We start from the raw sequence: 61,735 nt of genomic DNA, 5'->3' as shown, positions 1-61,735 counted from the left end.
TAACAAATGCTGGAGAGGGTGTGGGGAAAAGGGAACCCTCCTGCACTGTTGGTGGGAATGTAAATTGGTGCAGCCACTATGGAAAACAGTATGGAGGTTCCTCACAAAATTAAAAGTAGAGTTGCCATAGGATCCAGCAATCCCACTCCTGGGCATATGTCCAGAGAAAACTATAATTTGAAAAGATACATGCACCCAACGTTCACTGCAGCACTAGTTACAATAGCCAAGACACAGAAACAACCAAAAGGTCCACCGACAGATGAACGGAAAAGAAGATGTGATACATATATACAACGGAATACTACTCAGCCATAAAGAGAATGAAATAATGCCATCTGCATCAACATGGATGCAACTAGAGATTATCACACTAAGTGAAGTAGGTCAGAAAGAGAAAGACAAATACCATGTTATCACTTATATGTGGAATCTAAAGTATGACACAAATGAACCTGTCTATGAAACAGAAACAGACTCACGGACAGAGAGAACGGATTGGTGTTTGCCAAGGGGGAGGGGTTTGGGGGAGGGAGGGAGTGAGGGGTTGGGGTGAGCAGATGTAAGCTTTTATATACAGAATGGATAAACAACGTGGTCCTACTGTACAGCACAGAGAACTACATTCAATATCCTATGATAAACCATAATGGAAAAGAATGTATAAAAAAGAATATGTATATGTATGTATAACTGAAACACTTTGCTGTACAGCAGTTATTAACACAACATTGTAAATCAACTATACTTCAATTAAAATACATACACACATAAAGTGGAAAAAAAAAAAAGGAAGATCTGGGGAATAAAATGCCCACCCATGAATACTCTTAAATGCTCTGACATACTCCTGGGGACACACAAGTCCATGCACATGTGCAGGTCTGTGTGCATGCGTAGGAAATAACTGAGAACATCCTATTTTCTCATTTTGGGTTAACCTTGAGGCCTTGCGGAAGCAGGAGGTAAAGGCCAAGGCAGAACTGTAACCTGCGGGGATACTGAAGAGCCTTTGGGTAAAGGGTAGATGACTTACTGGATCAAGGCTTTTAAGGAAATCTGTCTAATCATTAGTTGAGTAACGAGCTAAGAGCACAGAGACTTCACAACCCACACACAACAGGGAGCTCAGACTTTACAGAATTAGTTCAGGAAAGTCACTAACCGCAGCAGCAAGAGCAACCAACAACAGCAACAGCAGAGAGTCTGAGGAGTAGGAAACTGATTTCTTGAGTCACCACATTATATTATTTAAAATGTCTACTTTGGGGACTTCCCTGGTGGGCCAGTGGTTAAGACTCCACACTTCCAGTGCAGGGGGCGCGGGTTCGCTCTCTGGTCAGGGAACTAAGATGCCACACAGTGCGGCCCCCCAAAAAAAAGAGAAAAAAGAAAATGTCTACTTTTGGACAGAAAATTAGGAGACATGCAAAGAAACAAAGTATGACCCAGAAACTGGGGAACGTTTTTAAAAATCAACTAATAGGGGACTTCCCTGGTGGCACAGTGGTTAAGAATCCGCCTGCCAATGCAGGGGACACGGGTTTGAGGCCTGGTCTGGGAAGATCCCACATGCAGCAGAGCAACTAAGGCCGTGCGCCACAACTACTGAACCTGCGCTCTAGAGCCCGCGAGCCACAACTACCGAAGCCCGCGTGCCTAGAGCCCATGCTCCGCAACAAGAGGAGCCACCGCAATGAGAAGTCCGCAGGCGGCAACAAACAGTAGCCCCCGCTCGCTGCAACTAGAGAAAGCCCGCACACAGCAACGAAGACCCAATGCAGCCAACAATAAAGAAATAACTAATAAATAAATAAATAAATAAATAAATGTATGTCTGTGTGTGTGTATATGTATGTATGTATGTAAATTTATTTTTTTTAAAAATCAGCTAATAGGTACTATCTCTGAGGAGGCCCAGATGTTAAACATACTAGATAAGTCAGCTTTCATAAATCATGTTCAAAGAACTAAATGAAATTATGTCTAAGGAATTAATATGACAGAATGGTTCTCACCAAATAGAGAATACCAGTAAAGAAAAAAATTATTTCAAAAAGAAAATGGAAATTCCGTGGTTGAAAGTACATTAAATGAATTTGAGTGGGCAGAAGAACCAGCAAACTTGAAGATACATCAATTGAGATTATCACATGTGAGAAACAGGGGGGAAAAAAATGAATGAAGGAAAATGAACGGTTTCGGAGACCAGCAGGGTATGATCAAGGGTACCGATAATGCTTAAACGGAGTCCTAGAAAGAAAGAGAGAAATGGGAAGAAAGATGGTTAATTTTATGTCAGTTTGGCTAGGCCACAGTACACAGAATTTCAGTCAAATATTACTCTAGATGTTTCTGTGAGGGTATTTTTTAGATGTGGTTAACATCTAAATCACTAGAAGTTGAGTAAAGCAGACTATCCTCCATATTATGGAGGTCATGTGAAGGCCTCATCCAATCATTTGAAGGCCTTAACAAAAAATGACTGATGTCCCCCAGTGAGGAGGGAATTCTGCCAGCCAGACTGCCTGAAGACTCAAAATGCAGCATCCCCTGGCCCTGGGGTCAGCCTGCCAGCCTAACCTGTGGATTTTGGACTTGCCAGCCTCCACAGTCAGAGAAACTAAGTCCTAACAATCGAGCTATCCATCGAGCTATATATCTTCTAATGATTCTGTTTCCTTGGAGAACCCTAATACATCAGACAAAGACAAAATCAGCTTTTATATGTACAAATAACTAAGGGAAATCATGTCTAAAGAATTAATATGACAGTTAAGAGAACAGTATCCCACCAAAGACAGGGTACCATTAAAGAGAGAGAACAAAAGTTTTTGAAGACACAAGGGGAAATTCCATAATTGAAAAGTACAAAAGCTAAATTTGAGTTGGTAGAAGAAAGAATCAGCAAATTTGGAGACAGATCAATTAGTATGGTCTAATTTGAGGAAAAGAAAGAAAAACAGTAAAAATGAACAGAGCCTCAGAGACCTGTTGGTTGCTATCAAGTGTACCAACTTATGCATAGTGGGAATCCTAGATGGAGAGAGAGAATGGGGCAGAAAGAATATTTGAAGAAATAAGGGCCAAAAGTTACCTAAATTTAATGAAAAACATTAATCTATCTCCAAGAAGCTCAATAAACTACAAGGACATAAATTCAAAGAGCTCCACACCTAGATGCATCAGAATCTTACTGTCAAAAGCAAAGAACAAAGAATATTGACAGTAGCAAGAGAAATCAGTTCAGGCCACCAGACGGACCCTCAGTAGGGTTAACAGCTGACTTCTCACCAGAAACCATGGAGGCCAGGGACTTTCCTGGAGGTCCAGTGGTTAAGATTTCGCCTTCTAGTGCCTAGTGCAGGGGGTGGGGGTTCGATCCCTGGTCGGCGAGCTAAGATCCCAAATGCCTCGCGGCCAAAAAACCAAAATGTAAAACAGAAGCAATATTGTAACAAATTCAATAAAGACTTTTTGAAAATAATGGTCCACATAAAAAAAAAAAAACTGAAAAAAAAAAAAAAAAAGAAACCATGGGGGCTAGAAGACAGTGGCATGACATATTCAAGATGCCGAAAGACGGTCAACCAGGAATTCTCTACCTGGTGAAACCATCCTTCAAAAAGTGAAGGAGAAAGTAGGACATTTCCAGATAAACAAAAACAGAGAACTTATCGCTAGTATATCTGCCCTTCAAGACATACTAAAAAGAGGCCCTCAGGCTCAAATGAAAATCACTAAATAAAAACTTGAATTCACATAAAGAAATAAAAAACACTGCTAAAGACAACTATACAGGTAAACAAAAGACAGTGTAAATGCATTTTTGTTTTAAACTCTTCTGTTTTATTTAAAAGACAACCACATAAAGCAATAATTATAAAACTGTTGATGCATTTACAATGTATAAAGATGTAACTTGTATGTGACCTGCAGCACAAAGGTAGGAAGGAGATAGTTATGTTGGAACAAAGTTTTTGGATACTATTGAAATTCCCTTACTGTTCAATTAAACTAGGTTATTTTAGTTAAGACGTTAATTGCAAGCCCCACACCAATTTTTTTTAACATATAGTAAAAGAAATGGGAATTTACATGGAATACATGAAAATATCTAACAAAACAAGGCAGTGGTGGAGGAACTGACAAAGAAAACAGACAACACATAGAAAGAGCAAAATGTCAGAAGTCTTATCAATAATTACTTTAAATGTACATGAATTAAACTCTCCAATTAAAAGGCAGAGATTGACAGAATTGATTTTAAAAAGATTATGACTCAACTATATGCTACCTACAAGAGACTCAGCAAAAATTGGCAGTCTAGAAAGGAGAACTAGACAGACAACAGTCATAGCTGGAGACTTCATTCCTCTCATTTTTCATAATGGCTGGAGTAAGTAGGCAGAAGATCAACAAGGAAACAGAGGACTTAACACCATAAACCAACTAGACATCTATAGAACACCCCACCCACAACAGCAAAGTATATAATCTTCTCAAGTGCACATGGAATGTGTTCCAGGAAGGACCATATGCTAGGCCATAAATCAAGGCTGTGTAAATTTAAAAGGACTGAGATGATATAATATAAAGTATGTTCTCCAACCACAATGGAATAAAATCAGAAATCAAAAACAGGAGGGAATTTGGAAAATTCAAAAAATATGTGGAAATTAGACATCACACTCATAAATATTCATAGAAGAAATTACAAGGGAAATTAGAAAATACTTTGAGGTAATTTGATAGAAAAAAAAAATTGAGCTAATTCACCACATAATTAGCAAAAGAAGTATGTGGGCGGGGTGCCCACTGAGACCCCTGAGCTAACAAGGCAGCCAGAGCAGGACCTGGGCTGGAGGACATCCTTGGGGCCAGCACCGTGAACAGAGGCTTCGAGTTCCAGGTGCGATGGAGCAGACACACTTTACCCTTCTCTCCAGCTGAATACAGCACTGAGCCCGAGCAGCATGACAGCACAGCTAGTTAAGGATGGAGAAGGAAACAGCAGCAAATGCAACGGGGAGATACCAAAACCTGAAGTGCTGCTGACCCAGCACTGAGTTCACAACTGTCTTTTCTTCCAGCGTCATCGCCTCAACTTAATACAGGCTGAAATCCAGAAGGCAGTAAGTGGCGCAGACAGAGATCCAGGAGAAAACTTTCACTCCTGGCTGGAGGAGAGAAAAGGGGGGTTCCTAATGCTCAAAGTGAGCATGGAAATCCCTCTGTTCCTTTTCCCCTCCATCCTCTCATGTGGCAGGTCCAGGCGATTCTGTGGCAGGACTGGCTGCAGCTGGGGCGGGGGCGGGGGTGGGGGTGGGTCAGTATTCTGAGGAAGGAAAACTTCTTCCGCTCAGAGTAGCTCTGAGACCAAGAGGGTGGGGTCAACTCCCGTTGCGTTCTTCCCTCTCTCTCCTCCCACTACGTGGGCCTGGATGTGGACCCAAATATAGTTCAAGCAGAGCAGGGTAACTAGAGGCCCAAGTTTCTGCCCGGAGGATCAAAAAAGGGGCGGCGCAGAAAGCACCAGGCGATTGTGGATAGAGAGCAGCTCAGGAAAGTGATCCCATAAAACGTCTTTTTTTACTCCAGGGCTCAGCCCCACTCATACATGCATGGATGTGTTTCTAAATAGCACACTACAAACTCTGGGAACACAGAGACCACGCATACCCAGATCACAAACTGCCATTACGTGATGCACACCTGGGACAGATCAGAAGAAAACCACAAAGGCTCTGAACTGAGTTGACAGTGGAACTACAGCTCACAGAAGCAGGTTGGAACTTACTGCTTGAATCTATCCAGGTGGGCTGCCTGATAAAACGTAAGTACCCGGGCTTCCCTGGTGGCGCAGCGGTTGAGAATCTGCCTGCTAATGCAGGGGACACGGGTTCGAGCCCTGGTCTGGGAAGATCCCACATGCCGCGGAGCAACTAGGCCCGTGAGCCACAACTACTGAGCCTGTGCGTCTGGAGCCTGTGCTCTGCAACAAGAGAGGCCGCCATAGTGAGAGGCCCGCGCACCGCGATGAAGAGTGGTCCCCGCTTGCCGCAACTAGAGAAAGCCCTCGCACAGAAATGAAGACCCAACACAGCCAAAAATAAACAAATAAATAATTTTAAAAAAAAACACAAAAACAAAAAAAACCCACATAAGTACCTGTCTCCATAGTTTCAAAATAAAGACCCAGGGTCTCACACGTCTGGGATACAGTTAAAAAAATTCTTCAGCATATGAAAACCACAAAAACTCAATTCACATAGGAAAAGACAATCAACAGATACCAGTGCCAAAATGGCAAAGATGTTGGAATTATCTGACAAATATGATGTTTATTATGCAAATACTCTCAAGAAGCAATCACGAACGTTCTTCAAACAAATGCTAAAAATAGAACATCTCATAAAAGAAATAAAAGATATCAAGAAAACCCAAGTTGAAATTTCAGAACTGAAAAATAAAGTAAGCACAATAAACTCATTGTATAGACTTAACAGCAGAATGGAAAGATTCAGTGAACTTGAAGAGAGATCAATAGACATTATTCAATTTGAACTACAAAGAGAAAAATTAAATTTTAAAAATGAACAGATCCTCAGATACCTGGGGGACATAAACAAAAAGTCTAACATTCATGTGACCGGAACCCCAGAAGGAGAAGTGAAAGAAGATGGTGCTGAAAAATTTGAGGAAATAAAAGGCTGAAAAACATTCCAAGTTGGGCAAAAGATACAAACTTACAGATTCAAGAAGCTAAGAAAACCCTAAAGAAGATAAACCGAAAGAAAGCCATACCTAAACAAATCATAATCAAACTAGTGAAAGCTAAAGAAAAAGAAACGAACAATCTGAAGAGAAAATTACCAAAAAAATTTCTTTTACAAAAGCTTCGCAAAGAATAAAATTTTTAGGAATTAGCTTAACCAAGAAGGTGAAAGAATTACACAGTGAAGACTATAAAACACTGCTGAAAGAAATTAAAGAAAACATAAATAAATGGACACACAGCCCATGATCATGGGTTGGAAGATTTCATGTTGCTAAGATGTCACGACCACCTACAGCGATCTACAGATTCAATGCAATCCCTATCAAAATTGTAAGGACATTTTATTTACATAAACAGAAAACTCATTCTAAAATTCCTATAAAATCTCAAGGGACCCCAAACAGCCAAAACAATCCTGAAAAAGTACAAAGCTGGAGGACACGCTTCCTGATTTCTAAACTTTCTCCAAAGGTACAGTAATCAGTGTGCACCTGCCCTCAAGACAGATACATAGACCGATGGAACTGAATAGAGAGCCCAAGAATAAACCTCACATCCATGGGCAGGTGATTTTACACAGGATGCCAGGACCATTCAACATGGAGAGGGCCATCTCCTCAGCAAATGGTGCTGGGAAAGACATCCACATGCAGAAGGATGGAGCTGGACCCATAATTATTTAACAGCATATACAAAAATCAACTCAAAATGGATCAAGCCTAAGTGTACAACGTAAAACTATGAAACTCTTAGAAGAAAATGTAGGGCAAAAGCTTCATGACACTGGTAATGTCACGAAGGTAATGATTTCTTGGATATGACACCGAAGGCACAGGCAACAACAACAAAAATAGACAAACCGGACTTCATGAACATTTAAAAATGCATCAAGAGACACTATCAACAGAGTAAAAAGACAACCCACGAAATGGGAGAAAATATTTGCAAATCATATCTCTGATAAGGGATTAATATCCAGGATATATAGAGAACCCGTAAAACTCAACCAGAAAAAAAACCAACAAGCAACTCAATTCAAAAATGGGCAAAGGGAGACTTCCCCGGTGGTCCAGTGGGTAAGACTCCGTGCTCCCAATGCAGGGGGCCCGGGGTTCGATCCCTGGTCAGGGAACTAGATCCTGCATGCATATCGCAACTAAGAGTCCGCAGGCCGCAACTAAGAAGTTCGCAAGAATTCACATGCCACAACTAAAGATCCCCCATGCTGCAATGAAGATCTCGCGTGCTGCAACTAAGACCTGGCACAGCCAAAATAAATAAATAATAAATAAATAAATATTTTTTTTAAAAACTGGCAACGGAGGGGATTCCCTGGAGGTCCAGTGGTTAGGACTCTGAGCTTCCACTGCAGGGGGCACAGGTTTGACCCCTGGTCGAGAAACTAAGGTCCCACATGCCGTGCGGCACGGCCAAAACGAAACCAAAAAAACGGGCAAAGGACTTGAATAGTCCTTTCTCCAAAGAAGATATACAAATGGTCAATAAGCACATGGACAAACGCTCAACATGACTAATCACTAGGGAAACGCAGATGAGAACCACAATGAGATTCCCCCTGACACACATTAGGATGGCTACTAACGACAAAACAAAACAGAAAACAACAGGCGCTGGTGAGGACGTGGAGAAACTGGGACCCTCCTACACTGCTGGTGGGGACGTAAAATGGTGCGGCCACTGTGGAAACAATATGGAGGTTCTGCAAAAAATTAGAAATACACTTACCATATGATCCAGCAATCCCACTTCTGGGTACATACCCAAAGGAATTGAAACCAGGGTCTCCAAGACATACCTGTACACCCACGTTCATCGTAGCACTATTCACAACGGCTAAAACATGGAACAAACCCAGCTATCCACTGACAGATGAATGCATAAAGAACAGGTGGCGTATATACCTGCTATGTACTGATAGACGCTAGAGCATGGATGAACCTTAAGGACGTTATGCTAAATGAAATAAGACAAATACAGTACGATTCCACTTATATGATGTACGGTGAGTAGTCAAAATCAGAGACAGAAAATATAACGATGGTCACCCGCGCAGGGGGAGAATCAGGAGCTATTTAACAGGTACAGAGTTTCAGTTCTACAAGATGAAGACAGTCATGTGGGTGGATGGTGGTGGTGATGGCTGCACAACGATGTGAAAGTATTTAACGCCACTGAACTGTACACTAAAAAACGGCTAAGGTGGTAAATTTATGTTATGTGTATTTTAACACAATAAGAAAAAAAAAGAAAACCTCAAGTGAAATAAAGACATTTATGATACAAAAGTAAAAATAATTAGTCTCAAACAGACCCACACTACAAGAAGTCTTAAAAGAAGTCCTACAGACAAAAGTAAAATAATATCAGAGAATTCTGCATCTACGTAAAGAAACAAAGATCTTTAGAATTAACTACATGGCTAAACAAATAAGATATAGCTCATGTATTCCTTTAAAACATAACTGCCTGTTTAAAAAGTGACAACAATGCACTTATTGATTACAGCACAAGAAACATAAAATGCTAACAACAACAGATCAAGAAAAGTGTGGGAGAAATGGAAGCGTGCTACTGTAAGGTACTTAAAGGTGGAACTGGGACAGGCTGGGACCTGGGGCCTCTGCTGCAGGGCCTGCACCTGGACACACGTCTCCTCCAGCAACAAATACAAAGAAATTACAGGGGACTAAAAATAACGGCATGCGTGCGCAGTTGGGGCAAATTATGAACCAGATACAAAAAGACCAAAAACCCCAACTGCCACGTCTACAGAGCCCAGAGCAAAAGCAGGAGGTCCCGCGCAAGAGCGGGGTACGCGTGTGCGCCCTGCACTCAGCACCACAAAGGGGTGGGCAGACCACCTAAGGCACCCCTCCGGCCCCCCCCCCCCCGGACACACCCCTGCCCTCACCCCACATAAGGAACCAGCTCGGCCCTCCTCGGGGAGCGAGCAAGGGAACCTGTTACTGGTTCTCGCTACCCGCTTCTGTGGCAGGGATCCTGCTAAAGCCTTGCCTGAATTTCTTCTCTGGTCCCTGATCAATTTCTATTGATTAAGGAGGCCAAGAACCCTGGTCGGTATCAGAGTTAGTGGCGCCCATCGTGGGGCAGTTGCCCCCTTCTGGGGAGAGGATCTGGGCACCTCGGGGGCCACCGGATGCAGCTTCCCCGTGGCTGACAAGTGGCCGCCTGAATCTCCTGTTTCAGCATCACCACGTTTGGTAAGTCTGCCTTCCTGGCCTCTGGGGGCCTCAGGACCCTCATTCAGGCAACGCTTTCCCCTCCCCCTTTTCTTTTTCCCTCTCCTGCTGTCTCTCTGTCCTCTCTTACTTCGGTCCTCTCCTTCCGAGAGAGTGGATGGAAGGCAGCTACAGCGTCACTCCTCTCAGCTGGTGAGACCCGCTCCCTCTGGCCGGCCACGGCTCACCTTGACGGGTGACAAGCAGAGCGGGGAGAGGCTCGCCTTACACGGCGCAGACCCTGGTGCAGCGGGCTCCCCCGACCGGAGAGTCATGAGAGGGACAGAGGCTCCGGCCTCGCATCGGGTAGTGGCTGGAAGTCCGATCACCGCAGCGTTCTCACCTTCCTTTTCCTGCTGTCTCTCCTTTCCAGTCTTTTCTGTCCCTCCTCCCTGCACCTCTCCCTTGATGCTTATACCTGCACTCCTGTCCCCTTTACCCTGATAACTTCTTGTTTGTGTCTTTAAGTTTTCGTCATTGGTGCTTTTGTTTTATGTAGTTTTGTCTGTCCAACTGCTCCTACAAGTCTCTGCTGACGTTGTGGGCATGATGGAGCATTTAAGCCTTGAAATACAAACACAGCCCACGTGGCCTGAGACTCCAGCCTTGGGTTTTAGTGGGATTTTAAAGAGAAAAAAAAAAAAAAGGGAGAGGAGCTTGCATCTCTCTCCTCTGCCTTTGCAATGTAACTATCCTGCCTGGACGCTCAGGAACTACCTGATCCATCTGTAGTCCCCCAGACTGAGGGAAAAAAAGAGGCCTTTCTAAATCCAAGTGGGAAAACTGAGATCTCTGGTTCTGCCTTTATGTAAAAATTCACTTATAAATGAGCTGTATTTAATTAGCTTAAAGGAAAGCGAGCACTTATAAACATTCTCAGAAATATAAAAGAAAACTCACCAGAATACATTTCAGGTTCATGTGATCTGGGAAATATTCAATATTAAATTAATACCTGGTACTAGAGCTAGCTTAAGCTTGTGGGTTTAATTAATACAGACCTGTTTTTGTTTGTTTGTTTTCATTTTTGTTTTGGCCGTGCCGCGTGGCTTGCGGGATCTCAGTTCCCCGACCAGGGATTGAAGCCAGGCCCCTGGCAGTGAGAGCGCCAAGTCCTCATTTGGGAATTCCCAATACAGACCTGTTTTTAGAGTCATCAACGTTAAGTATAATGTGTTTATTGTACCTACGGTTACTGGAAGTCAACAAGAGCATATTGTTTCTGTTATAAAACCTGTCAAGAAGGAAAATAACTTGATATAATTAAATTTTTACCTAAATGTAACTGAGATGAGCGCTTTTTGGTAAACACTGTGGGAATAATTATGTTTTCGAAGTCTCCATCTAGAATAGTCCCTCCAGGGACTTCCCTGGGGGTCCACTGGGTAAGACTTCGCGCTCCCAGTGCAGGGGGCCTGGGTTCCATCCCTGGTCGGGGAACCAGACCCACATGCATGCCGCAACTAAGAGTGCGCATGCCGCAACTAAGAAGTCTGCATGCCGCGACTAAAAAAAGATCCCGCATGCCGAAACTAAGACCCAGCACAGCCTAAATAAATAAATAAATAAATACTAGAATAGTCCCTCCAAATGTTGGTAACTTGAAACTAAGTTAAATGATAGGAATTCACTGACTATTCAGGCTATCTGAAATAAGATGAAATATTGGAACATTAACTGCTAAACAGGTCTAAATTTACCCACTTTTGTCTTCTTGTGAGAGAGAAACCAAAGATGTTTGGTGCCACCTTGAGATGTTCTCTACCAATCTGTAGAATGCCAGTGTAGAAGACAGTTCACAATTGCATAAGGGAAGTAGGACGTGTGTTTCCAGAAAAGGTATGAGGAATGGAAATATATTTTGTTGAAAGGAAAAAGGGATGATTTTTGTCCTAAAACTGGTTATTTCTGAATGGAAAAAAATAAGGGACAAAAGATGGTTACAGAAAGTTGCAGAAGGTTTGCAGAAAAGGACCACTGGGAAAAGACTTTTGTATGTCTTTTCTAAGGTTGGATTTTCTAAGGTTGGATTAAGTTTATTTAGGTAAATGGATTTTATGAGTAGGCTGATACAAGACTGGATTTGGTTCTTCTCTCTCAGAACAAAATTTTCCTGGAATGCTGCTTTTGATAACAGATCGTGTGAGTTTCTGTGCCTTTAAGTGATCTGTATTAACGTTTGGAATCTTTTTTTCACCTTACTTAGCTCAAGGAATCATTGTTTCACAGCGACCTATGATTCTATCTGACCAGGTGTTTTAAAACTTTTGACAGACTTCCCAAATATCAAATTTTAACTAAAGTTCTTTTGATCTCCAGCTAACTTTGGGGTGCTTCAAAGGGCCCCTGGAGCATTCCAAAGAAAGATCCTAAACTAACTGGGTTGGTATGTTAAACTACATGCGAAACACTGTCCAAACTCGCTGTTGCCTGTGTCAGATGGAACCATCAGGCTCTCCCCAATTTTATCACAGACACCAAACAGGTAGGGGAAAGGGTTTGGGGCTCTTCTGCTGTCTAGTCTCTCACCTTACTCTATGTCCAAAAACTCCCCCGTGGGAATACGCCCACTTCTAGGCCCTCAGGTCCTGACCCCTGTGGCATCTTCCATTGCTCCCAACTCCAATTCCTCCAGGAGCCTCTCTTGGTACCTCTAGGACCCCCTCCACTCCAGGCCTCGGCAGCCCATACACTGCTACAGGTTACCTATTGGACTGGCCACTTCCAAGCAGCCCACATCCTAGGCTTTATAGATGCTCAGTCTGGAGGAATACACCCCAGCATAGGGAAACTTTATAGACAACAGATCCCCCTCTAGGAGAGTCCTGGCAACGCCCTGACACTGGTTCAAACGTCCCCTGTTGGGGACCCCTCGAGCGAGGGACGGGGCTGACCAGAGACGTCTGGTTAGGCAATGGGAGAGTACAGGATGCTCAAAATGCCATTAAGTCAGAAGGGAATTCGGAGGACACTCCGACCCCCTCCCGACAAAAGCCTCCTAGTAAACGTCTCTGAGACGTTGGACTTCATTTCTAGGAGCGCTCTTTCTAAGCTGCAGGTTACTGAACACGGGAGGATCCTCTAAGCCAGAAGAAACACCTCTGGAACGTACCCTTAAAAACTGGAAATTTTTTAAAATAAATGGGCTGAAAAGCGAAAAACTTAAACTTTACTGTAACACTGCCTGGCCTTTATATAGGTTGGGGGATGGAGAAAAATGGCCTGAAAACGGGTCTCTAAATTACAATACCATCTTGCAATTGGATCTTTACTGTCGCAAGATCAAAAATGGACTGAGGTTCCCCATCTTCAAGCCTTCATGGTCCTTTACCAAAACCCCACTCTATGCTGCTCCTGTAATCAAAAGCCAGGGGAATCAGAAAACACTTTCAACATTTTAGATGATCCCCTTTTAACCTTCCCCAATTCTCAGGGGGGAAACCAGGTCTCCAGAGCCACCTACTTCTTCAGATACCTCTGACCAATCTACACTCCGCCTCCCTATGTTCCTTTATACCCTCCGTTACCCCAGGAGGCAGAAGCTAGTCCCTCTGGGGTAACTCGTAGTGGAACCTCCTATCACCCAGGACCAGGGAAATTACGCCCACTTAGGGAAGTGGCAAATGGCGAAGGGACAATCAGAGTACATGTGCCGTTCTCTTTAACCAACTTAGCCCAATGCAAGCAGAGACTGGGCTGGTTTTCGGAAGATCCTAGTAAGTCTGCTGAAGGGTTTCAGGCCCTAACTCTGGCATTTGATTCAACCTGGAAGGATGTCTAAATAGTCCTGTCTATTTGCTGTACCCCTGAGGAAAAACAGAGACTTGGGGAGCAGCCCAGGGGCACGCTGACCAGCTTGCCAGGGACCAACCCGAACATTTTGTTATGGGTGGAGACGCAGTCCCAAATCAGGAGCCCCTCCCGTGAGAGAACAGAAGCCAGGAAGCACATGATCCAATGTATACTAGAAGGGATGAGAAGGTGTATCAAAAAGCCAGTTAACTATGAAGAGGTTAAAGGAGTGACGCAAGAAGAAAAAGAACATCCAGCCCTCTTTCAGGGACAGCTTGTGGAGGCTTTTAGAAAATTTACTAACATTGATCCCTCCACTCCCGAGGGTAAATGCCTTCCGGGACAACATTTTATCAGTGAATCCGCCCCTGATATTAGGCGGAAACTCCAAAAATTACAATTAGGCCCACAAACACCTATGTCCTAACTCCTAGAGGTGGCCTTTGGGGTATTTAATAATCGAGATCAAGCTGAGGAGGAAGAGAGAACCCAACGTGAAAACAGGCAGGCCAGGGCTCAAGCTAAACTGATAGCCATAGCTGTCAGCCATACCTTGCGACCTCAGGACAACCCAAGGGGGCCAAGGAAGCTTCACCGTCCGCCTAGAGGTATAAACCAGCAAGGGGGAATGCTTCAAATGCAAGTCAACCGGCCACTGGGCCCAAAAGCGCCAAAAAGAACCCCTGCTCCATGCCCGGTCTGCAAACGAACAGGTCATCGGAAGTGGGACTGTCCCCAGTCCCGAAAGGGAAGGGGGGCTCCCACCCCCGAGACGGCCATGCTGGATGACTGAGGAGGCCCGGGGATTCCGGCGGCTCCCTGCAACAAGATGTCTATCTCCATCAAGGAGCCCTGGGTGGTCCCTGATGTAGCAGGTAAGAAAATCAATTTTTTAATTAATACGGGAGCCACTTACTCTGTCCTGATCTCTCACGCTGGACCTCCTTCCTCCAAAAGCTGCACAGTGACGTGTCACTGGAAAGCCTCACACCCGTTTCTTCACTGGGCCTCTCGCTTGTCAATTTGAACAGGGTTTGATCTCACATGGCGTTTTAGTTGTGCCTGAGGGTCTTACCCCACTACTGGGGAGAGACCTTCTGGGCTCCCGCGGAGCCGTGTTACAGTTAGGAGGCCCCAAGCAGCCCCTTTTCTTGACTCTAAGACAAATCAGCTGGAAGAACAAGGGCCTATTCCCAACCATATTCTACACGCAGTAAACCCTGCAGTCTGGGACAAAGGAATCCCTGGGAAAGCTCTAAGTGCCCAACCTGTAAAAATCAGCCTTAAGCCAAAACTCGCTTATCCTAAGAAGAGGCAGTACCCCATAAAGCTGGGAGCAAGAAAACGTTGGCAACCCCTCATAAATTCTTGAAACATGGCCTCTTAGTGCCCTGTCAGTCTTCATGCAGTTGTTAAACCAAATGGGGAATATCGAACGGTACAGACCTTAGATCAGTAACTGAGGCAGTCCCTATACATCTCCTCATGGCCAACCCTTATATTAGCCCAGGTTCCTGGAGATGCCAGATGGTTTACTGGGCTTGACCTCAAGGATGCCTTCTTTTGTACCCCAGTTCATCCCTCATCTCAGTACCTGTTTGCCTTCAAGTGGACTAACTCCCACTCAGGCCCAATGCAACAATATACCTGGAGAGTATTGCCTCGGGGGTTTTGGGACAGCCCACACTTGTTGTCCCAGGCCCTAGGCCCTAGGAAAAGAACTAAGGGTAATTAATACACCTAAAAAAAGGGGCCATTCTACAGTATGTGGATGATATATTAATACGTAGCCCCCCCATGGAGCCCTCAGATCAAAATACCATTGAAGTCCTTAATTTCCTTGGTGCCCGGGGCTACAGGGACTCCCAGAAAAAGGCACAAATCTCAAAGCAACAAGTTAAATATCTGAGATATATTATAAACACAGGAAGTAGACAGTTATCTCCAGATAGAAAACAAGCTTTCTTAGGCCTAAGCACCCCAAAGACAAAAAAAAAAATCTTCATACTTTCTTAGGCATAGCCGGATTTTGCAGAATTTGGATTCCAGGATTCAGGCTAATGGCTAAGCCCCTATATGAAGCCACTAAAGGCCCAGACACAGAACCATTACTTTGGACAGGGGAACAAGAAAGGGCTTTTAATAATATCAGACAGGCCCTCACCAGAGATCCTGCTCTGGTCTCCCCAACTGAAAATAAAACCATTTATCTTGTATGTAGCTGAAAAGCAGGGGACAACTCTGGGGGTCCTTGTACAGAGCTAAGAGAAGTTCCTCCGCCTATAGGCTATTTTTCCAAACAACTAGACTCCGTGGCCCGAGGCTGGCCTGGCTGCCTCTGGGGGAGGGTAGCTGCCACTGTTTTATTCGTGGAAGAAGCTGACAAGCTCACCTTTGGACAGCCACTGAAAGTCCAGACCCCTTATCAAGTGCAAGGGATTCTAGAGATAAAAGGCCACCACAGGCTCACTGGAGGCCGCCTTACTAAGTACCCGGCTTTACTCCTTGACTCCCCAGAGGTAACCCTCAAAACCTGCGACACCCTCAACCCGGCTACGCTGATGCCTGCTGAAGGCCCAGAACTAACACGTTCCTGCCTTGAAACCCTTGACCAGGTTTATGCCTGTAGGTCTGATCTAACAGCCCAGGCTACAGAAAACCCTGAGGAAGAACGGTTTACTGACAGCAGTAGTTTCGTTAAAGATGGAGCCAGGAGGGCAGGGAATGCTACTGCGAGCACTCATGGTGCCACAGAAGCCACACCTCTGCCACCTGACGCTTCAGCCCAGGGAGCTGAACTCACCGCCCCAGCCGCAGCCGTAACCTTGGGGCAAGGAAAAATTATAAATATATACAGACTCGAAATTTGCCTGCCTTATCTTACATGCCCGCGCAGCTATCTGGAAAGAAAGAGGACTTTTGAATGCAATAAATTCCCCTGTAAAACATGGCGCTGAGATTGCACATGTCATAGAAGTGGCTCAAAAACCAAAACTAGCAGCAGTCATCCACTGCCGTGGGGGCCAAAAGGACAATTCTCAAATCACCTGAGGAAACAGCAGGGCAGATCGGGAGGCGAAGAAAGCAGCCCTGACGCCCATCCCAGAAACGGCATTAATCCCATACCCACCTCCTCTAACGTTACACCCGACTCGACTTCCGAAGAGAGCTGGGCACGAGACAGAAGGGGAGCTAAGGGAACGGACGGCTGGTGGCACCTAGAGCCGAAGCTGCTCATACGTCTCTCTGAGCAACGGAAAATTATTAAAGGGCTACATGATTCTCTCCATCTGGGGAGGGATGCAACGTCTACAATCATTTTCCGGCTTTTTACAGGAAAAGGGCTCCCAGAGACAATTAAAAGAGTTACTCAAGCCCGTGCCCTTCGCGACACCCATAATCCAGGGGGCAACCTCAAGCCTCCCCTTCTTGTTAGCCCAGGCCAGTGACGTGGGACTTACCCAGGAGAGGACTGGCAAGTAGATTTCACTCGGATGCCCTCTTTCCAGGGCTTCAAATACTTACTAGTTTTTATAAATACTGTTTTACTGGATGGATAGAGGGCTTTCCCACTAGGACAGAAAAGGCAACTGAAGTGGCTAAGGTGCTTTTAAAAGAAATTATTCAAAGGTTCAGGTTGCCCCACCAACTCCAGAGCGACAATGGACCTTCAGTTGTAGCAAAGGTCACTCAACAGTTTCTGCAGGCTTTAGGAATTTAATACCACTTCCATTCGTGCTGGGGACCTCAGTCCTCAGGAAAAACAGAACAGGCCAATCATATTCTAAAGAAAACCTTGAGCAAACTGTCAGGAAAAGTGAGTAGTGGTATCGCCTGCTGCCAACAGCTCTCTTAAGCGTCAGGGCAGCCCCTGAAACAACCACTAAGCTGAGACCCTGCGAAATGACATACGGAAGGCCATTTCTCACCCTGGACATGCTGACTGACCTGGAGACCCAAGCCCGTCGTGAATACACCACGAACCTACGCCAAATCCTGAGGGCTACACGGGAATACGGCAAGAGTCCAGGCCTCCCCCAGGTAACAACCCCAGTCACTCCACTGTAAACCTGGGGACTGGGTGCGCTTAAAGACCTGGAAAGACGAGTCCCCTGGCGACCAGCTACTCCCGAAATGGAGGGGCCCTTACCAAGTCTGCTGAGCACCCCAGAGCACCTCAACTCCAGGGGCTCACGAGCTGGGTACACGCGTCCAGGCCTAAACCTGTCTCCACCAGTACGTCCCAGGAACCAAAGGCACACGTCCCAGCTGTCCCTACGAACCTGCCCCCCTCTGCGTCCTCACAAGACACAGAGGACCCTGGACAACTTGAAAAACCCAGGTGGACAAGTGAACCTCTTCAAGACCTGAAGCTCTTGTTCGGGAAGGACAAAGAAACTTCACAAACCCAAGGCTGAGTGCCCATAACCACTATTTTCTTTTTTGCCTGCCAATACTCCAGCCCACTCACAAAATGATTAACAGGCTCTGGCGGATTTGGGTAATTATTGTCCTCCTTGCTCTCCTTCTTGCTCTCGGAATTTTCCACGAGTGTCACTATAGTCCGGCACCTATACCCCACAGGGAACTTCTCTGCCCATGCTGGGTGGTTTAATATGAGTCACCTTAAAACCTCAGGACCCCATACTTACCACTGGGTTTTAAGTCACTATAGCATTTCTCTTAATACTATTTTGCTACCTGCTCTCTGGTTATCTCTCAAGATCAAAACTCTGATTGGTGCAACTACGAGGCTATTAGCTACTCTAACCTTTCTCTACTGCTTTCCCTCGTCCGCAGGATGGACGGATAGTTCCCTGGTTCGCACTGCTCAAACTCTGGCTTCTTCCACTCGGCTGACTGAACGCTGGGTTTGCTTGCCTCGAGCTAAGTCTGTCATTGACCACAGAGACCCCTTTGTCCATCCTGTAAAAGATTTTAGCCGAGTTCCTGAGGGAAAATGGTTTTCCATTGAAAACCCAAGACTCAGTGCGGTAATGTACAGAGTCAGAATTGTTCTTTTCCCTGCTGAAGAAAATTCTACTATCTCTTGCTTAACTCTTCCCTTAGCAAGAGAAGGAAAAGTATGAAGTCAAAATGTGGGGACAAAGAACTGGCATTACAGCACCCCAACATGTTACCGTGGCCCCTCCCAAGCTGGAGCTCCAGCTGCCCATTTGCGCTCAAACCCCGACCCGCTACCTGACGGAGGGAGGGGACACTGACAGACCGGACATGGACGGAACGCGTCGGGTGTACGCGGGAGAACATTTCCACGGTAGGGTTAGATGGCTAGGACTTAAAGCCTGGGGCCCGCTGGTCTACTGTGCCCCGCCAGGATATGTTTTTGTATGCCAGGTAGATAAACAACTGTGGGCTACTAATTGCCTAACACAGTTATTCCACACCCACGCAATGTATGCTGGGAACTTTAACTACCCCTTCCCTTTCTTGGTTCTTTCCTTAAAGGAGCTCAAGCATTGGGCTAGTTCATTAAAACTGTGCACCCAATTAACTCGACATTTTTACCCAGAAACATTCCAGATGGAGATACCTATTTCTTCGGGTACACACTGCTACCATGGTGGGGGGTAGCTGCCCACCAACATGTCCTTCGAAACTTCTCTCGCACCCTCACCATCCTAGCCAATGAGACTGCTAAATCTCTTACTAATTTACAAGAGTCTCTAGATTCCTTGGCCAAGGTGGTACTTGACAACCAATGGGCCCTGGGTTATCTATTGGCAGAACAAGGAGGGGTTTGGGCCATTCCCAATACTTCTTTTATTTATTTATTTTTAATTAATTAATTAATTAATTTTTGGCTGCTTTGGGTCTTTGTTGTTGCACGTGGGCTTTCTCTAGCTGTGTCGAGCAGAGGCTACTCTTCGTTGAGGTGCGCGAGCTTCTCATTGCGGTGGCTTCTCTTGTTGTGGAGCACGGGCTCTAGGCGCATGGGCTCAGTAGTTGTGGCGCGCGGGCTCAGTAGTTGTGGCGCATGGGCTTAGTTGCTCCACGGCATGTGGGATCTTCCCGGATCAGGCCTCGAACCCGTGTCCCCTGCATTGGCAGGCGGATTCTTAACCACTGCGCCACCAGGGAAGTCCCCATTCCAAATACTTCTTGTGGCACATATGTCAACACCTCTTCCCAGGTAGAAACCAACACTGAGAAAATTCGACAACAAGCCACGTGTCTTCAGCAGACAGTTAACCAACAATCCTCGCTATTTAACATGGGCGGGGAAACTGAAAACTGGTTCTCTAGTTTGTTCTCTTGGATCCCACGAGGTATAAAAAACTTTCCGGCAGGAGGTTTTCATTTTCTCATACCCCTTTTCAGTCATGCTGATTTATGCTATATTTCATCTAGTGCTCCATTGTCTTCCCTACTGTTGTAAACCTGTGACTAAGACTTTGCAGCCCAGGAAGGAGACCTGGAACCAACAGGTCCAGACCTTCCATTCTATAAACAGAGAAACATGTTAAACTTTAACCCCAAGATTAACACAAATACACACCCAAGCAGAATGGCTTCTTGGCAGGGGCAACATCACCCCCTGTCTGGTCAACAGTTAAGGAAGCCCTCCCAAAGTTAACCTGGTTCCTTCCCTTTCTAGGCCCTTTAACGGCTATTGTTGTTCTTCTCCTTTTAAGCCCTTGTTTGTTTAATCTTCTGGTTAAGTTTATGTCTTCTAGGCTCCAACAATTTCAAGTGAGGCTCACGATCGCTCAAGGAATTCAGCCCATTCCAGCGGAGGGCGGCCTAGGTCCCTACAGGTCCTTGGGACAGTCAGCGAGGGACTTCTACACCTCTAGGGTAGGCTACGGTCTGTGGCCCCTGTCGAGCAGGAAGAAGTTTAGAAGAAGAGACCTTCAGGCCCTTACTCCTTAAGAATAAGGGTGTAGAGTCTCTCAGGGGGAATGAGACAGGCCTGGGACCTGGGACCCTTTGCTGCAGCGCTTGCACCTAGACACACCTCTCCTCAAGCTACAGAATACAAAGAAACTATATGGGACTAAAAATAACTGCGTGCATGCGCAGTTGGGGCAAATTCTGGACCCAAAAGATATAAAAGACAAAAAAAACCCAACCCCAACTGCCATTTCTGAAGAGCCGGGAGCAAAAACTGGGTGTCGGGGGCTTCCCTGGTGGCGCAGTGGTTGGGAATCTGCCTGCCAATGCAAGGGACACGGGTTCAAGCCCTGGTCTGGGAAGATCCCACATGCCGTGGAGCAACTAGGCCTGTGAGCCACAATTACTGAGCCTGCACGTCTGCAGCCTGTGCTCCGCAACAAGAGAGGCCGCGATAGTGAGAGGCCCGCGCACCGCGATGAAGAGTGGCCCCCACTTGCCGCAACTAGAGAAAGCCCTCGCACAGAAACGAAGACCCAACACAGCCAAAAATAAATAAATAAATAAATAAATTAAAAAAAAAAAAAAAAAACTGGGTGTCAGGAGCAAAAGCCCGGTACTATGCATGCCCCCCTGCACTCAACACCACAAAGGAGTGGGCAAATCACCTAAGCCACCCCTCCAGCCCGACCCCTAGACACATCCCTGCCCTCACCCCATATAAGGAACCAGCTCGCAGCCCCCTTAGGGAGTGAGCAAGGAAACCTGTTACTTGTTCTCGCTCCCCCCTGCAGCTGGTGCAGGGCCCCAGTAAAGCCTTGCTGAATTTCTTGTCTAGCCTCACGTCAACTTCTATTGATTAAGCAGGCTAATAACCCTGGTCAGTATCATGACTACCAGTCTAAGGCAAGTAGATATAGGAAGGGGTTACCATACTTGAAAAACAAGGTAACCACAAATCAAAAACATACAACAGATTCAGAAAAAACAAAAAGAAGAGAACACAAGTATAATACAAAAGAAAATCATCAAACCACAAAAGGAAAAAGAAAAAGAAAGAGACAAAGACGAAATATAAAATCAATGGGAAAACAAGGTTAAAAATGGCAATAAATACATATCTGTCAATAATTTCCTTAAATGTCAATGGACTACATGCTCCAGTCAAAACACACCGAGTGGCAGATTGGATAAAAACAAAACAAAACAAGAGCCTACAATGTGTTGCCTACAAGAGACCCACTTTAGGGCAAAGGATACACACAGAGTGAAAGTGAGGGCATGGAAAAAGATATTTCACGCAAACAGAAATGACAAGAAAGCAGGGGTCACAATACTCATATCAAACAAAATAGACTTTAAAACAAAGGCTGTAAAAAAAGATAAAGAAGGACGCTATATACTAATAAAAGATAAACATAAGAAGAGGATATTACACTCGTCAACATATATGCACCGTATATAGGAGCACTCAAATACATAAAACAAATAACAGACATAAAGAGAAGAACTGACAGGAATACAATAATAGTAGTAGAAGGAGACTTTAACACCCCACTCAGGGCCTCTAGACAGAGAATCAATAAGGCAGCAGAGATCCCAAATGATACAAGAGAACCATTAGACTTAACTGACATTACATCCAAAAAAACCAGAATACACATTCTTTTCAAATGCATATAGAACATCACCACACACTAGGGTGCAAATCAAGCCTAAATAAATTTAAGAGTATGGAAATTATCTCAATCATCTTTTCTGACCACAATGGCATGAAATTAGAAATTAAACACAGAAAAAGAAATGAGAAAATAATGATTACATGGAGGCTAAAAAACATGTTACTAAAAAACCAATGGGTCAATGATGAAATCAAAGAGGAAATTAAAAAATACCTTGAGACAAATGACAATGAAAACACAACCACACAAAATCTATGGGATGCAGCAAAAGCAGTTCTTAGAGGGAAGTTCATAGCAATACAGGCCTTCCTCAAAAAACAAGAAAACTCAAATAACCTAATCTACCACTTAAAAGAATTAGAAAAAGAAGAACAAACATACCTAAATTCAGCAGAAGGAAGGAAATAATAAAGATCAGAGAGGAAATAAATAAAGATTTAAAAAACAATAGAAAAAACATCAATAAAACCAAGAGCTGGTTCTTTGGAAGGATAAACAAGATTGACAAACCTCTGGCCATGCTCACCAAAAAGAAAAGAGAGAGAACCCAAATAAACAAAATAAGAAATTAAAAAGGAAACATAACAACTGATACTGCAGAAATACAAAAAACCGTAAGGGAATACTATGAACAATTATATGCCAACAAATTCAACAACCTAGAAAAAATGGACAAGTTTCTAGAAGCATACAGCCCACCAAAATTGCATCAAGAAGAAACAGAGAATGTGAACAGACTGATCACTAAAAGAGAAACAGAATCTGTAATTTTCTTCCCTTTCTTTCTTTCTTTCTTTCTTGGCCTCACCATGCAGCATGCGGGATCTTAGTTCCCCGACCAGGGACCGAACCCGTGACCCCCTGCAGTGGATGCGTGGAATCCTAACCACTGGACCGCCAGGGAAGTCCCTAGAATCTGTAATTTTTAAAAACTCCCTACAGGGACTTCCCTGGTGGTGCAGTGGTTAAGACGCCACACTCCCAATGCAGGGGGTCTGGGTTCGATTCCTGGTCAGGGAACTAGAGCCCACATGCATGCTACAACTAAGAGTTCACATGCCACAACTAGAGAGCCCGTGTGCTGCAACTAAGGAGCTGACGAGCTGCAACTAAAGAGCCGGTGAGCCGCAACTAAGGAGCCCTTGAGCTACAACTAAGGAGCCTGCCTGCCGCAACTAAGGAGCCCACGTGCCGCGACCAAGGAGCCCACATGCCACAACTTAAGACCCGCTGCAACCAAATAAATAAAATAAATAAAAATTAAAAATTAAAAACTCCCTACAAACACAAGTCCAGGACCAGATGGCTCCTCAGGTGAATTCTACTAAATATATAAAAAAGAACTTCTACCGATCCTTCTCCAACTCTTCCAAAAAAAATGGAAGAGAAGGGAACACTAACAAAGACATACTATGAAACCACCATCACCCTGATACCAAAACCAGACAAAGACACCACCAAAAAAGAAAATTACAGGGCAATATCTCTGATGAATACAGATGCAAAAATTCTCAACAAAATATTAGCAAACCAAATCCAACAACACATAAAAAAAGATCATACACCAAGAACAAGTGGGATTCATCACAAGTTCACAAGGATGGTTCAGCATATGCAAATCAATGTGATACACCATATAAATAGAAGACAAAAACCACATGATCATCTCAATAGATGCAGAAAAAGCATTTGACAAAATTCAACCTCCATTCATGATTAAAACTCTCACTAAAGTGGGTAAAAAAGGAACATAACATAATAAAAGCTATTCATGACAAACCCACAGCCAATATATGATAACTTTCTTTTTTGGCTGCACCAGGCAGCATGTGGGATCTTAGTTCTCTGGCCAGGGATCCAGCCCATGCCCCCTGCCTTGGAAGCGCAGAGTCTTAACCACTGGACCGCCAGGGAAGTCCCACCCACAGCCAATATAATACTCAATGGTGAAAAGCTGAAAGCCTTCCCGCTAAAATCTGGAACAAGACAAGGATGCCCACTCTCACCTCTTCTATTCAACAGAGTATTGGAAGTCCTGGCCACAAAAGAAACAGAAGATATTCAAATTGGAAAGGAAGAAGTAAAATCGTCATTATATGCAGATGATATGATACTATATATAGAAAAACCTTAAGACTCCACACAAAAACTACCAGAACTAATAAATGAATTCAGCAAGGTACCAGGATACAAGATTACATACAGAAATTGGTTGCATTTCTTTACACCAACAATAAAATATCAGAAAGGGAATGTAAAAAAAAAATACAGTTTAAAATCGCACCCCCAGGGACTTTCCCGGTGGTGCAGTGGTTAAGAATCCACCTGCCAATGCAGGGTACACAGGTTTGATCCCTGGCCTGGGAAGATCCCACATGCCGCAGAGCAACTAAGCCTGCGAGCCACAACTACTGAGCCCTCGTGCCACAACTACTGAAGCCCATGCACCTAGAGCCCGTGCTCTGCAACAAGAGAAACCACTGCAATGAGAAGCACTTGCACCACAATGAAGAGTAGCCCCTGCTCGCCGCAACTAGAGAAAGCCCGCGTGTGGCAACAAAGACCCAATGCAGCCAAAAATACATAAATAAAATAAATAAATTTATTTAAATAATAGCACCTCCAAAAATAAAATACTTAGGAATAAACCTGACCAAGAAGGTGAAAATCTTACATACTGAGAACTATGAAACATTAATAAAAGAAATTGAAGATGATTCAAAGAAATGGAAAGATATCCCATGCTCTTGGACTGGAAGAATTAATATTGTTAAAATGGCCATACTACCCAAAGCAATCTACAGATTTAATGTGATCCCTATCAAATTACCCATGTTTCACAGAACTAGAACAGGTAATCATAAAATTCATATGCAACCATAAAAGTCCCAGGATTGCCAAAACAATCCTGAAGGAAAAGAACAAAGCAGGAGGTATAACCCTCCCAGACTTCAGACAATACTACAAAGCTACAGTAATCAAAACAGCATGGTACTGGCACAAAAACAGATATATGGGTCAAGGGAATAGAATAGAGAGCCCAGAAATAAACCTACACACCTACAGTCAATTAATCTTTGACAAAAGAGGCAAGAATATACAATGGGAAAAAGACAGGCTCGGTTTGCAGGGCAGAAGTTGAGACACAGATGTAGAGAACAAACGTATGGACACCAAGGGGGGAAAACCGCAGTGGGGTGGGGATGGTGGTGTGCTGAATTGGGCGATTGGGATTGACATGTATACACTGATGTGTACAAAATTGATGACTGATAAGAACATGCAGTACAAACAAACAAAAAAAACAACTAACACTAAACTTTCTTTGGGTTATTTGTATGGAAATATGTTAATATAAATGTTTAAGAAAAAAAAAAAAAAGACAGGCTCTTCAGCAAGTGGTGTTGGGAAAGTTGGAGAGCCGCGTGTAAATCAATGAAGTTAGAACACACCCTCACACCATGCACAAAAATGAACTCAAAATGGCTTAAAGACTTCAACATAAGACCTAACACCACAAAGCTCCTAGAAGAGATCACAGGCAAAACATTCTCTGACATAAATTGTACCAATGTTTTCTTAGGTCAGTCTCCCAAGGCAATAGAAATAAAAACAAAAATAAACAAATGAGACCCAGTCAAACTTACAAGCTTTTGAACAGCAAAGGAAACCATAAATAAAACAAAAAGACAACCTACAGAATGTGTGAAAATATTTACAAATGATGTGACCGCCAAGGGCTTAATTTCCAAAAGATACAAACAGCTCATACAACTCAACAACAAAAAAACAAACAGCCCAATTGAAAAATGGGCAGAAGACCTAAATAGACATTTCTCCAAAGAAGAAATACAGATGGCCAATAGGCACGTGAAAAGATGCTCAACATTGCTAATGATTAGAGAAATGCAAATCAAAACTACGAGGTACCACCTCACACCAGTCAGAATGGCCATCATTAAAAAGTCTACAAATAATAAATGCTGGAGATGGTGTGGAGGAAAGTGAATCCTCCTACACTGTTGGTGGGAATGTAAGTTGGTGCAGCCACTGTGGAAAACAGTATGAAGGTTCCTCAGAAAACTAAAAATAGAATTACCATATGATCTAGCAATCCCACTCCTGGCCATATATCCAGAGAAAACTATAATTTGAAAAGATACATGCACCCCAACGTTCACTGCAGCACTAGTTACAATAGCCAAGACACAGAAACAAGCAAAATGTCCACCAACAGATGAACAGAAGATGTGGTACATATATACAATGCAATATTACTCAGCTGTAAAAAAAAAAAGAACAAAATAATGCCATTTGCAGCAACATGGATGCAACTAAAGATTATCATACTAAGTGAAATAGATCAGAAAGAGAAAAACAAATACCATATGATATCACTTATATATGGAATCTAAAATATGACACAAACGAACCTATCTATGAAACAGAAACAGAATCACGGACACAGAGAACAGACTGGTGTTTGCCAAAGGGGAGGGGTTTGGGGGAGGGATGGAGTGGGAGGTTGGGGTGAGCAGATGTAAGCTTTTATATACAGAATGGATAAACAACATGTTCCTACTGTATAGCACAGAGAACTATACTCAATATCCTGTGATAAACCATAGTGCAAAAGAATACTAAAAAATGTGTGTGTGTGTGTGTGTGTGTATATATATATATATATATATATATATATATATATATATATATATATATATATATATAACTGAATCACTTTGCCGTACAGCAGAAATTAACACAACACTGTAAGTCAACTATACTTCAATAAAAAATATATTGATAAACCAAAAAAAAAGAATGAAAGAGAAATTAAGACACTTCCAGATAAACAAAAGCTGGAATAGTTCACTGCCAGCAGACCTGCTCTACAGAAATGTTAAAGGAGTCCTTCACGGTGAAATGAAAGGATGCTAGACTGTGATTCAAAGCCATAAGTAAAATAAGGAACACCACTGTCTTAGTCAACTCGGATGCCACAACATTTTATCACAGGCTGAGGGGCTTAAACAACATTTACTCCTCTCAGTTCTGGAGGCTGGGAAGCCTGAGATCAAAGTGCTAGCAGATTGGTGAGGGTCCTCTTCCAGGCTTGCAAAAGGCCAATTTCTTGTTGTGTCCTCACATGGTGGAGCGAGAGAAAGAGATCTCTCTTGTGTCTCTTCTTATTAAGAGCACTAATCACATCCTGAGAGCTCTACCCTCAATACCTAATCACCCCCAAAGGCTCCACCTCCAAATACCATCCCATTGCGGGTTGGGGCTTCAACACATGAATTTTGGGGGACACAATTCAGTCAACAGCAAATAGTAAAGGTAAATACATAGGTAAGCATAAAAGCCACTATTATTGAACTTTGGTTTGTAACTCCACTTTTTCTAATATTATTTAAGAGACAAATGCACACAATAACCATTATAAATCTTTGAACACAATATATAAAGATGTAATCTGTGAAAATAACAATCTAAAGGAGGGACAGAGGGGCTCCCCTGGTGGCGCAGAGGTTAAGAATCCGCCTGCCAATGCAGGGGACACGGGTTCAATCCCTGGCCCAGGAAGATCCCACGTGCCGCGGAGCAACTAAGCCCGTGCGCCACAACTACTAAGCCTGCGTTGTAGAGCCTGTGAGCCACAACTAGTAAAGCCTGCATGCCACAACTACTGAACCCCACGCACCTAGAGCCCGTGTTCTGCAACAAGAGAAGCCACGACAATGAGAAGCCCGGACACCACAACGAAGAGTAGCCCCCGCTCGCTGAAACTAGAGAAAGCCCACACACAGTAACAAAGACCCAACACAGCCAAAAAAAACCAAACAAACAAATTAATTAATTTTAAAAATAATTTAAAAAATAAAGGAGGGACAGAGATATACAGGAGCAGGGTGTTTGTATATTATTGAAACTAACTGGTATTATTTATATAATACAAAAATGGTATTATTAAATGCCATTTAAATGGTATTATTTAAATAAGTTTAACCTAGGTTGTCATAAGATGTTAACTGTAATCCCCAAGGTAACCACAAACAAATAACTAAAAAACATATGGAAAAAGAAAATGGAATCAAGATGGTATGCTTAAAAAAATTAAGTAAATACAAAAGCAGACAGTAATGGAAGAACTAAGGAACAACAAAAACAAAAAATCACACACACAGAAGACATACATAAAACAATAAATGTAGAAGTAAATCCAAAAGAGAGCTGGGGTGGCTATACTAATATCAGACAAAATAGAATGTAACTTAAAAATTGTTACAAGAATCAATGAAAGACATTATATATTGATTTGTTACAAGAATCAATGGAAGACATTATATATTTTTTAAGATTATATATATATCTCCATCAAGGAGATATAAAAATTATAAACATATACACACATATACACACCAAATTACATACACCAAAACGTATGATCTAAAAACCGACAGAGTTGAAGGGAGAAATAGATAGTTCTACAACAACAGTTGGAAACATCAATTCCCCACTTTCATAATGGATGGAACAACGGGACAGAAATTCAGTACGGAAATGGAGGACTTGAACACTATAAACTAGTTAGATCTAACAGACATACACAGAACATTTCACCCAACAACAGCAGAATAAACATTCTTCTCATGTGTACATGGAACATTCTCAAGAACAGATAACTCACTAGGCCATGAAACAAGTCCCAGTAAATTTGAAAAGACTGAAATAACACAAATGATCTTCTCTGACCACATTGGAATGAAGCTAGAAATCAGTAACAGAAAGGAAAGTGGAAAACTCCAAACACGTGGAAATTAAAGAACACACTCTTAAATAACCAATGAGTCAAAGAAGAAATCGCAAAGGAAATTTTGGAAATTCTTGGAGACTACAGAAAATGAAAAACTTATAGGATGCAGTGAATACAGTACTCCAAGGGAAACTTATAGACGTAAATGCCTGCTACACAAAAAACAATGAAATCAATAACCCAACTTCACACCTTAAGGAACAAGAAAAAGAAGAGAAAACTAAACCCAAAGCCACTAGAAGTGAGGCTTTGGGTTTAGTTTAAAGGATAAAGATTGGAGTGGAGATACATGAAATAATCAACAGAATCAGCAAAACAAGCTGGTTCTTTGAAAAGATCAATAAAGTGGACAATTCTTTATGTAGGCTAAGAAAAAAGAGAAGACTCAAATTACTATCATCAGTAGTGAACAAGGGGACATTACTATGGGTTTTGCAGAAATAAGAAAAGGTTATACAATAAACAACGGCAGTATATTAGAAAACCTATATGAAATGGACAGATACCTAGAAACACACAAATTACCCAAACTGACCCAAGAAGAAATAAGAATAGATCTGTAAGAAATAAAGAGATTGAGTCAGTAATCAAAAACATCCCAAGAAAGAAAGCCCAGGAACAGATGGCTTCACAGGTGAATTCCACCAAACATTAAGGAATTAACACTAATCCACTCCAAACTCTTGCAAAAAGCAGAAGAGAAAGGAACACCTCTGAAGTTATTGGACATGCCCTAAGTTATGAGGGTAGCATAATCCTGATTCCAAAGTCAGACAAAGACACCAAAGAAAAAAACTATAGACCAGTATTTTATGAATACAGATGCAAATATCCTCAAGAAAATACTAGCAAATATCACTCATATGTGGAATCTCATTTTTAAAAATGATACAAATGAACTTATTTACAAAACAGAAATGGACTTACAGATATCGGAAACAAATTTATGGTTGCCAAAGGGGAAACGGGGCGGGGGGATAAATCAGGAGCTTAGGATTAACATACACACACTACTATATATTAAATAACCAACAAGAACGTACTGTATAGCACAGGGACCACTACTCAATATTCTGTGATAATCTCTATGAGAAAAGAATTTGAAAAAGAGTGGATATATGTATATGTATAACTGAAACACTTTGCTGTGCACCCGAAACTAACACAACATTGTAAATCAGCTATAAATCAATAAAATATTTTTCAAAAAAGAAAGGAAATACTAGCAAGCTGAATCCAGCAGCACATTAAAATGATTATACACCATGATCATGCAGGATTTATCTGAGGAATTAGAAGGGTGGTTCCACACACAAAAATCAATCAATGTAATACACCACATGAACAGAAGGAAGGGAAAAAAATACCAAATGATCATCTCAATTAATGCAGAAAAAGCATTCGATAAAATTCAGCATCATTTCATGATAAAACATTTTAAAACCAGGAATAGGGACTTCCCTGGTGGTCCAGCAGTAAAGAATCCGCCTTCCAATGCAGGGGACGCAGGTTCGATCCCTAGTCAGGGAACTAATATGCCACATGCTGTGGGGAAACTAAGCCCGTGCACCACAACTACTGAGCTCGAGCGCCTCAACTAGAGAGCCTGCCTGCCGCAAACTATAGAGCCCACGCACCCTGGTGCCCAGGCGCCACAACTAGAGGAGACAAAATCCGCACAGCACAACTAGAGAGAAGCCCGCACACTGCAACGAAGAGCCCACGCGCCACAACGAAAGATCCTGTAAGCCTCAACGAAGATCCCACGTGCCGCAACTAAAAACAGACGCAACCAAAAATTAATAAAATAAATAATAAATCTTAAAAGAAAAACAAGGAATAGAAGGAGTATACCTCAGCAGGCCCCAAGCTAGTATCCCAAATACCCAAAGCTCATATAATAATCAGTGATGAAAGACTGAAAATTCTTCCTCTAAAATCTGGAACAAGACGAGGAGGTCCATTTTCACCACTTCTATTCAATATTATAGTAAAAGTTCTAGTCAGAGAAAGAAATAAAAGGCATTCAAATTAGACAGGAAGAAGTAAAACTATCTCTATTTGCAGATGACTTGATGTCGCATGTAGAAAGTCCTAATAAAGAAGTTCAGCAAAATTGTAGGATACCAGATCAGTATTTTTTTAATGACTTGTACTTCTATACACTAGCAATGAACAATCTGAAAAGGAAATTTATTTAATGACTTGTACTTCTATACACTAGCAATGAACAATCTGAAAAGGAAATTTATAAGATAACCTCACTTACAATAGCATCAAAAATAATAAAATACTTAGGAATAAATTCAATCAAGTCCAAGATCTGTATACCCCAAACCACAAAACCCTTCTGAAAGACATTAAAGATGACTTAAATAAATGGAAAGACATCTTGTGAAACTTAATACTGTTAAGATGGCAATATTCCCCAAGCATTCTACAGATTCAACACAATCCCTACTAAAATCCCAACATTCTTTTCTGCAGAAATAGAAAAAGTGATCCTAAAATTCATATAGAGTTGCTAGTGAAAAACAGTCAAAGAGTCGAAACAATCTTTAAAAAGAACAGAGTTGGAGGACCCACACCTCTCAATTTCAAAACATACTACAAAGCTCCAGTTTTCAAGACATTATGCTTCTGGCATGAGGTCAGACATAGGGATCACTGGAATAAAATTGAGAGTCCAGATATTAACTGTACAACTGGTTTCATCAAGGGTGCCAACACAATTCAATGGGGAAAGAATAGGCCTTTCAACAAATGGTGCTGGGAAATCTGGATATCCACATGCAAAACAATGAAGTTGAACCCTTATCACATCCATATAAAAATTAACTCAGGGCTTCCCTGGTGGCACAGTGGTTGAGAGTCTGCCTGCTAATGCAGGGGACACGGGTTCCAGCCCTGGTCTGGGAGGATCCCACGTGCCGCGGAGCAACTAGGCCCGTGAGCCACAATTGCTGAGCCTGCGCGTCTGGACCCTGTGCTCCGCAACGAGAGAGGCCGCGATAGTGAGAGGCCCGCGCACCGCGATGAAGAGTGGCCCCCGCTTGCCGCAACTAGAGAAAGCCCTAGCACAGAAACGAAGATCCAACATAGCAATCAATCAATCAATTAATCAATCAATAAATAAATCTTTAAAAGTAAAATTAAAAAAAAGAAATCACACTCTAATTTAAAAAAAAAAAATTAACTCAAATTGGATCAAAGCCTTAAATCTAAGAGCTGAAACTATAAAACGATTAGAAGGAAACATAGGTGTAAACCTTCATGATCTTGAACTTGGTAATGGTTTCTTACATGTGACACTACAAGCATGAGCATAAAGAAAAATTAATTGAAATTCATCAGCATTAAAAACTTTTGTGGGGCTTCCCTGGTGGCGCAGTGGTTGAGAATCCGCCTGCCAATGCAGGGGACACGGGTTCGAGCCCTGGTCTGGGAAGATCCCACATACCACGGAGCAACTAGGCCCGTGAGCCACAACTACTGAGCCTGCGCATCTGGAGCCTGTGCTTCGTGACGAGAGAGGCCGCGACAGTGAGAGGCCCGCGCACCGCGATGAAGAGTGGCCCCCGCTTGCCGCAACTAGAGAAAGCCCCCGCACAGAAACGAAGACCCAACACAGCCATAAATAAAAAAAATAAATAAATAAATAAAAACAGAAAAAACTGATGTCTTACATTTAAAAAAAACACAAAAAAAAAAAAAAAACTTTTGTGCATCAAAGGACACAATCAAGAAAGTGAAAAGACAACCTACAGGATGGGAGAAAAAATTTGCACATCATATATCTAATGATGTCTAGTATCCAGAATACGTAAAGAATTCTTACAACTGAACAACAAAAAGGCATGCAACCCAAGTAAAAAATGGGCAAAAGATTTGAACAGTGATTTCTCCAAAGACAAACACACATCCAACAGGCACATGAAAAAATGTCCAACATCACTAGCCATTAGGAAAATGCAAATCAAAACCTGAGTAAGCTTTCACCGTTAGGGCCCGGGTTCGATCCCTGTTAGGGGAACTGCAATCCCACAAGCCTTTCTGCGTGGCAAAAAACAAAAAAAACAAACACACACCTCAGTGAGATATTTCACACCAACCAGGATGGGGCTAGTTCTGGGTTTTTTTGGTTTTTGTTTTTTTAAGAGAAAACAGGTGTTGGCGAGGAGGCGGAGAAACTGGAACCCTCATATATTGCTAATGGGAATGCAAAATAGGCAACCACTGTGGAAAATGGCTTGGTGAGTCCTCAAAAAATTAAACACAGACTCACCACATGACCCAGCAATTCCACTCCTAGGTATACACCCAAAGGAACTGAAAATAGGGAGTCAAACACTTGGACACAAGTGTTCACAGCAACACTAGTCACAATAGGCAAGCAGTGGAAGCAACCTAAATGCCCATCAGCAGATGAATGGATAAGCAAAATGTGACATATCTATATAATGGAACATTATTCAGCCATAAAAGAGAATTTAGTCCTGACACCTACTACAATGTGGGTGAACCCTGAAAACATTATTCTAAGTGAAAGAAGCCAGATCCCAAAGGCCACGTGTTGTATGGCTGGCGGTTGCCAGGTGGCTGAAGAAGGAGGACTAGGGAGTGATTACTTAATCATTACTTAATGGGTACCAGGTTTTCTCCCGTGGTGATGATAATATGCTGGAACTTGATAAAGGTGGTGGTAGTACCTTAAATGGTTAGTTTCATGTTATGTGAATTTTTCTTCAATTAAAAAAAAATTAAGCATAATCTATAGGACCTATTTTAACTTTCCTCCCTGCGAAAAAGAAAAGTGAAAAACAAACGCGACTTACCTTGTTCCTGGGATGGAAGACCCTCCAGGGTGACGGTGTCGGCTAAGCCGAAGTGCAGCGTATTCCGAGCCAAGCTCACAGGAGGACCAGCGCGGGATGAAGTAACTTGGAAGCTCGTTTTGCCGAATAACCCTACGATAACCCTCAAACTTCTGAGGACGCGCAGCACCGAGTGGGGCCTCTCCTTTCCGGACACCACGCTCCGCCGGGGCTGCAGACCGGTGGCCACGCAGGACGGTCCCCGGAGGACGAGGGGAGCTGGACGGGTTAGGGTTCGAGCTGGACGGTCCGAGCTGGACGGCCGGGGGCGCTCCCTCCCTGGCTGCAGCGCCGCGGCCGGCCGCCGGGGAGCAGTGGTGGCCCGCGCTCCGCAGGCCTGGCCCGAGGCCGGCACAGGGTCCTGCAAGTATCCGGCCGCGAACCCCTCACGTTCCCCGACCTCTCCAGGCCCCGAGCCGCCTGAGGGAGCGTCAGCCCGGGGTCCGCGGGGGCGACCGAGGCGCTGCCTCCCGACCTCCTTCCCGCTCCGACGCCGCGCGGACCTCGCGCGCTCCAAAGCGCCCCGGCGGCCGCGCCCCCAGGCCACGCTCCGTGCTAGGACGCCTCGCTGACCACGCCCCCGCGTCCACGGCCAGGCCCCTCACCTGCCTGGCCCTCGATGGCCCCGCCCCCCGCCCGCTCCAGGCCACACCATCCGCCCCGCTCCTAGGCCCAGGCCCCGCCCAGCGGTCTGCTTTGCCCTCCAGGGCTCCGCCCCGCCGACACCGCCTCTCTCCGGCCCCGCCTCTCTCCGGGCCCCGCCCAGGCCCCGCTCCGCCGGCCTCCAGAGCGCAGACACCGCCCCTATGGGGCCTCGCCCTCTCAGGCCCCGCCCCGCTGGTACCATCCCTCTCAGCCCCCGCCCCGCCGGCAGCCAGAGTGCAGAGCCCTGGGATGGAGCTGGGGGCGCAGGTGCTGCGCGCGGCGGGCGGCTTCGGCCGGTCCCGGTGCCTGCTGGCCGCCGCCTCGTGGCTGCCGTGCGTGGCGCTGGGGTTGGCGCTGGGCTCGGAGCTGCTGCTCACCGCGCTGCCCGCGAAGCGCTGCGGGCCGGACCCCGCGCTCGCCCCCGGCCCCTGCCTGCCGCTGAGCTACCCCGAGCCCGCACCCTGCGTCCGCCCCAACGGCACGCGGTCCTGCACGCGCGGCTGGCACTACGCGCTGCCCGGTCACCCAGGTCTTCTGCACCTGCTCCTCCGTCCCCCGCCTCGTCCTCTGCTTCCCTGCTCTTTCTCCCCCTCCCTCCGTCCCCCTGCCCTCAGCGCCCTTCCTCTGTTCCCCCTCCTCCGGTCCCGCCTCGCTCTTCGGCCCTTGATCGACCGGGTCTGTGGTACTGGGGCTTTCGATTGCGGGGGGGTCAGCCCCCTCCTGTCTGACGGTGCAGCAGGTGTCTAAGTAGGCAGGGTGCCGGGCCTAAAGGCAGAGTGTGAGGCTGGGGGCTGCCAAGGTGGGCAGGCAGTCCGGGAGGGAGGCGGTAGTAAGCTGAAGGTTTGAGCAGGTAGGTCCCCAGCGGTCAGCAGGGCCTGGAGTTCCCTTCGGTGCCATTAACATTCTAGCAATCTGTGACTTTGGGCTATGCAGGTGTCCAGACTGGGCTCCCAAGACTTTGAATCAAGAGAGTGATTGGGTCAGTTCCGTTTTTGAAGAGCAGACCTCCCACCTGTAAGGTGTGTGCAGGCTGGCCTAGGGGCAGGGACAGCAAGGGCGCATCCCAGGGCTCCAGGAGCAAAGCGGGTAACGGGGCCTCCGTCCCCACCCTCTGGCCAGGCCAGCCCACCCTGCCTTCCTCTTGGCAGCCTCTGCCCCGCAGCCCCACCCCCTGCCCCTGGGAGAAGGGGCCCCGGGTGGAAACTTGGACAGGGTTGCCACATCCCTGCCAGGCCCATCTGGGGCCCTGAACCGGCTGGGCTTCCTCCTTCTGGCCACCTGTTTGGTGTAGTGATGGATCCTCGCCCACCAGCTTTCACAAGTAGTCGGATTTTAAAATAAAAACTCTGACGTAGTGTGACCCAAAAGAGTGTGTTAAGCTTGAGGAGAAGACACAGAGTAGGCTGGGAGGTGCAAAGCTGAGGTCAAGGGCCCTTGGCCAGGAAAAGCCGGTGAGCATGGCCCTACAGCCTGTTCCGGGAGTGGCTCTTGAAGTGCACAGGCGAGGGGAGGGGCGGGAGAGGCCCTGGGGCCAGCCTGGCAGCAGAGTGATGGCTGGAGAAAGGCAGGTGCAACCCCGTCCAGAGCAAAGGAGAAACCAGACTTGGGGCTCCATGCAGGTGTCCTGGGGACTCCAGGCCTTTACCCACTGGGGGCACAGACCAGGAATTGTCTAGTTCCACGTGAAGACCACCAGGGTCAGGAGGCCACACTGTGTGACCCTGAGCAAGTCCCTTGCCTCTCTCTGCCTGTTTCCCCTTGTCTCCAGGGAGGAATCGGAACAGGATATCTAGGGTCCCTTCCAGCGTGACATTCTGGGAACTCCAGCGGGGGTAGGGGTCCTGGCTAGCTGACAGGTGACTGGTGTCCCCTACAGTGGAACCTCGTGTGTGAGGACGGCTGGAAGGTGCCACTGGAGCAGGTGGACCACCTCCTGGGCTGGTTGCTCGGCTGTGTCCTCCTAGGCCCAGGCTGTGACGGGTGAGGCACTGCCCCTTCCCCTCTGCCCTGGCAGCCCTCCCCTGAGCCCTCCTGACCCAAATCCACGTGTGTCCCCCGCTGCCCACTAGGTTTGGCCGCCAGGCTGTGTTTGTGGGCTCTCTGGTGCTGGCCACGGGCCTGGGGGCCAGCAAGGCCCTGGCCACTGGCTTTCCTGCCCTGCTGGTTTTGTGGCTGCTTCGTGGGGGGGCCTTAGCAGGGGCCTCCCTCGCCCTCCATGTGGCTCGTGAGTACCGTGGGGGGCTCTGGGGGGCGCCCACTCAGGCTAGGCCTCTGACCCGCCGGAGGGTGCCTTTCTGGCGCTCCAGTTGAGGGCCCTTCCCCAGAAGGTGGGCGGGGAACCGTGTGCTCTGCGGGCTCTGCTTTCTGTGCGCAGGCCCGGGTGCCAGAGCGAGCGGCGCGTTGGCCTCAGATGTCCAGGCCCTGGGCAGGCCAGCGACTGATCCCCACAGCCCTGGACAGAGCAGCCCTCCCGAGAGGCCTGGGCCTCAGGCCGTCTGTGTCTGCCCAGGCCTGGAGCTGTGTGACGCCCCGCACCGCCTGGCGTTCTCCACGGGGGCCGGCCTCTTCTCTGTGGCGGGCATGCTGCCGCGGCCCGGCCTGGCCCTGCTCCTGGAGGGCTGGTGCCTTCCGCAGGGGCTGAGCGCCCTGGCAACGGGACTCCTGCTGTTCTTTTGAGGGTAAGTGAGAGGGGTTCACATCCACTGTGGAGGCCACGTGTGTTGCTTCCCTCTGACCTCCATGCAGCACCAGGAAGATGGGCAGGGGACAGGGACACAGGGACACACAGAGCCATGCGCTGTGCTTCGCCCCTGGGTCCTTCTCTACCAGGAGGTCCCTTGGCATCCTCCCCCAAACCCCGCAGGTTTCCAGCCCTGTTCCCCGAGTCTCCCTGCTGGCTGCTGACCACAGGGCAGCTGGCCCGAGCCAGGAAGATCTTGTGGCGCTCTGTGGAAGCCAGCGGTGTGGACCCCAAGGACAGCTCGGAGAAGGAGAGCTCCCTGGCTACGGGTAATGGACCAGCCAGGGAGAAGGGAGACCTGGGTGCTGGAGGAGGGAGGAGAGGTGTCACCCCCTCACTCATGCCCCATTATGTCCCCGGGGCCCCAGAGCTGGACGTGCTGTGTGCAGGGAGCCCCCAGCCCCGGCACCGCTCGGCCCCGGAACTCCGGCATACCCGCGTCGTCTGGTGACACGGACTCATCCTGGGCTTCAGTTCGTGAGGAAGGGAGGGTGTGGGTGGGCGAAGGGGAGGGAGGGATCTTTGCTGTCCCCCTGGGGTGAGAGTCCCCGGCTCTGGCTGGGCCTGCAGCTTTGCCGTGCCTCCCAGGCTGATCGGCGGGAGTATCAGCGCCAGCTTCCTGCGCAACCTGGCCACGCGTGACCCCGCCTTCTATTGGCCCTACTTCCTGGAGGCCAGCCTGGAGGCAGCGGCCACCGTCTTGCTGCTCCTGACAGCAGACCTCTGGGGGCGCCGCCCAGACCTGCTGCTGGGCACCTTGGTCCTGGCCTGGCATCCCTGCTGCTCCTTGCAGGGGCCCAGTGTGAGTGCGGGGGCCCTGCAGGCTGGCAGAGTTGTCACGTGTGGCTGGGGGTTTGCCCAGTGGTGGTGGGGATCCCGGAGAGGCAGGCACAGGGCACGAGGCATTCGGATGAGGCTGACTCAGTTCTTCTCTCCCCACCCACCTCCCCAGTGTGCACCCGGGGAAACTGAGGCCCAAAGAGGTGAGGGCCAAAAAGACTCTACGTGAAGGGGCTTAATATAAGGGCTCGGTTTGGACGGGGGGCAGCCTGCAACCACTGACCCCAAGTGCAGGAGCAGAGGTGGAAGGCTGGGGAGGCCCGGGTCCCTGAGACGCTGGGGAGGGGAGGGAGGGAGTGTGGGCCGCGTGGGCGCCCTCTCCTCCTCCCCAGGCCTGCCTGGCTGGACGGTGCTGTGCGCCTCTGTCCTGGGGCTCCTGGCCTCCCAGGCGGTGTCCGCCCTCAGCAGCCTCTTTTCAGCCGAGGTCTCCCCCACCGTGAGCAGGATGCAGGGCCCCGCCTGTGCACCCCGCGCTCCCCACACTCCCCAGGTCCGTGCCCTCGGGACCAGAGTTCGGGCGTCTCTTCCTGGGTGGCGAGGGGGACAATGGCCACAGAAGGGTCTGCATATCAGCTCAGGAGTGGAGGAGGGGGTGGTCGGAAGTGAGAGCCCCCAGAGAGGATCAGATTCCAGGGGGAAAATCCACTTTCAGTTTTCTAATGGAAAGGACAACGCTTGATCCAGGGCAGCTACCCGCCCAGATTTTGCAGGTGTTTTCCTGGGGCCCGCTAAGGGCCATCCAGCCCAGGAGCGCCGGGTGCCCCGCTGGGCCATGTCCCACCGCCCCCACTTGCAGGGGTGCCAGGCTGGGCCTGGTGCTGGGAGCTGGGTTCCTGGGCCAGGCGGCCGCCCTGCTCACCGACACGCATGGCCGGCACGGCTTCTTCCTGCAACACGTGGCCTTCACGTTCTCTGCCGTCCTCGCCCTGCCGTGCGTCCTGCTGCTGCCCGAGAGACGCGGCCGCGCGCTGCCCCAGTCGCTGCAGGACGCCGACCGCCTGCGCCGCTCCCCGCGCCTCTGGGGCCGCCCCCGCCAGGCCCACCTGCCCCTGCTGCCAGCCTCCCTCCCCAGGGCCGGGACACAGCTGGTCCAGGAGGGGTGACCAGGCTGCAGAGACACGCCACCCGCCAGTACAGGCAGATGGGTCTCGGGAAGGAACGGGAGGGCGGTGGGAAGAGGGCCTCTCTGCCGGGGGCCCTGGTTCCCCCTCCACGTGGGGAGCATAAAGGCGTCCATGGAACTTGGCCCCCTCGCTGGTTCTTCCCTCAGGCCGCACCCTTGGCTGAAGGGGGCTTCTGGTGTCCACCTCCCCCTCACAACCAGGCATCCGCAGCCCCTCCCACTGCCCCCACCCCCTCGGGGGGCAGCTGGGGCCAGCCCACTGCTGCAGCTCTGGTGGGACTGAGGTGCAGAAAGGCCCTGCAAGTCGTCGTGCCACGCGTGCACTGGAGAGATGAGCGCGTCTTTAATTCACGTTTGCCCGAGAGCTGCTTCCCCTCATACAGAGATGAGATCAGCGTGGCTGGGAAGCAGAGTTGGGAATGGGGCCTCTGACCCCACTGGAGGCGACTGACGGGGCAGGAGGGGCGCCTCCTTCTGGCCACCCCACTCCAGGCTTGGGGCCCTGACTTCCCCTGGCGGAGACCAGGCTGACCAAGGCCCCAGGGCGGGGCCCAGGGCCCTCCGTCCATCTGGACACACAGCCAAGTCCGGCATGTCCGCTCAGGCCCCTGTGGCCGTGCCCTCAGCAGGGTGGGTGCAGGTCCCCATCAGAAAGCCTCTTGCCTGGTGCCCTCACGGGGGCCCGTACAAGTCGGCCAGCCGGGCAAAGCGGGGCCCCCAGTCCCAGAGGCGGCCGTAGTCCTGGTCCTCGTCCTCCAGGCTGGACAGGATGGAGCTCAGTGTCCCCGCCACGGAACCGTCCCCCTCGTAGTCGTAAATGAGAGCCGTGTCGTAGGGTGGGACAGTGGGGTCACCGTCCACGGCCTCCAAGCCCTGTGGAGAGGCCTGGGGCTCAGGACCAGCACGCGCCGGCCAAGTGCCCTCCGCCACCGGCTCGGCTGAGGCCTGGCCCCAGGAGACGGGTTGGAGGCAAGGTTCTCTCTGGGCGACTCTCCTTCCTTGGCAAGAACCACCACCCGTCTGTCCAACCCCAGAGCGATGCCTCAGGCTTGTGGGGTGGGGGAACGGGGTACGGGGCACCCCTGGGGCACCTGCCTCGTGGATGAAGTCAGCGATGTCAGAGGGGCTGGTGGGCAGCACACGGGGGGCCTGGGGGTGCGCTCGGCTGAACGGGGCGTCTCTGCGCAGAGAAGGCCGTCCCAGGGGGGCGCCCAGGGCCGCCAGCTCTGCCGGGTGGCGCAGCTGGTCCATGTCGTAGGCGTCCTGAGGAGGGATGGAGCGCGTGGGGTGAGCCGCAGCCATCGCGGGTCGGGAGGCGGCTGGCCAGCTGGGGCCCCTGGGGAGCCCCTCAGCACGTGTAAGCCACCCCGGCCCCTCACCTGGTCCTCCTCCCCGCCCCCCTGCTCGTCGTAGTTGAGGATGTTGTCCCGAAGGTCGTCCTGCAGCCCGTGCAGAAGCTTCTTGTCACAGGACTGCTGCCGGCACCGCGCCAGGAGGGCCACCAGCAGGGCCAGCACTGGGGTGGGGGAGGGGGCGGAGGTCGGTGTGGGGCGGGGCCAGGCGGGCGGGCGGGCGGGGGTGGGGCGGGGCGGGGCGGGGCTGCCAGGTGGCGCGGGGCGGGCGCGGGGATGTGCAGGCGCGGGCACTCACAGAGCAGCAGGATGACGCTGGCCAGCATGATGACCAGGGCGCCCAGGCTGATGCCCGCGCCACCCGCCCGCAGCGCGGCGGCCCCCGGCAGGCAGGCGCCGTCCAGGCCGCAGCGGCACACGCTCACGTTCAGGGGCTGCTCGCGCTGCTGGGGCGGCTGTCCGGAGTCCTGCAGCAGCAGGCTAAGGCGGTGCAGCCCCTCCCGGACCCGGAGCCTCGGCCGCAGGCGCGCATGGCTCACTGCGGAGGGTGCTGGCGGTCAGCAGGGGCCGGGGGCGGCCACGCCCCTCCGCGCCTGTGCTTCGGCAGCCGGCTGGGCGGGGATCCTGAGAGGCTAGGCCTCGGTTCCCCACCCGTCCCCTGTGTACGATAACTGATCCCTGCGGGCCCGAGGATGCAGTGCACTGAGGTGGGAACCAGTGGGGACCTGCCCCCGGCTCGGGACCCCCAGGGCCGTGGGGCGAGCTCACCGTTAACCTGGCTGAGGCTCCAGTTCCGGGCCAGCTCTGGGAGCCTGGGGCTCAGCTGGAAGTGGAAGGGGGCCCCGTGGGGGGGCAGGTCCTCATCCGTGGCCCCCAAGAGAAGGCCGGGGCCCTGGTCTGGCATGCTGCACAGGCTGCCCCACGGTGGGGACAGTTCAGGGGCGTGGTCGTTGACCTCCAGGATCTCAACGGACAGGGTCCCTGTGGCCGTGCTGGGTGGGGAGGCTGCAAGCAGGAGAGGCCTGGTGGGCCCCTTGCCCCTGCAGAGCCCCCGCCCACCCCTGAAGTCTGCTCGGTGGAGCGCCCGCTCTCAGCCCTTGGGCGGCAGCAGGGGCCCCGGCCAGGGTCAGGGAGCCCTGGAACCCGGGCCGAGCTCCACACTCACCATCATCCCGGGCCAGGATGATGGCCCTGTACCAGCCGTCCTTGAGGAAGGGGGATGCAGGGCTGAGCACGCGCTGGGTCTGGACCCGGCCGGTGGCCCCGTCCACTTGCAGCCAGTCTTCAGGGTCATAGTCCTTGGAGTAGCTGTTGGCGAGGAGGGGAGGAGGGCACAGGGTGGCCCTGAGCCGGAGCCGGACCCCCGAGGTGTGCTCACGTGTAGACGCGCACACACGCACACATACACAGGCCTTTAAGGATAGTCCTTCCACAGCCCTAAGCTGGTATTTTCCATCCCAATCAACAGATGAAAAAACTGAGGCTCGGGGAGGGCAGGTGAGCCGCCCAGGGCCCCGTGGCCACTGAGTGACAGCCAGGATTCAACGGTGGGCACCGTGTTGACAGACACGGGTACATAGGGTCAGGGCAGGGGGTGAAATCCAAGACAGTAACAGCCAGTCCTATGGGACCAACGGCTCCCTGGAACAGACAGGGCCGGATGCTCAGAGGCTAGCCAACACAGACGGGCCGTGTCAGTGTGCGCCAGATGCACCCCGGTCCTGCCTACAGGACGAGGTCATGTGAACACACACACACACACACACACACACACACACACACGCACGGTACTTGAGAGCCCCTGGGCTCTTGGTGATGCACACAGGTGAGCCCTCTGCCCTCTGACCAGGGCCCTGATGGGGACCCTCCGGGCACAGGGCTCAGTACCCTTAGCTGTGCCTCTACCCTGGCTGGGAGGCGGAGTGGGGCTGTGAGTTCCCCCTGCTCACCCCGGGGCCCCCACCTGAGCCTCTGCGGCTGCTGGGTGTCGGGGTCTCGGGCAGAGAAGGTGGCCACGGGGGTTCCTGGGGCCGCCCCCTCGGCCAGGCTGGTCCGCAGTGGGTTCTCCTGGAACACGGGCGCCTCGTTGACGTCCCGCACCTGCACGCGGACCCTGGCCTGGCCGCGCGCGGCCCTGGGGGCAGCTGCCTGCAGGGGAGCCTCGTTCCGCACCGCCACTTTGAGGTCATACCGCTCCCGGCTCTCAAAGTCCAGGGGCTGTAGGGGAAGCAGGGCGGCCGCCCGTCAGGACCCCGGACCCCTCCCCCCATTCAGGGAACCCAGAGGCAGCCGCGGCCTGGAGAGGCCTCTTCTGGGCTGTCCTCAGAGCCCCTTCTTTCCTTCTGCTTAAAGCCTCGGGAAAACAAAAATCATGCACGACAAAAAGGCACAAAAACTAATGTAAAAATGACGGCTACTCATCACGCAAACATATGTGTTGGGTGTTGTGAGGTCAGTTTCCCGTCCCCTGGCCGGGCATCCTCCTCAATGCCTCAGGCAGACACTCACCTGGGCCTTGCTAAGAAGGTATGTGGTGGACGTGGTTGAACTGACCTGTACAATCAGCTGACTTTACACAAAGAAGATGGTCCTGAAGAACCTGGGTGGGTCTCATCTGTGGGTGAGAGTCTCTGAGAGCAAACCTGAGGTTGCCCTGGGGAAGAAGGGATCCCACCTCCAGATGCAGCCTCAGCTCCTGACTTTGCAGCCTGTCGCAGCCCTGCAGACTCTGGACTCGCCAGCAGCCTGCACGACGGCCGGCGTGAGCCAGTCTCCGGCAATAAAGCTCTTCCTGTGTTGAGAGCTCATCTGCATCTCTCTGCACGTGTATGCACGTGTGTGTATGCACGGGTGTATGTGTGCACCTGTGTGCGCAGGTGTGTGCCCACGTATGTGTGCACACGTGTCTCCTGCTGGTTTTGTCCCTGGTCTCAGGTTGGCCAACACGTGAGGTCTGTATTTGTGCATGCTGATCACATACTTTAAGTGGCAAGACTCTGGAAGTAACATGTGGGCTTGCCCCCTCCTTCCAGCCCCGTCCCCCGTGGTCAGCGTGGCCCGAGCCCACAGTCCTAGCGTTCTTGGTCCCCTTGGCTCCCCTCCTAAGGATGCACAGAGGGTCCAAACGGGGTCCCAGGGTGTGAGGAGAGGCACCCTCCGCAGCTCACCTTCACCACAGACAGCACGCCCTCGTTGGTCCTGGGGTCGGTGCGGATGGCGAACTGCCCGTCAGGGTCGCCCTCCAGGATGGTGAACCTGGCCACCCAGTTGGGGGAGCCGGGCAGGTCCCGGTCCTCTACCTCAAGCCGCCCCACGTCCACTCCGCTGACGGCCTCCGTGGCCTCCAGGAAGAACTGTGGGAACTCGGCCCCATTACCCACGGGTGGGCGGGGGACGGTCCCCTGCGGGCTCACCCTCCCACTGCCCACCCATGAGGAGTCCAGGGCACCAGGAGCCCCCTCCCAGTCTCGGCCATGTGCTGGGCACATCTTCCCCGGAAGGCAGGGCCGCCGCTCCCTCCCACCCAGGAAGGCTTGGGGACAGGTCACACCCCAGGGTCTTGGGGGCTTCCCTCCAGGGCCCTCCAGCTCCTGACACGCTCACAGCCCCCCCATGCTGGCCTCCGGCAGGGTATCCTGCACGATCCACACAGGATGCCTCCTCTGATCACCTAGCCTCCCTCCCACCAGAAGCCTCAGGATGGGGGGGAGGTCAGCCCTGAGCAGCGGCCGGTGGAGGTGAGGACGGTGGCAGCACCTGATCCCTGGTGAACTCGGGGGCGTTGTCATTGACATCCTCCAGTGTGATGATGGCCAAGGCAGTGGCGGTGAGGCCGTCTCCAGACATGTCCGCCACCTGCAGGGTCAGATTGTACACGGCGACCACCTAGGAGCACAGTGACACGGGGTCAGGAGACCCAGGTGGAGAGCAGGGCAGGGCTGGTCAGCCACCTTAGGGCCTGAGGGCAGGGCAGGCAGACCCCAGGAGGCTCCAGCACCTGTCCTGCTCCCAAGCTCTGGGGCGAAACAGGCTGCCTAGCCTCTCAGGGTCCGACGGCACCGCTGTGAACCCCAGACTCTGCCCCAGCCTGTGAGTGGGCAAGAGGTCAGTTGCCGAGTCGGATAAGCACTTATGGGGCACCTGCTGCACTGGGGTGTGAGCTCCCTGTCCGGGGGAGCCAGGTGCAGCTGCCGAGAGAGGGGACAGAAATCACCTAACGCAGCGAGTGGCCCTGGGGAAACCAAGGAGGGCTTCCTGGAGGTGAGGTGCCAATGCCACACAGAAGCCCGGCAGCCAGGGGCCCCACAGGGGAAGAGCGGGCACGGCCGGCCGGAGGGCGACTGTTTCTCTGCAGCATGCGTGGTCGCTGTGGGCCCACCCCAGGCCGAGGAGCCCTACTGCTCTGCAGGCAACAGGGTGGGGGAGGTCTCCGGCAGAAAACACGCTGAGGGCCCCTCACACCGTCTCTGGACCGAACCGCACAACCACCCGCGGGGCAGGTCTGCCGGAGCCCAGGGCCACGGAGTGTCCGCGGCACTCGGACCCCTCGTCTGGGGGCTGCCCTGCCTCAGCTGTCAGGGTGCGGCTGCGTGGCCTCACCTCACGGTCCAGGCCCACTTGCACCGTGCGGATCTCCCCCGTGTGCGGGTCGATGCTGAAGAGCTGGGGGCCGCCCTGCTCCAGAATGGAGTATCGCAAGGCCGCGTTGTCCGTCTCCGGGTCGTCCGCATCTGTGGCCTCAGCCCTGGTCACGTAGGTGCCTGGGAAAGGCGGGGACATGTGGGGGTGACACCCACGGGTGCCAGGGCGCGTCGCCCGCTCCCCTGCGGCCTGCCGCACCAGGTCCAGGCCCCCGATCAGCCTTGCATGTGCAAGCGTCCCGGCGTCCTGGCTCGTGTCGCTTGTGGGGATGAGGTCGGGTGCCCGGTGCACACAGCTGACACCTGTCTCCTGCAGAACCCCGAGACAGACCAGGCGACCCCCCGGGGAATCAGCCCCAGGCGGAGCGAAGCAGCGCCCAGGGCCGCACCTGCGCTCTGGGGCAAACAAGGCCCTGAATCTCAGGAGAGAAGGGCCTCTGCAGGGGTCCTGGGGGCGCCTCAGCACCTGTGTCCACCTGTTTTCTGGAGCAATTCAGGTCTGACCACCCCTCCCCCCACCGGCCCAGATCAGGTGTACTAAAAGTTATCCCGGTGAGGTGGACCAGCCTCGGGCCACCCGAGGAGCTGGCACCCCTCCCCCCACCTGTGACTGGGCTCATCCCAGCCCCTCCTGGGCCCTGACGGGTCAGCTGAGTGTCATGCTGGTGTCTGATGAACGGTAGTGACCCGGCCACTGACCCAGCCTTAGAAGGTGGGAAGCTACCTTAGCAGGTAACTCCTGGCATGATGCTGGACCCCAGGCTAAAGCCGAAAAGAATGTTTAGAATAGGCACCCTGCCACGGGGGTGCAGGCGAGCGCTTCCAAAAGCACCTGCCAGGCTCTCTATGACTGAGCAAGTGCGCAAACTCCTGGGGCGACTGGAGCCCGGCTTCTCGCCACCAGAGAAGAGGACCCAAAAGGAACCCTGCAGAGCTGGATCGGAAGTGGAGGTGCCAGAGAGGACTCGAGACTTGTGATGAAGGTAGAGAGACATGTGAACACAGCTGTGAGAGAGCACGCGCACACACACGCACGCCTGTATGCATGTGAGCTTATTTCCCAGCTCCGGCTGCTGAAAGGGCCTGGGCCGGTTTGATGAGCTTCTGATCGACCATATCTGGGACGATTTGAGCTTCAAAACAACGGTGCAAAGAATCATAACCCACTGAATGAAGCAAGACTCCGTAAGTGCAGACAGATACATGTGAACAAAACACATACGAGACAGGCTGGGACCTGGGACCCTTTGCTGCAGGGCTTGCGCCTGGACACACGTCTCCTCGAGCTCCAGAATACAAAGAAACTACAAGGGGCTAAAAATAACTATGTACGTAGCAGTTAGAGCAAGTTCTGGACGAGATACAAAGAGACTAAAAAGCCCAATTGCCACTTCTGAAGAGCAAAAACGGGCCGGGAGCAAAAGCAGGGTACTTGTGCGTGCCCCGCGCACACACCGCCACCGAAGGTGGTGCATGTGGGTGTGCAGCTTTCCCAGCACCATTTGCTGAGGAGACTGCCCTCTCCACGTTGCTCGGTCCTGGCATCCTGTGTAAAATCACCTGCCCGTGGATGTGAGGTTTATTCTTGGGCTCTCTATTCGGTTCCATTGGTCTACGGTCTATGTGTCTGTCTTGAAGGCAGCTGCACACCGATTACTGTACCTTTGGAGAAAGTTTTGAAATCAGGAAGTGTGTCCGCCAGCTTTGTTCTTTTCCAGGATGGTTTTGGCTATTCAGGGTCCCTTGAGATTTTATAGGAATTTTAGAATGAGTTTTCTGTTTACGGCAGACCACCTAAGCCACCCCTCCGGCCTGACCCCTGGACACACCGCTACCCTCACCCCATATAAAGAACAAGCTCGCCCCCCCCCCCCCTCAGGAGCAAGCTAGCAAGGGAACCTGTTTCTTGTTCTCACTCCCCACTGCTGCAGCAGGGGCCCCAATAAAGCCTTGCCTGAATTTCTTGTCTGGCCTTTGATCGATTTCTATTGATTAAGGAGGCCAAGAGCCCTGGTGGGTAACACATACACACATATATTCATAAATAGGGGTACTGAAAGTCCTAACATCTAATAGAAAGCCAAGTGATGACGAAGAAGAAACAATGAATTAGAACAACACCGGATGCAGGCAAGAGCCGCCAGGAGTGCTAATGCTGCTGGGTGGCAGCTTGAGGGGTAGCAGGATACCTGCACGGTCTCAAAGGGTCTCCCACAAGACACCTATTAATTACAAAGGGAAAAGGAGAAAAACCAGAGTGGAGAAGCCTAGCGGACACCCCCTGAACTACAGACCCAAATCGGCATCTCCAGGAACGGGATGTTCATGCCTCCTGAGGGGGCTCCAGCCACACAGACCCACGCAATCATCACAACAACTGCCTAAATGCCCCAGGATGTCAGTGTCGTGACCAAGGCGGTGAAAGACTTTCACAATGAAAACTACAAAAGATCAGTGAAAGAAATTGAGAAAACACAAATAAATGGACAGACCATGTTCATGGCTTGGAAGACTTGTTGCTAAGATGTCAGTACCGCTCAGAGCGACCTACAGATTCAGTGCAATCCCTATCAAAATCTTAAGGACAGTTTCTTTATATAAACAGAAAACTCATTTTAAAATTCCTATAAGATCTCAAGGGACCCTGAAGAGCCAAAACAATCCTGGAAAACAACAAAGCTGGAGGACACACTTCCTGATTTCAAAACTTTCTGAAAAAAGTACAGCAATCAGTGTGCACCTGCCCTCAAGATAGACACATAGACCAATGGAACCGAAGAGAGAGCCCAAGAATAAACCTCACATCCATGGGCAGGTGATTTTACACAGGATGCCAGGACCATTCAACGTGGAGAGGGCAGTCTCCTCAGCAAATGGTGCTGGGAAAGACATCCACATGCAGAAAGATGGAGCTGGACCCATAATTATTTAACAGCATATACAAAAATCAACTCAAAGTGGATCAAACCTAAGTGTACAACGTAAAACTATGAAACTCTTAGAAGAAAACACAGGGCAAAAGCTTCATGACACTGGTAATGTCACGAAGGTAATGATTTCTTGGATATGACACCAAAGGCACAGGCAACAACAACAAAAATAGACAAATCGGACTTCATGAACATTTAAAAATGCATCAAGAGACACTATCGGGCTTCCCTGGTGGCGCAGTGGTTGGGAGTCTGCCTGCCAATGCAGGGGACACGGGTTCGAGCCCTGGTCTGGGAAGATCCCACATGCCGCGGAGCAACTGGGCCCATGAGCCACAATTACTGAGCCTGCGCGTCTGGAGCCTGTGCTCCGCAACAAGAGAGGCCGCGATAGTGAGAGGCCCGCGCACCGCGATGAAGAGTGGGCCCTGCTTGCCGCAACTGGAGAAAGCCCTCGCACAGGAACTAAGACCCAACACAGCCATAAATAAAAATAAATAAATAAATAAAATAAAATAAAAAAAAAACCCCACCATTTATAAAAAAAAAAAAAAAAAAAAAGAGACACTATCAACAGAGTAAAAAGACAACCCACGAAATGGGAGAAAATATTTGCAAATCATATATCTGATAAGGGATTAATATCCAGGATATATAGAGAACCCGTAAAACTCAACCACAAAAAAAAACCAACAAACAACTCAATTCAAAAATGGGCAAGGGATTTGAACAGTCTTTTCTCCAAAGAAGATATACAAGTGGTCAATATGCACATGAACAAACGCTCGACATGGCTAATCATTAGGGAAATGCAGATGAGAATCACGAGATACCCCCTCACACCCATTAGGACGGCTGCTAACAACAACAATAAAACAAAACAAAACAAAAAGCCACAGGCGCTGGTGAGGACGTGGAGAAACTGGGACCCTCCTACAGTGCTGGTGGGGATGTAAAATGGTGCGGCCACTGTGGAAAACACCATGGAGGATCCTCAAAAAATTAAAAATAGGGACTTCCCTGGTGGCACAGTGGTTAAGAACCCGCCTGCCAATGCAGGGGACACGGGTTCGAGCCCTGGTCGGGGAAGATCCCACCTGCCACAGAGCAACTAAGCCCGTGTGCCACAACTACTGAGCCCACGAGCCACAGCTACTGAAGCCCGCGCACCTAGAGCCCGTGCTCCACAACAAGAGAAGCCACCACAACGAGAAGCCCGCGCACTACAACGAAGAGTAGCCCCCCCTCGCCACAACTAGAGAAAGCCGGCGCGCAGCAACGAAGACCCAACGCAGCCAAAAATAAATAAATAAATAAAATAATTTTTAAAAATTGAAAACAGAACTACCATTTGATCTAGCAGCCCCACTTCTGGGTACATACCCAAAGGAATTGAAAGCAGGGTCTCAAAGACATATTTGTACCCCCATGTTCACTGCGGCACTATTCACAACAGCTAAAAAGTGAAAGCAACCCAAGGGTCCACTGAAGAATAAACAGATAAACAAAATGTGGTATAAACATCCAATAGAGTATTATTCAGCCTTGAAAAGGAAGGTGATTCTGACACGGACTCCCACATTGATGAGCCCTGAGGACAGGATGATCAGTGAAATCAGCCAGACACAGGAGAACAAATACTACATGATTCCACTCATTCGCAGTCAAACCGTAGAGACAAGAAGTAGACAGTGCGTGCCAGGCGCTGGAGGGGGAAATGGGGAGCTAGTGTTTAATGGGGACAGAGCTCCAGTTTGGGAAAATGAGAAAATGCTACGGGTGCTGGCGGTGGCTGCGCGACGACGTGAACGGGCTTAGAACCAGTGACCCAAACGCTTAAAGGTGGTTAAGGTGCTGAATTCTGTTATATGTACTTTGCCACAGTAAAATTTGGCGAAAGAGCAGTCAGTGTCATGAACACCTAGCGGCTGAGGACCCGTCCCCAGTGAGGGGGCGTGAGCAGGTGGGGGCCTCAGTCCTGCCACCACGACGAGAACGAAGGGGAATCAAGATCACACCTGTGTGAGCCCGTCAGATGGTGACGCGCAGGCGACCTGACACCCCCGAGTCCAGGCTGTGACCCCCCAGGAGGTGCACACATTGGGGCTCCCCGGTGGAGCAGGTGCAGCGACCCCCTGGAAGCAGGAAGAGGGGCCAAGATTGGCACAGCTGCTGGCGGTCCCTGGGTGCCCACACGGGGGTCTGTGCCCTTTCCCAGGCGCCCACTGAGTGCTCCCAGGGAAGGCGGGGCGGGAGGAGACCCGGGAGGGCCCCTCGGCTCAGGCCACAGGGTGGCCGTGGCGTGGGGAAGGCCACTGGTGGTCCACAATCACAGGGTGAGGGTGGGGCTGCTGGGCTGGAGGGATGGCGCTTCGCCTTTGGGGGAGGAGCAGGGACCCCGAAGGAGCCCCACCCCAGGGGCTCAGGGACCACCTACGACCGAGACCGCCCACCCCCCAGCACCCCAGGAGCCCTGCCAGATGGCACGCAAGGGTTGTCACCCTGCTAGGGGCCCCTCTGCGTGCAGGGCTGTGCTGCCGTGGCGGGAACGCAGAGAGGCCCCCGGGAGCTGAGCTCAAGCAGCGGCAGAGGCTAGGCCCGCCCCCTCTCCCCACAGTGGGCCGGCCCCCAGCCCTCCTGTGCTCTTACACACAGAGCAAGAGGGAAAAGCTCCACCTCAGTGGTTAAACAGCCAACAGAACCAGATGTACGGCCAACCAGACACTTGGGCTTTTATCTGACAGAACTGAAGCAACCACCCTCCGTGTGCAAGAGGCCGTAAAGGAAAAGGTGGACGGCATGCAGGAACAGACAAGGCTCGGACAAGACGCAGGGGCTGTGGGCAGAGGCAGGACCTCCTTTGCTGTAAAAGGCTTGACTGGGCAGCTGAAGCTGAACAGGCGTGCAAGTGAGACGTCACTATGTGTTAGTGTTAACCCCCTGACTCTGAAGTTACACCGAGTCACTGGTGTGCTCTGAAGGCCTCCGGTCTGCCACCAGCCTGGGATCTGACCAGAGCCCCGGGGACCAGGTGGGGAGGGGAAGGAGCGCTGTCTGGAATGTCTGTCCTGCCTGGAACAGAATCAGGCCAGCAAGTCTGCCCTGTGAGGACTCAGAAGGGACAGAGGGTCAGCGGTTCCTGCACTCAGTGTGGAATTAATAAGCAGTGAGAGGCAGTGACTGATAATGGGCAGGGGGGGTCGCCTCTCGGGGATGAAGGAGACAGAGGTGTTGATTGCACAACACTGTGAATGTGCTAAATGCTACTGAAAAGTTTGTTTCAAAGTGGTTAATTTTATGTTATGTGAATGTCACCTCTATTTAGAAGGAGGAGGGGGGAGGAGGAGGAGGGAGGGGGGAGGAGGGGGAGGGGAGAGCAACAGAAACCACCAGAGCTTTGCCATCCAGGAATGCTCTCTGAACTCTGGAAGATTTGGGGGTTGACATGTATATTGCAATGGGAAGAGGCTTGAGTCGACTTGTGGAAATTCCCTCCGTCCTGTTGACTGTTTACGTGTTTTTAGACTCTCCGAAGGACCTCTGAAGCTCTTGCTGAAGGGAAACCCTGGACTTCTGACCTACCCAGCGCCCTTCGCGAAGCTCCCTGCCCCACGGGAACCCACCCGGCTCACCTGGGACGGCGCCCTCCAGCACCTGGCCAGTGAACACCTCCTGCCTGAAGACGGGCCGGTTGTCGTTCTGGTCCACAACCACGATCTCCAGGTCCGTGGGCTCCTCCAGGGTGGACCCCCCCAGGTCCAGAGCGAAGGCCCTGAGCTGGTCAAGCAGAGAGCAGGGGATGGCACTGTGGCCCCCACGAGGGCAAGAGCGGCAGTGAGCGCAGACTCTGTGTCCTGCCAGAAACAGGTGAGAAGCGGCACGGGGACGGGGCAGTGCCGGGCCGGTGGGACTTCCCTCAAGGGGAGCCTGGGTTCTCCCAGCAGGCAGGGCGGCCACCACGCTCCCCCTCTTGCCGTGGCCACCAGGAAGCCCACAGCTATGTTTCGAGCGTGGCTGAAGCAATGCTCTTCCTAGCGCTCCTGGTCCCTCTCCCTTTTTCTGTGAACAGTTTTGGCTGCTTTTGAAGTTTCCTTTCCTCTCCACACGTGAAATTTTAACTTCAACCATCTCCTGTCCCTTTGGAGAACAGACTTGGTACAACTTCCAGGGCAAACACACCCTCTAACTCTCTGTGTAAGGGAACCAAGAGCTGGTTCTCAAAAGTCTGAGGGAGACTCAGGGCACATGAAAGGCAAAGGCTGAAGCCCCCTCCCCGGGGCAAGTCTGAACAACATCTTAGGGAGGCCAGGCTGGGAGGCTGATCATCTGTCTGTAGGGGACTCAGGCGAGTTCCAGGCTCCCCTCCTCGGCCCCTTGCTCACCCCCGCCCGCTGCCCTTTCTCGCACACACCCGACGATCCCAAGGCCTCCAATGGGCAGATCCCATCCCACCTCCCCTGCCACCCCACCCTGACAGTCACGGGGCAGCTGCCACTGGGGGTGGCCAGTTCCGTGGGACGCCTCACGGCACCCCGTCCTCACCACACATAGCAGGCTCGGGGGAGAACCGGCCACACCAGTGTCTGGTGTTGCTTTCCTGGGCAGGATCCAGCGTTCAGTCGGCTCACGCACCTGCCGAACGAGCCTGTGATCCTGAACACCTGCTTCCCTGGGCAGCCGGTCCCAAATCCCACCCCTGCCCCCCAGTTAAGGATGCTGGGTTTTGCTGGTGGAGGTGTGGCCATGGCCCCCCCCGAGGCGAGGGGAGGGGAGGGGAGGGGAGGGGGAGGGGAGGGGCGGGGAGGGGAGGGGGAGGGCAGGGCGGGGCCTACCCTGAAGCGGTCTGTCTTCTCACGGTCCAGCATGGCATTCAGGGACACCTTCCCCGTGAACTTGTCTATGGAGAAGACCCCCCGGGGCTCCTCGTCCACGCCGGGCCCCTGGATGCTGTAGATGACGCTGCCCAGCTGCTGCTTGTCCGACTTGATCTGTGGGGCAGGTAATGGGCTGGGGAGGTGCCCCAGGGGAGGGGTCTCCCCTCTCTGCAGCCCTCGGCCCCTCCCCCAGCTGGGATGGGGTCACGCAGCCTGTGGCCCCAGGGGTGTCCCCGTCCTAAAGCACACGGCTCTGGGGCCCCTCTCGGCCCCTCACCTGCACCAGGGGGAAGGGCAGGCGCTTGTGGTTCTCGGACACGCTGATGGGAGGGATGACCCAGGCTCTCCGCACGCGGCCCGGTGCCGGCACCCGGCGCCAGGGGTACAGGGTATGGGGCCTCCTCAGCCCAGGGACCCCCACTGACAGGCACAGGCTCTGCAACAAAGGAAAACCTCCGTCACCACCACAGCAGCGCCCAGAGCTCCCCCACTGGGGCCGGGACGTCCCCTCCCTGACTGCCAAGCCCTCCGTTGTGCGGCCCGGGGAGGTTCGGGCGCCAGGACTTGGGGGGCATGGGGTGCTCAGGGGGACAGAAGGCAGCCTGGCTCCCGGGGGGGAGGTGGGTTGAAGAGGACGGACAGCTGGGCTGGGCTGGGGGCAGTGGGGGGGAACACGCGGCCATCCCAGGCCTCCTCGTGACTTGAACTCTTGAGGGCTGGTCGAGGTTGACCAGGCCAGCGCTTTTGTCCTAAGGGGCCCAGAGAGGGGGGCCACCTGGGGGGCCAGAGCGCCCACCCCTCCCGCACCCAGGGCAGCTGTTCACACGGCAGGTCTCCTCTGCCAGGCTGGGGAGGGGGACACTCCACACGCCTCTGGGAATCAGGCGGTGGGGCTGTCTGTCCCAGGGTGGCTTTGTGGAAATGAAACGTAGCTGAGCTCCCAGCTCCCCTCCCCCTGCGGCAGCTGCCCGTGGGGTTGGGACGGGCCCGCCCCGCTGCCTCTGCCTCTAGGGACCGGCGGGGTGGGGCGTGTGCGGCTGTGAGGCTGAGGGGCCGGCGGGGAGGACGCGGCAGCTGGAGTGTTCTGGGCTCTCGCAGCCACCCCGGTCCCCCAGAGCCCATCCCCAGCCTGTGCTGTTTTTCTCCCAGAACCGTGGAACCAGGTGTGACCGTCTCACCAACACTTCAGTACCTGGAACCCGGGACGCTCTCTCCGGCTCCGCACGCCCAGAGGACAGGGGCGCCCTGTGTGCAATGTCCCCGAAGCCCAGCGCTCGGGGCCTGTGGGGCTGCAGAGGCAGGACGCAGTGCGGCACAGCCGTGTCCCCGCGACGCTACCCCACAGGCGGGGCCAGGGATATGCACCCCCTGCCCTGCCACCACCCGCTGAGCTGAGCTCTGGGCTCAGCACCGAGGCTAGTCAGGAACATGGCAGGGGGCAGGGCGCCCGCCGTGCCGAAATCCTCCCCAGACCCACTGTCAGCTCGTCCCCCCCCCGCTCCTCAGACCGGGAAACTGAGGCGCAGAGAAGAAAGCCACCTGGCGGGGTGAGGGCAGAGCTGGCGGCAGCCCCAACAAACACCCAGAGTCTCCTGGGACAGCCCTGGTTTAAACACGTGGTCTCCATATCCCGCGCCTTGATCGGGCAGTGGCTGGTCTAAGTGTGGGCTCAGGCACTGTGGCCGGCTGGGCGTGGAGGCACTGGGGCCCTCTGTGCTCATGAGTGGGGCCGACGCTGGGGCACCCTTGGAGGGTACAGAGCCTGGCTGGACTTGGATAAGGGCTGCCAGGGCCCAGGGCGGGGGCAGGGATGCTACTGGGACCCTGCTCGGCTGGCTATAGGAGAACGTGAGCAACGCGCCTTCCACGGCCGTTATGACCCCCCCAATCCCCCTGCGTTTGCAGCTGCCCCCTGCCCAGCCCCCTCCAAATCCAAGGCCGGGCGGCGGCGGGAGATGCAGGGGAGCTGCTCCTGCCAGGCCCTTCCCCAGAGCTCTGCGCTGCCGGATTGGCCCTGGGCCCTACGGGGGGGGGGGCTTCCTCCCCCTCCCACGGCCCTTCCCCTCCTCGACCCCTCGACCCCGCCCCCCCGGTCCCCCGACTTCTGCTGAGGTTTCCATCCCTTTCCCTGTCGCGGTCGGTAGAGGGACCAGGCCTGGGCTGGTGGCCTCAGGGAAGAGGGGCATGGTGACTGGTGAGTGGGGGGACTTGTGGGGCAGGGGAGGGAGGAGATGCCCCTCAGCCAGGAGGCTGCTCTTCTGGGCAACCTCTGGCCTGTGCCCCCCTGCACGGCCTCCCTGTTCTGCCCCCCCGGGTCCCTGTACACTTTGCTGACAGAACTGCACTGGCATCCAAACTAAAGTCAGCTTCCCTGGGGGGCCCCGGGCCACCTCCCCGGTTCCCAGTCCTCGTCCTGCCACCGCACTTGAAACGCCAGGGGCCTGGGGTCCAGGTAGCCGCACACCCGGCTCGGAGAAAGGGCCCCAAGCTCCCCGTGGCCCGACAGATGGCAGCACTGCCGCCAAGCCTCCCGGGCAGCTGGCTTCTCACCAAGACGGCCCAGCACAGGCCAGCGTGGTGTGCCCGCCAAGCGGAGACCTGCCGGCCTTTGTCACAGGCTCGGGGGGGATAGCGTCTGTTTCCTGGGCATCTTGGGGCAGCAGCTCCCTTGCCCCCTCCCCCCGCCCCTCCCCCCGCCCCTCTCAGCCCCCAGGGAGCGGCAGGGCCGGGCAGCCACAGGTCCACCAGCGCCGAACCTCCATCGCAGGGAGCGTTTCCGTGATGCCCGGTGACACAGAGGCACCGCCCTGACCCCAGCAGCGGGGGAGGGACAGCCTGCAGGGGCTCCCGGGCCTCAGGCTCTTGGAGGGGCACTGGGGGACACGCTTTGCCCTGTCCGTACCTGGGCCGGCCCCTCCGCCCCTGCAGCCCCCCACCGAGCCTCCGGCTGCCCGCCCCCTGCCAGCAGCTTTGCTGACACTCCAGGACGCCCACCGGCTCGGCACAGGGCATGTGGCCGGGGTGGAGTCTGGGAGTCCTAGGCCCCAGACTCTCCACGGCCCAAGGTCACGAGGTCAGCAGAAGCCGCAGAGCCTTGGCAGGGGCCCCTCGCCCAGATCAGAGGCTGCAGTAGGTGGGGTGGCCAGACTGGGCTAAAGCCGACTTCCGGCTCTCGGGACGCTTCTCGGTTTGTCCTTTGTCCTCCCGCCAGCCCCTTCCCAGAAGACGCAGGTGGCCGGGGAAGGCCTGGGAATCACAGGACACTGGAGCCGGGACGGGGCCACGTGCACAGAGCCGCGGACGTTGAGCGCACATGGCTCGCAAACGCTGTCACCCTCGCCGCCCCCGCACCACACAGAACCAGCGGGCGTCAGGGACCCACTTCTCCCAGTGGGTGCCCGGTGGCACCCCCATGCTCACCCTCCACCGCTCCCTTAGCCAAGAGCCTGAGAGAACAGCCTGGAAGCCCTGGAGACGCCGGGCCACTGCCCCCTCGCTGTGGGCCCAGCCCCGGCCTCCAGCCCCACGGCTGCCGAGTAAGAGAGCTCCCCGTCTGGTTCGGAGCTCGTGGGGCCCAGCTGCGCGGTGAGTACCCTACAAACCCACTGCAGGGGCAGGAGTGGCCTCACCCACCCCAGACCCAGGCAAGGGCCAGGGTGGGTGACACGGTCTAGCTGCAGGCCACGGCGGGCAAGGCCCTGAGCCCGAGAGCGGCTGGCCACCTCCTCCCGACATGCTTCCTTCCGGGTGCCTCGCTGGCCTCTGGGCAGTTCCTGTCCCCTGGCACCTGTGACGGCGCCTCCTCCCCTTCAGGCCCCCGCAGTGGGGCTGGGCTACTTCACCACCGGCTGGGGCTTCCAGACTTGACTCATCATGAGAACCAACCAAGGTCAGTAAAAAATATGGATTCCACCAGTTTACCCCAGGTCTACTGAGTTAGAACTCCCAGGGGGTCCCAAAGCCCCCAAGTGATTCTTGGGAACATCTGGGAATCAAGGCAGGCACAGGGCTGAGAGGCGGGACTTGAGGGTCACACAGCCCTGACCTGGCTCCCACCCCACCCCTCGGAGGCTCTGCGTGTGGGGTGGTTCTGGGGCGCACGGTGGATGCACCCCACCATCAACTGTTCAGAAGCGATCAAGTGCCTGAGCCCTGGAGGGAATGCCTGCCGCCCTTGCCCTCTGCAGGGGTCTGTCCTGCCTGGGGGCCTGGGGGCAGCCCGCAGAGCTCTCTGCTTCTCTCCACCAGCCCTCGGTGGGTTCGGAACAAAGAATTACGAGGCACGGCCCCGTCTCCTGGGAAGAAAGCTGACGGCTCACCTGCCCTGGGTAGAGATGCTGGTAACCAGGGCGGCCGGGGGACCGCGGGGAGAGCCTGCTTCAGCTCCTGGCACTACAGCCTCTAGTGGCCCCTGTGAGTGGCGGGCAGGAGACCCGTGTGCATCTCCCATCTCCCTGCAATCGGGCAACCCTTACACGACTCGGAGGCCGCCACGGCTGGGGAAGGGGCTCTGGGGCTCTGCTGAGCCCCGTGGCCTCTGGGAGGAAGCCTCAGCCACACTCCTGGCGGCTTTGCAAGCCGTGAAGACCCCCTGAGGCAACGGGAAAGTCCTGGAGCAGGACGGTCCCCACGGCAGACACGCACGGTCTTCTCCAGAACAGGCAGGGGAGTCAGCCCCACATCGGTGTGACAGTAACCGGGGCCGCGGAGGGGAGCCAGATCGGGGCGCTGTCCTCTCAAGGTGGGCAGGACAGCCGGGAGCACGGTGCCTGCCCCAGTCAGCAGGGAGGGGGAGGGGGGGAGGCTGGAGAAAACAGCTGTCCCTTCGCCTCGCCATCCTCGTCCCTCCTCTGAAGCCCGCAACAGCTGGAGGGGGACTCAGGGGAGAGCCGCAGGGGCCCCTCTGGGCCAGGCAGACAGCTGCGTCCATTCCTGGCACGCCTGATGCCTGCTGGGCCATCCAGCAACAGGGTGGCCTGGATTCCAGCGGGGGGGGGAAGGGGCTCAGGCCTGGGGAGCTTGTGGGGCCTCTCCCTCAGCCCAAGCAAACCCCACCCACGTTCCCCCAGGCTCCAGGCCTCCCACCTGCTTCCTGGAATCTGAGGGACCCAGGCCCGGAAGTGATGTTGGAGGGGTGACCCCGCACGTGAGTGCACGGGCAGCGATGTGGCTCAGTGGAGCCGGACGCAGGCTTGGGGCCCCTTCCAGCAGCACGTGGGTCTGCCATCTGGGCCCCCCACCCCCAGGCAGGGTGGGGTCCCAGTGTAGGCCCAGCTACTGGGGACACCGTGGGGCACAGGTGAGGGGCCGATAGAGGCCAGTTCCGAAAAGACACACGCTAAGCCCCCTGCCTGAGATTTCAGGGGACACAAGGGAGGGCTGAGCCTCACCCGAGGCCACCAAGCAGAAGACGGGCCTGTGCGGAGTCTGGTCAACAGGCCCCCACCCCAGGGGCCCACCCGAGACAGCCCTGCTGGGGGGCTCCCGCAGGTGGAGGAAGGTGTGTCCGGGAAGCGGCTGCAGGACCCATGTGTCTGGACAGGAGAGGACAAAAGTCTGAAAGCTGAGCTGGATGGGGGAGGGCCGTGCGAGGTCCTGACAAAGACATATGTCAGCCAGTCCCGAAGTCGCTCCCCTCACACCGGAGCTAATTTGAGCCGCGGGGAGTGCGGGAACATGAGTGGCCAGGCCCGTTGGCTGGTCCCCCAGCGCCACCAGAATTCCCGCAGTCCCCAGCTGTCTGGGAGCGGGCGCATTGGGCATGACCCTGGGGGAGGGGAGAGGCATCTGAGAGGGATCTACTGCCCTCCCCCACAGCAGAGTCCCCCTGGGGCCTGGTCAAAGGATGACACCCCCAGACCCAGGAGTGGGCCTCCAAGGACATGCCACCTGATGCGGGGCAGGGGCAGGAATAGTGGGGGCATTACAGGCTGGAGCCTTCTGGAGCACATGGGGGCATCCAGGCCCTGGGGTGGGGGCAGAGAGCCCGCTGCCCCGGGTGGGCGCCCAGCAGCAGGCCGACGGGCACAGGCCGTGGGCCCACAGCCTCGCTCTGGGTCGGCTGGACATGGCAGTGGGGAGCGGCCGGCACCGTCTCCATGGGGGTCAGTGAAGGCCCAGAGGCGGGGGTGTGGGTAGCTGGGGCGGGGGGCGGAGGCCAGCTGCTCGAGGGGCCGGCTGGCGGCACCTAGTGAGCTGCCAGGGGCTGAAACCCGAGCTGGCAAGCCGGAGCTGGGGGGCTGCGGGAGTGCGGGGGGACGCTCACCAGCGTCCGGCTCTGCGTGATGGGTCTGGAAGTGTAGCAGTGAGTGATGAATCGTGGGCGCAGGGCAACGCCTGTGCTCATCGCCCGTCAGGTGTAAGAGGCCTGAGGCCGTCCTCCTGGCCCTCACCAGTGACCCCGGCTCAGCCCGGTCCCCCGAAGCCCGTAGACCACTGAGGCCACACGCTCCACTCCTGGCCCCAGCCTAGCGCCTGCCCAGCAGCCAAGGGCCGAGAGGACGTGGTCCCACCCACCCCGGGGTGCCCGTGTGGCGAGTGGGGCGGCCTGTGTCTCCGGCCGCCCGTCCTGCTGCCACCAGGGAGACCAGGGCCCAGGGGGAGGCACGGAGGGCAGCCGCTGTGCGTGCCGGGCACAGGGCTCCCCAGGGAGAGGGGGTTTCTGGAGGGCAGAGCCCACAGCTGCCCCTGCCGGCCGGACACACGGGGGCTCGGACTCCACCCAACTAGACTAAGCAGAATCACCTGCCAGCTCACGGGGTGGGGGGGGGGGTCCCTAGGGACCAGGCCTCCAGGCTTTCCCAGCGCGGGGTGCTCCTGCCGCCCCCTCTCCCTCGCCTCCCGCAAGACTGAACACTCCCAGACCCCAGCAGGGCTGAGGGGCGCACCTCCGGAGTGCGGGCCCGCCTTCTGGGTGCTCTCCTGGCCGTCCCCGAACTTGGCTCCCCGTCCGGTCCAGCGGAGGCGGCTACACTCCCCCCTGGACAGGGCTGCCCCACGCAGAACCCTCGGCTCTCGGGCCAGGGGCTGAAACCCGAGCTGGCGAGCCGGAGCTGGGGGGCTGCGGGAGTGAGGGGGGACGCTCACCAGGCGGCCAGAGCCAGTGGTCCCGAGGCCGGGACGCCCCACTCTAAGACGCCGGCGCTCAGTGCAGGGGCCAGAAACCCCCGGGCAGCGCCCGTGCCTTACCTGGGCCAGCAGCCCGAGGGCGAGGAGGAGCGCGGCGTCCATGGCCCGGCGGCGGGCAGCGGGCCGAGTGTCCGGCGGCGGGAGCGACGCCTTCTGCTGGGACAGGACCCGGCTGAGTGACAGCACAAGTGTGCGGGGCGGGCCTGGCGAGGGAGTGATAACGAACGTGTGCGGGGGCGAGGCTGGGCGGGGCGTGGGGCTGAGTTACAGCACATGGGCGGGACAGGGCCTGGGGCTGAGTGACAGCACGTGTGCGGGGCGGGGCGTGGGGGCTGAGTTACAGCACGTGTGCGGGGCTGGGGGTGGCTGAGTGACAGCACATGGGCGGGGCGGGGGGGGGGGTGCGGCTGAGTTACAGCACGTGTGTGGGGCGGGGCCTGGGGCTGACTGACTGCATGTGTCCCGGGCGGAGCAGGGGTCGGGCACTGTCCCAGGCTGGATGCGCGGCTCCGGGAAGGAAGCTGTCAGAAAGGCAGCGGTGGGTGAGGGCTGGGGACTAGGGTGGATTCCCTCATTCATTCTGAGCACCAGGCACACTGCTGCCTCAGGGCCTTTGCACCGGCAGTGCCCGCGCCATGACTGCCCGTCCGGCTCTCCCCAGGGCCAGCCGCTCGCTGCCTTGAGGGCTTGGATCACGTTTGCCGTGTTCCTTTACTGTCTCCTGCTCTGGGGTGGGGCTCCCCAGGGCAGGTTGTCCGCTGCTGACCCCCAGGGCTAGCACACAGGAAGGACAGGCACAGACCTGGCCCCGTGCCCAGCTCTACTCGCCCCTTCCTTCCTCCTCGGTTGGCAGTTACTTGGTTGGTAACTACCTGGTGGAAGGGGGAGGCTATCTCTTCCCTCCAAGCCCCTGCACTCCTGGGCGGCCTGTGGCTCAGAACCAGGGGAGGGCGGGGAGCGAGGGGGGGCCCTGCGGACCTCGAGCCGTCTTCTGGGCAGGGAAGTGGGGAGTGTCCTCTCCGGGAGCCGGTCTTCTCTGCAGCAGGAGCAGGCACGGGGGCCTCTCCTCTCCTCTCCTCTCCAGATTGCGGGGCAGCTGAGCAGGTGCGGCACCATCTGCGCCCTAGGCCTGCTTGGAAGGAGGCCAGGCTGCCGGGGGTAGGGGTGAGGGCAGGGGCTCTGGCCGTGACTGTGTCCCTGGTACTCACCGCTCCAAGGTGGGGGTGGGGGGCAGGAGACCCTTCCAGCTGCAGGCTCTGAGGCCCTGGGGCTGAGCAGCTCCTGGAGGCCACCGCCCTGCCTCTGAGGTCGGACTCCAAACCCGGGTGGAGGAGCCCTCTGAATGTTTTTGGGTTTCTGCCCCCGGAACGGGTAGAGGGTGAAGTAGACGGGGGCGGAGCTCAGC

The 61,735-nt window shown here is 52.5% G+C and overlaps 2 protein-coding genes across 2 annotated transcripts; one reads left to right on the top strand and one right to left on the bottom strand.

Moving 5' to 3' along the window:
- Positions 1 to 34,952: 34,952 nt before the first annotated feature.
- Positions 34,953 to 39,473, top strand: SLC22A31 (solute carrier family 22 member 31). Its single transcript, XM_059904408.1, is given in 10 exon segments — positions 34,953 to 35,265; positions 36,560 to 36,683; positions 36,773 to 36,927; positions 37,338 to 37,381; positions 37,567 to 37,712; positions 37,812 to 37,916; positions 38,032 to 38,207; positions 38,210 to 38,245; positions 38,616 to 38,730; positions 39,080 to 39,473. Coding segments are annotated over 10 exon segments (1,521 nt in total). The 3' UTR covers positions 39,387 to 39,473.
- A 254-nt stretch (positions 39,474 to 39,727) lies between these two features.
- CDH15 (cadherin 15) lies at positions 39,728 to 60,506 on the bottom strand. Its single transcript, XM_059905060.1, has 14 exons — positions 60,391 to 60,506; positions 53,480 to 53,638; positions 53,161 to 53,316; positions 51,961 to 52,105; positions 45,358 to 45,518; positions 44,515 to 44,643; positions 43,926 to 44,111; positions 42,722 to 42,975; positions 41,924 to 42,066; positions 41,527 to 41,763; positions 41,057 to 41,296; positions 40,786 to 40,922; positions 40,502 to 40,669; positions 39,728 to 40,279 (listed from the first exon to the last, which is right to left on the bottom strand). The coding sequence occupies exons 1-14, from the start codon at positions 60,430 to 60,432 to the stop codon at positions 40,079 to 40,081; spliced, it is 2,358 nt and encodes a 785-aa protein (XP_059761043.1). The 5' UTR covers positions 60,433 to 60,506; the 3' UTR covers positions 39,728 to 40,078.
- Positions 60,507 to 61,735: the final 1,229 nt, after the last annotated feature.

This window comes from Balaenoptera ricei, chromosome 19 (genome assembly GCF_028023285.1).
Source record: "Balaenoptera ricei isolate mBalRic1 chromosome 19, mBalRic1.hap2, whole genome shotgun sequence".
Taxonomy (NCBI): domain Eukaryota; kingdom Metazoa; phylum Chordata; class Mammalia; order Artiodactyla; family Balaenopteridae; genus Balaenoptera; species Balaenoptera ricei.
Note: the sequence above shows the minus strand (reverse complement) of the source record. Positions and strands in the feature narration are given on the sequence as shown.

What these genes read in the sequence shown, in the direction of transcription:
- CDH15 (XM_059905060.1), bottom strand. Translation starts at nt 60,432, where the DNA reads ATGGACGCCGCGCTCCTCCTCGCCCTCGGGCTGCTGGCCCAG. An exon ending in CCGAGTTCACCAGGGATCAG is followed by an intron (nt 44,112 to 44,514) that starts GTGCTGCCACCG and finishes GAGTTCCCACAG; the next exon opens with TTCTTCCTGGAGGCCACGGA. An exon ending in CATCCTGGCCCGGGATGATG is followed by an intron (nt 41,764 to 41,923) that starts GTGAGTGTGGAG and finishes TCCTGCTTGCAG; the next exon opens with CCTCCCCACCCAGCACGGCC.